Source organism: Colletotrichum abscissum, assembly GCF_030869225.1.
Source record: "Colletotrichum abscissum strain IMI 504890 chromosome Unknown Scaffold_86.1, whole genome shotgun sequence".
In the NCBI taxonomy this organism is placed as follows: Eukaryota; Fungi; Ascomycota; class Sordariomycetes; order Glomerellales; family Glomerellaceae; genus Colletotrichum; species Colletotrichum abscissum.
The window spans coordinates 1-66,742 of record NW_026850532.1 but is presented as its reverse complement, the minus strand read 5'-3'; the positions used below and the strand labels follow the sequence as shown (position 1 = coordinate 66,742).

The 66,742-nt window shown below is 53.4% G+C and overlaps 18 protein-coding genes across 18 annotated transcripts, besides 1 other annotated feature; 10 read left to right on the top strand and 8 right to left on the bottom strand.

Annotated features, from left to right (window-relative positions):
- Positions 1-2,180: 2,180 nt before the first annotated feature.
- CABS01_16221 (uncharacterized protein) lies at positions 2,181-3,809 on the top strand (the record flags this gene model as incomplete). Its single annotated transcript, XM_060549552.1, has 7 exons — positions 2,181-2,197; positions 2,299-2,342; positions 2,404-2,429; positions 2,517-2,607; positions 2,664-2,915; positions 2,969-3,260; positions 3,320-3,809. 7 exons carry the CDS (start codon positions 2,181-2,183, stop codon positions 3,807-3,809), a joined length of 1,212 nt encoding a protein of 403 aa, XP_060390079.1.
- A 1,105-nt stretch (positions 3,810-4,914) lies between these two features.
- Positions 4,915-5,912, bottom strand: CABS01_16220 (40S ribosomal protein S3; the record flags this gene model as incomplete). The annotated part of the gene is made up of 2 exons (XM_060549551.1): positions 4,915-5,674; positions 5,890-5,912. The coding sequence occupies 2 exons, from the start codon at positions 5,910-5,912 to the stop codon at positions 4,915-4,917; spliced, it is 783 nt and encodes a 260-aa protein (XP_060390078.1).
- Positions 5,913-7,169: 1,257 nt separating this feature from the next.
- CABS01_16219 (uncharacterized protein) lies at positions 7,170-10,085 on the top strand (the record flags this gene model as incomplete). Its single annotated transcript, XM_060549550.1, has 3 exons — positions 7,170-7,184; positions 7,278-9,476; positions 9,618-10,085. The coding sequence occupies 3 exons, from the start codon at positions 7,170-7,172 to the stop codon at positions 10,083-10,085; spliced, it is 2,682 nt and encodes an 893-aa protein (XP_060390077.1).
- An 898-nt stretch (positions 10,086-10,983) lies between these two features.
- Positions 10,984-12,987, bottom strand: CABS01_16218 (phenylalanyl-tRNA synthetase; the record flags this gene model as incomplete). The annotated part of the gene is made up of 3 exons (XM_060549549.1): positions 10,984-11,029; positions 11,108-12,841; positions 12,935-12,987. The coding sequence occupies 3 exons, from the start codon at positions 12,985-12,987 to the stop codon at positions 10,984-10,986; spliced, it is 1,833 nt and encodes a 610-aa protein (XP_060390076.1).
- Positions 12,988-14,724: 1,737 nt separating this feature from the next.
- On the top strand, positions 14,725-16,990 carry CABS01_16217 (uncharacterized protein; the record flags this gene model as incomplete). The annotated part of the gene is made up of 8 exons (XM_060549548.1): positions 14,725-14,790; positions 14,882-14,987; positions 15,041-15,192; positions 15,245-15,736; positions 15,789-16,048; positions 16,100-16,200; positions 16,249-16,586; positions 16,637-16,990. 8 exons carry the CDS (start codon positions 14,725-14,727, stop codon positions 16,988-16,990), a joined length of 1,869 nt encoding a protein of 622 aa, XP_060390075.1.
- A 441-nt stretch (positions 16,991-17,431) lies between these two features.
- On the bottom strand, positions 17,432-18,367 carry CABS01_16216 (S-adenosylmethionine-dependent methyltransferase; the record flags this gene model as incomplete). Its single annotated transcript, XM_060549547.1, has 2 exons — positions 17,432-18,194; positions 18,315-18,367. The coding sequence occupies 2 exons, from the start codon at positions 18,365-18,367 to the stop codon at positions 17,432-17,434; spliced, it is 816 nt and encodes a 271-aa protein (XP_060390074.1).
- A 1,332-nt stretch (positions 18,368-19,699) lies between these two features.
- On the top strand, positions 19,700-20,178 carry CABS01_16215 (uncharacterized protein; the record flags this gene model as incomplete). Its single annotated transcript, XM_060549546.1, has 3 exons — positions 19,700-19,855; positions 19,944-20,006; positions 20,077-20,178. The coding sequence occupies 3 exons, from the start codon at positions 19,700-19,702 to the stop codon at positions 20,176-20,178; spliced, it is 321 nt and encodes a 106-aa protein (XP_060390073.1).
- A 339-nt stretch (positions 20,179-20,517) lies between these two features.
- Positions 20,518-23,448, bottom strand: CABS01_16214 (uncharacterized protein; the record flags this gene model as incomplete). The annotated part of the gene is made up of 2 exons (XM_060549545.1): positions 20,518-21,581; positions 21,630-23,448. 2 exons carry the CDS (start codon positions 23,446-23,448, stop codon positions 20,518-20,520), a joined length of 2,883 nt encoding a protein of 960 aa, XP_060390072.1.
- A 409-nt stretch (positions 23,449-23,857) lies between these two features.
- On the top strand, positions 23,858-24,508 carry CABS01_16213 (uncharacterized protein; the record flags this gene model as incomplete). Its single annotated transcript, XM_060549544.1, has 1 exon — positions 23,858-24,508. The coding sequence occupies one exon, from the start codon at positions 23,858-23,860 to the stop codon at positions 24,506-24,508; it is 651 nt and encodes a 216-aa protein (XP_060390071.1).
- A 7,129-nt stretch (positions 24,509-31,637) lies between these two features.
- Positions 31,638-32,435, top strand: CABS01_16212 (uncharacterized protein; the record flags this gene model as incomplete). The annotated part of the gene is made up of 3 exons (XM_060549543.1): positions 31,638-31,818; positions 31,937-32,168; positions 32,276-32,435. The coding sequence occupies 3 exons, from the start codon at positions 31,638-31,640 to the stop codon at positions 32,433-32,435; spliced, it is 573 nt and encodes a 190-aa protein (XP_060390070.1).
- A 1,687-nt stretch (positions 32,436-34,122) lies between these two features.
- CABS01_16211 (Pro-kumamolisin) lies at positions 34,123-35,934 on the top strand (the record flags this gene model as incomplete). Its single annotated transcript, XM_060549542.1, has 1 exon — positions 34,123-35,934. One exon carries the CDS (start codon positions 34,123-34,125, stop codon positions 35,932-35,934), a length of 1,812 nt encoding a protein of 603 aa, XP_060390069.1.
- A 1,573-nt stretch (positions 35,935-37,507) lies between these two features.
- Positions 37,508-37,579: a sequence feature (Short protein (CABS01_16210, KAK1472681.1) was converted to a misc_feature.).
- Positions 37,580-41,381: 3,802 nt separating this feature from the next.
- CABS01_16209 (uncharacterized protein) lies at positions 41,382-44,315 on the top strand (the record flags this gene model as incomplete). Its single annotated transcript, XM_060549541.1, has 5 exons — positions 41,382-41,798; positions 41,858-42,403; positions 42,457-43,199; positions 43,255-43,898; positions 43,957-44,315. The coding sequence occupies 5 exons, from the start codon at positions 41,382-41,384 to the stop codon at positions 44,313-44,315; spliced, it is 2,709 nt and encodes a 902-aa protein (XP_060390068.1).
- A 989-nt stretch (positions 44,316-45,304) lies between these two features.
- On the bottom strand, positions 45,305-46,067 carry CABS01_16208 (60S ribosome subunit biogenesis protein NIP7; the record flags this gene model as incomplete). The annotated part of the gene is made up of 3 exons (XM_060549540.1): positions 45,305-45,559; positions 45,660-45,748; positions 45,842-46,067. 3 exons carry the CDS (start codon positions 46,065-46,067, stop codon positions 45,305-45,307), a joined length of 570 nt encoding a protein of 189 aa, XP_060390067.1.
- A 455-nt stretch (positions 46,068-46,522) lies between these two features.
- Positions 46,523-48,637, top strand: CABS01_16207 (nucleolar complex-associated protein; the record flags this gene model as incomplete). The annotated part of the gene is made up of 1 exon (XM_060549539.1): positions 46,523-48,637. One exon carries the CDS (start codon positions 46,523-46,525, stop codon positions 48,635-48,637), a length of 2,115 nt encoding a protein of 704 aa, XP_060390066.1.
- A 777-nt stretch (positions 48,638-49,414) lies between these two features.
- Positions 49,415-51,092, bottom strand: CABS01_16206 (uncharacterized protein; the record flags this gene model as incomplete). Its single annotated transcript, XM_060549538.1, has 2 exons — positions 49,415-50,835; positions 50,885-51,092. The coding sequence occupies 2 exons, from the start codon at positions 51,090-51,092 to the stop codon at positions 49,415-49,417; spliced, it is 1,629 nt and encodes a 542-aa protein (XP_060390065.1).
- Positions 51,093-52,539: 1,447 nt separating this feature from the next.
- Positions 52,540-53,401, bottom strand: CABS01_16205 (uncharacterized protein; the record flags this gene model as incomplete). Its single annotated transcript, XM_060549537.1, has 3 exons — positions 52,540-53,158; positions 53,231-53,281; positions 53,337-53,401. The coding sequence occupies 3 exons, from the start codon at positions 53,399-53,401 to the stop codon at positions 52,540-52,542; spliced, it is 735 nt and encodes a 244-aa protein (XP_060390064.1).
- A 1,781-nt stretch (positions 53,402-55,182) lies between these two features.
- CABS01_16204 (uncharacterized protein) lies at positions 55,183-55,485 on the bottom strand (the record flags this gene model as incomplete). Its single annotated transcript, XM_060549536.1, has 1 exon — positions 55,183-55,485. One exon carries the CDS (start codon positions 55,483-55,485, stop codon positions 55,183-55,185), a length of 303 nt encoding a protein of 100 aa, XP_060390063.1.
- A 1,269-nt stretch (positions 55,486-56,754) lies between these two features.
- Positions 56,755-64,969, top strand: CABS01_16203 (ubiquitin carboxyl-terminal hydrolase; the record flags this gene model as incomplete). Its single annotated transcript, XM_060549535.1, has 10 exons — positions 56,755-57,463; positions 57,526-57,691; positions 57,748-60,445; positions 60,498-60,855; positions 60,904-61,207; positions 61,259-61,475; positions 61,527-61,636; positions 61,695-64,687; positions 64,739-64,795; positions 64,872-64,969. The coding sequence occupies 10 exons, from the start codon at positions 56,755-56,757 to the stop codon at positions 64,967-64,969; spliced, it is 7,710 nt and encodes a 2,569-aa protein (XP_060390062.1).
- Between the last annotated feature and the right edge of the window lie 1,773 nt (positions 64,970-66,742).

The window sequence follows — 66,742 nt, the reverse complement described above, 5'->3', positions numbered from 1 at the left end:
TCGAGGACGAGACTAACCAAGGAACCGCCCCTCAAGACTGACACTCCAGGAGGAGAAGGCCTGGAGACTTGGGGAGACTTTGGGGGGAGTCGTGGGAGTTTGCTGCCAACCACGGCCCCCTGCGGATAGAGGTGGTGTCCTCCTTTGGCGCCCTTAACACCCCTGTCGGAGTTGAGTCGAGTTGCGTTAGCACATGTAGTACTAAGTAGTTTCCAGTTGTGACTTGTAAGCCCCTGCTTGCTGGCTCTGCGATGACCTCAGTGATGGAGGATAAGAGTTAGTATGCTAGGCAGGGTGAAGGCATCGTGAGATGCTTTGATAGTTAGCATAGTGAGAAGACGGTGAGATATGTTGGATGCATGGATAGACATGGGTAGATGAAGGAGAAGAACAAGAGAGTTTGAACACATAAGAAGAAAATGGTACGGACGAAGAAGCAACGAAGTCTTGGCGTCCCTGTCAGGAAATCGCCTTCCGTCCAAAATCGTATGCGAAGCCTGTTCCATCCTCACTGAATTCCGTCCGACATCCGTCCAAGGCTTCTGGTCGCACTGCTGGTGTGCCCAAGGTGTATAAGATTCAAGTATTGGCCACTGCCCTGAATCGTTGCATGTTGTATCAGTCCAAGGCATGTTTGTACAACATCGTGGTCTGCTAATGAGGACTGGGCCAAACCAAGTCGGGCCAAACCCACCAGGCTGAGCGTTTGGTCATGACAGAAAAATTCGGCGCTCCCCCGTGCCTCTAAGGCGTGCCCACTGCAAGGTCCAAAATGGACAGCTTGGCCTGGCCCTTTCCTCTACGAAGTAGCGGCAGTAGCCCCCCATCCGGTCGGCCTCAGCCCCTCGACCCTCTCCCCCGTCCGGTCGACGAGCAGCCCACATGTAGGTAGTGTGGTAAGTACCTGTTCAGTCAGGTAGCCGTAGCTAAGGTACCTTGCTAAACCCCACCCGCGCTCAACAAGTCTGGCGTCCGCGGCCAAGTTCGTTCCCGTTCTTTCGCGCAGGCCCGTCTGGTATTTTTAGGGACAAAGTCACCTTTTTGGGGCTGTATTTCCACAGGTACCTCTCACTGGTAGCGCTAGGTAACTATTCGCCTAGGTAGGTAGCTAATATTCGAGCACCACGACGACCCCAGCTGAATAGCACAAGGAAAAAAGAAGAAGAGAAAGTGCGCTATCGTCAAGAACGCGTATGCTCTAATCTGCCAACCCAGGTTTGCCCAACAGGAGATACCTGGGTCACCTAAGGTAATGGACAAAAGTGATTGGAGGCATAGCAATACCAAACACCTCTGTCTGTATGGATCAGATACCTAGGTGACCTGTCCTGCTTCACATTTCGCTGCAGGGCACCTCTTCAACCCTTCCCAGGGGCCTCTGAAACTCAAACCTGTCCCTATCTGGCTGGCTGGCATTCCTCGACACGCACCTACCCACCGGGAAGTCAGACAAGACCACCTTTTTCCTGCACCTCAGTATTCCCAAGATCCCACTACTTGCTTGCCTTACCTAAGAAAAGGTACCTGTCTACACATACTCTCGACACCAAGATACGGAGCACTGGACGGATACCTGACGTACCTCACTTATCGACCGATGCAGCAAAGGTACCTTGCCATCCCGTTACCGCCAATACCTTGTTTGCCTCTGCATCGCCTCGCCTTGCGGTATTGCCGCACCTCGAGAACCCTCGAGAGGTACCTGTCACGCTACGTACCACTCTCACAGTTTTATCTGCAAAATCCCACGAAACACTCTCCCTCCCCTTTCGGCCTTCCATTTGCGCCAACCAACCATCCCCGACCCCGACACACCTCTCAGTGACACCAAGACCACGACGACTCCCTCGACTCAATTTCGAATCCCCTCCACTCGAACTCGACGACGAACGGCCACGATCCATCACGAACGCCCATCTCCTCTCTCTATCTCTTCTCAATTACAACTCCCCGACTACCTAGAGTCACCCGGGTTCCAGATTTCCATGTGTCGCTGCTGACGAGGTTCGACCTACCACTCCAAATCTCTCTCTACCTCGCCCGGCGCGAGCCTCGCAAGCTCCCCTTCACGGGACACGACACTCTCTACAGCGACCGCACTTGCCTCGGCGCACACCTCTAATCACCACCGACGCTCTTTTCGCTGTCCGTCGCAGTCGACGCGCTCATTTTTTGGCAAGATGATGTTGGACGAGAAGTACGTTTGCGACTCGGTCGGCCTTTTGGTTGCCCTCCAGACCCTGCCCATACGTCCACCTGGCCTCGGAACTCGAAATCGCTGACAGACCACCCGCGCAGATACATTGGCCTAGGCCTCGCCATGGCATCCAGTTTAGCCATTGGTATGCATTCCTTTCCCACAGTTTCTCGTAGGCTACATCGCTGACAATGCTCGTTTCACAGGTATTAGTTTCGTGGTTACGAAAAAGGTACGCGCGGTTCCTGATCGCTCGAGTTGCCCTTGGCACTACTTACAATTAGTCCTACACTGTATGGGAGCTAACCTATGGCTATAGGGTCTTATGCAAGCAGAAGAACGTCATGGCTTTGAGGGTGACGGATTCGTATATTTGAAGAGCCCGGTTTGGTGGGCTGGTATCTCAACTTGTGAGTCTGCATTAGGACCTCGACGAAAGGCGACGAAGCGGCTAACACATGGGTAGTGGTCGTTGGAGAAATCTGCAATTTTGCTGCCTATGCATTCGCGCCAGCCATTCTCGTTACACCTCTTGGAGCTCTCTCTGTCCTGATCGGTGCCGTTCTGGGTTCATACTTCCTGAAGGAGGAGCTTGGAGTTCTGGGTCGCTTGGGCAGTGCAATCTGTCTAATCGGCGCCGTCATCATTGTGCTGCATGCGCCCCCAGATGAAGATATCCAGACTGTTGACCAGATCCTGCACTACGCCATTCAGCCGGGTATGTCAATAATTCTGCATAATAATGCGCCTGAGGACTAATCCCTTTGTCAGGCTTTTTGTTGTATGCCTTCACTGTTACCGTCTTCGCAGTGGTCATGATTTACAGAGTTGCGCCGCTCCACGGAAAGAAGAATCCGATCATCTATCTCTCCATTTGCTCAACTGTTGGATCAGTCTCGGTCATGTCTGTCAAGGCCTTTGGAATCGCCCTCAAGCTCACATTCGCCGGAAACAATCAGTTCAGCCACCCTTCGACTTACGTTTTCATGATCCTCACCACCGTTTGCATTCTGACGCAGATGAACTACTTCAACAAGGCTCTTGCTCAGTTCCCCACCAACATGTAAGTCAAAGAACGCCGAGCCTGTGATTGCCAAATAGCGCTAATCGAGGACCATGTAGTGTCAACCCCCTCTACTACGTTACCTTCACGACGATGACCCTATGCGCCTCCTTCATCCTTTTCGGCGGTTTCAATACAACCGACACGGTCAACACGATATCCCTTCTCTGCGGTTTCCTGGTCACTTTCACCGGCGTCTACTTGTTGAACCTGTCGAGATCTGACCCGAACGGACACAAGTATGTTGCAGGCCGCGGCGGCGACGATGCCACCGGCACGGACATGATCTCTACAATTCAGACTCGTTTGAGTATGCAGGCACGCCGGAGTGGAGACCCCCACCGGATGAGCATTGGCAGCCGTCACGGCGATACAACAGGGTTGATGAGGGCCTACGATGAGGAGGCTGGTGCCGAATTCGGTCTGACCGATCTGGCCGATGAGAGTGACGACGACAATGACCGCCACAGAGCCAACGGGTCCGCCAACGGCCATTCGAAAACATACAATGAGACAATCGAGCTTCAGAACCAGAGGTCCGATAGATGAGGGACCTGGAGGATGAACCGTCTGTTTTCTAGCTATCGGCCAACACCGAGGCGGTGATTGTCTTTTTTCTTCGAAGCATTTCTTACCAGGGGCCCGAATGGGGGCAGCATTGTACATTTTCGCGAAAGTCAAATGACTGAGAAGTTTTCCACGACATGATCGGATTCATGAAAGAGGCAAAGACCCACGGAACAAGGCGCGCGTCCCGAGTGAGGGAGGGGGACAAGCACCAAAGGGAAAACCCAGAATCGAGCTTTTCCCCATACTATTTCACTTCTGCCACGGCACGAGGAGTATTCACTGGGCAACGGGAGGGATCACTACTTGAGGGGCGTTTATCGGGGTTTCCAATGGATACTGGGCGTGCGGAAAGCACCTCTTGTTGTACGATTAAGGGCAAGGCGAATGGGGGAGAGGTGTATGAGGGCGAGAGAGAGAGAGAGTGAGAAGCATACCCTGGTTCGCCTGGAGACTGGCATCTTCTGTTTACTCTCCAAAGCATTTCAAAAACCATAGACGTAGGCTGAGGCCTAGAGCCTCGCGAATGGAGCATCATGGATCGACTACAAACCACCATCATCTAGCGACAAAGTGACAGGATGGGCGAGTAGAAACGGCTTGGACTGCTGTGCTAATCAACGAAGACGCAAGAGTGAGATGGCTCATGACTTCGACGGCAGGACCTCTGATCATAGCCGGTGGATTATAGATGGCGTCACGTCTTGGGCATGCAATTTACTTTTGAATGATTTCGTTGCTCATTTCATGGTTTGTTCTACCATTACAAGCCAGTCGCAACTATCCGAATTCCCTTTCGCAGAGTAATGCAAATGTTGATCAAGACGCCTGAGTAGTTATTCCACCCCCGTCCTCCCATTTTTGCTGGTCTTTTCGCGCGAAATACCCCGTTTTTTGTATTCCCCTAGTCTGGTATTGGAAGAAAACTAGAGTGAACTAGAAGACAGAAGCGTGCGACAAAGAGAAGCAGACTCGAAAAATCCCCGCTTCACGCTGAACAGTTCTCCAGTCCCCTTTTGTGTGTTTACCAACCGGCGGGGCTGGAAGAGTCAGCCTGCTCGAAAGAAACCTGCAGCTCGCCAGTCTCCTACGACTGAGCCTCAGCCTCCTCGCCAGCCTCGGGCTGCTGCTCCGCTTGTTGCGCCTCAGCGGCGGCCTGGGCCTGGGCGGCCTTAGCGCCGTAGTCCTGGGACATGGGCTGGACGACGGACTGCTCCTCCTTGGGCTCAAGGATGGAGACGGCGTCGGGGAGGGTCTTCTGGGGGCCGGCCTTGCCCTCGGGGTCGGAGCCGCGCATGATCTTGACCTTGATGCCGAGAACACCCTGGCGGAGGAGGACGTGGCGGGTGGCGTGGTCGATGAAGTCCTTGGCGGGCTGACCAGAGTGGATCATGAAGCCGTCGGTGAACTTCATGGACTTGGCGCGGGCGGCGCGGAGCTTGCCGGAGACGACGACCTCGCAACCCTTGGCGCCGGACTCCATGATGAAGCGGAGGACACCGTAGCAGGCGCGGCGGACGGCGAGACCGTTAAGGAGCTTGTAGCGGAGGGACTCGCACTGGGCGACGGCGGAGAGACCGCGGTTCTGGACCTTGGCGGCGTAGAGGGAGACGGAGTTCTCGGGGAACTTGAAGCGCTTCTGGATGAGCGAGGTGAGCTCGCGGATGCGGCGGCCCTGCTCGCCGAGAACCTCCTGGGTGTGGGTGGCGCGGATGATGATGTCGGTTACCGTGGGGGTGACGCGGACCTCGACGCCGGAGTAGCCCTCCTCGGCCAGCTCGCGCTGGAAGAACTCGTTGAGCTCAGCGTAGAAGACGCCATCGGCGACGAACTTTCTGCGCTTGGAGCTAAATTGGGGGGAAAAGACGAATCGTCAGCAAAGACTGTTCCTCCAAATGTTCATCTTGTGTTCCTTCGCAACATTTCCATCCCCGAGAGCATTTCATCCACCAGGGGAAATTCGAGATTGGCGAAATTTGGTCGATAGGCGGGGAGGAGGGATCTCGAGGAAATGTTGCAAAGGCAAAGCCACCATTGGAAACAGAGGAAGGACGATTCTTACATCTGAGTGCCTGGAACAGCCATCTTGACTTTCGTTTGCCCGAGTTTGTCGAAAGGGGGGGATAGTTGGACGAATTGTTGGAGTGTCGACGGTTTCGTTCGGCGGAGGGGCGGAAGGTTGAGAAGTGAGGTTGTTCGAGTAGTCCACACTTGCCCAATCGTCAGTGCCCCGGATCGATTTTGCGCTGTAAAAATTGAGCAAATTCTGTGTGCCCTAGAGAGGCGGGCGATAAGGGGAAACCTTTGGCCTTTTGTGGTCTGTGCTCTATTCTTATCGAGACGCGCCAGGTCGCTGGCAGAGGACCCCACTTGCCAGCTGTGGTGACCTGCCAGGCGTAAAGTGCATTTTCCTCCTTAGGTTGTCTGCCCGCCCTGGTCAGCAAAATCGATACGTACCCCATTCGAGTGCTCTTTGCACGTGCTGGCTGGCTGATCATCGGGACATCGGGAGAGAGAGCTCCGTCGGCCGGTAGTGGGGTTTCAAGGGGCCAGCTTTGGCTTGGTGGGGACCACAGTCGCGGGAATTTGGAGGTCCCCTGTTGGGTTGCAGGCTTGCAGCGTGCTGGCCACGACGGTGACGGTCACAGGGGAGCTGAGAGCGTCAGGTGGGTGACATTTGATGCTCTGGATCCAGATCAACATGCGATTCAGTACCAAGCTGCCTTGCCTTCTGGTAAAGAATTCACCAGATGAACTTTATCTAATGATTATCATATGGCATCTGATGGGTAGTCAATAATCGTAGAAGAGTTCAACTTCTCGGAAGCGCAGTTTAGTTTCTATGAAAAAGGCTACATCACCCAACTTTGCTGATTTGGAAGAGAGCACTCAAGCACTGACACTGAAAGCCGTGACGTCGGCTCTCTGTTCTCAGCCCCGCGCTAAGCTAAGGGACCAGGTAGATGGTGTGGATCAGCCGTTCCTTCTCTTCCTGCTGCTCCTGCTCTTTGCGACTGCGCAGCAGCAAAATCAACCCCAGACAGCCGACCTCCGACCTGACAACCGCAACCGTCCCTCCCCACGTTACCTGACCTTGCCTCCAAACCTTACCCAGCCCAACCCTCCGACCTCCAACATCGTGTGGTTGCATTGATTTTTCTTTGGTCTCTTCTTTTCCCTATTCAACCTTTCTACCCTCACTGAAGTTGCGCAGCTTTTCTGCTGCTCTTCTTCCAGTGAATTTATCCACCTGCAAACACTTACCTCCCGGGCCTTCCGCATTTGCGCGCGGCCATGCTCTAGTAGCTCAAAAAAGCATCATCTTCCACATTGCACTTCACCATGGAGGCTAGGAAGGTAAGCCATGCGCGTTTTTCACAGACTGAATCTTCTCACACAATATGGCATGAAACGGAAAAAACTGACCATGTCGTGATTGCAAAAATACAGGTAGTCGAAAACGTCCAGTGCATCAACGGAGGACTCACCTCGGTCGGTACCTTGCGCTTGACCGATTTCCACCTTGTCTTCTGCGCGCCGCCACCACCTCCCAAGAACCAAACCGCCGACCAAGCCGATAAACCTCCCCCAAAACCTCGAGAATCATGGATCACCTATCCTATTCTATCGCAGTGCATACTCCGACTCATGCCTCCTACTCATGGCATTCACAGCTCTATCCGCATCCGCTGTCGCGACTTCATCTTTGTCACTTTCAACTTTGAGGACAATAACGTTGCTCGAGACGTCTTTGAGTTTGTGAAGCTCAGAACTTGCAAACTAGGCACCATCGAGAGGCTCTTTGCTTTCAGTCACAAGCCCTCCAAGGCCGAGCGACAGATCAATGGCTGGAGCATCTACGACCCCAAAGCCGAGTTCCGGCGCCAGGGCATTAGCGAAAAGTCGTCAGACAAAGGATGGAGAATCACAAACATCAACAAGGACTATACTTTCTGCGACACTTATCCCGCCGTTCTGGTGGTTCCCTCTTGCATCTCAGACAACGTTTTGAAATACGCCAAGGAGTATCGTTCCAGACACAGAATTCCCGCCCTGAGTTACATCCACGCAGACAACAACTGCACTATTACCCGCAGCTCGCAACCTCTTTCAGGCATTACCAGGAAGAACAATGTGCAGGACGAGAAGCTGGTCTTGGCTTCATTTGCGCCTATCATGCCCCGAAGCAGCATTGATCAAGACCAGCCTCCTCGCCTGAGCCAGTCAGATATCTCTGAAAAGTCGTCCACAGATGGAGAGCTCTCTGAGCAGATTGTCGCAGACGATGAGCCCAAGATGTTTGATGAAAACGGCAAACGCCTCATCTATGGTGCCCAACAAGCCAACATGATTGTCGACGCCAGACCTACTGTGAATGCCATGGTCAATCAGATTGGAGGAATGGGCTCAGAGCCCATGGACCGCTACCCAGGTGCCAAGAAAGCCTTCATGAACATTGAGAACATCCATGTGATGAGGAAGTCGTTGGAGAGTGTTATGCTTTGTCTCAAGGATGCCGACCTGTCTCCTTTGTCTCCTGACCAGAACGCGTTGGCTGCCACCAACTGGCTGAAACACACGCAAGCTGTTTTGAATGGAGCCGATATTGTCGCCAAGCAAGTATGGTTGAAGCAGTCGCACGTCCTCATTCACTGCTCCGATGGCTGGGACCGGACCAGTCAGCTTAGTGCTCTTGCACAGATCATGCTGGACCCTTTCTTCCGAACTATCGAAGGGTTCATTGTTCTTGTCGAGAAGGACTGGCTTGCCTTTGGCCATATGTTTAGGCTTCGATGTGGCCACTTGAACCACGAGGACAACTTCAAGGTCCAGAACGACTCGATGGCAGGCTCAACCATCCAGCCTGGAGAGAATGACGGCCGCGCAGATGCCTTCCAGAATGTCTTCACTGGTGCCAGGCAGCTGTTCAATCCCAGCAAGGAGGACAAGGCTGAACTCGATGCCATTACCGAAGGCTCTACCGGAAAAGTCGCAAAAGACGAGGCTACTGTTCCTAAGATGGTCAGCCCTGTGTTCCACCAATTTGTGGACTGCGTCTATCAGCTTCTCCGCCAGAACCCGACCAAGTTTGAGTTCAATGAGAGATTCCTTCGTCGACTGATCTATCATCTCTACTCCTGTCAATATGGCACCTTCCTCTACAACTCCGAGAAACAGAGACACGAGGCTCGTGCCTCTGAGCGCACTTCTTCGGTCTGGGACTACTTCTTGTCCCGCAAGCCAGAGTTTACCAACAAGGACTATGATCCGACCTTCGATGAGTATGTTAAGGGCCGCAGCCGTATCATAGTGCCAGATATGACCAACATCCGCTGGTGGCACCAACTCTTCAATCGGACCGACGAGGAGATGAATTCGCACCTCAACGCCGTAGCGACCGCTGCAGCCAACAGAGCTACAGCCATGAACGAACTGCACCCAACTACGGAGGATTCTTACGCGAATAGCCAGCCTGGTACCCCGCCCCAATCCACCGCAAGCCCCAAGCCGCCTTCTCTCCCTACCAGCCAGTCGGTTCTGGGAGGTGTAGAGAACACGCACACTACTTTGACGCCCAATTATCAAGAGCGACAGGCCCCGGTTCTCCGTCGAAGTGTGTCGGCCGAGAACTCCAATGCCTTCAGTGCAGTAAGAGATGGAATCGCTGGCTTGAACATTGGCAAAAACGTCAGCGGAATGCTGAACAATCTGGCCGGACGTAACGCCAGTCCTGCTTCCACTTCGAGGGTTACAAGTCGCAGCGAGCAAGAGCTCCGGGAGATGACATAGGGCGTCATGTTCGAACGAATGCACGACGCGCCGTATACCGTCGAGGTGACTAGTGCTACAATGAAACTCGACGCCGAGCTCTTTTACCAGGAGAATTGGGCTGACTCAACTTATACGTTGAGCAACTGGGGCGATTCAACAATCTGGGAATGGGGTACTAAAGCCGCCGCCAACGTCGCCAACTTGAGCAACGACTGGTCAAACTTGACCGATGGCTTGGCCGAGGACACCCCTCATGGAGATACTTGCGCTGACAATATCGCCCGCGATGATGATGATGACGATGGCGTCTGTGTCACTGGAGATGCGTCAACCGACCTTGACGCCGGTTCCGACGCGTCCTCGGTTCATTCTCTCGATAGTGTCTCGACGGGGGATGTTGCCGACGTTGGCAACTTCGTTTTGGTGAACACGAGCACGGAGGCCGTGTCTGCCGAGAACGGCGGATCTGTGACTCCCAGCCACTAGCCGCAGAAGACTTCCTAGTTCAACATTTCAGGAGTTTAGCATGTACTTGCTGCATTTTCACCGCACAACTACGAAGGGCACGAAAGAAATGGGGTCTCTCAGCGAACGCAATTCCAACACGTTTGCCTTGGAGGGGACGAACTGATTTACGGCTCTTCATGACAGCGAGCCGGAGTTTTGTACAAGTATTACGACTTTTTGCTTCTTTTTTTTCTTTTTTTGACGCATTCACCCCTTTTTCTCTCGACGTTCGTCGTGCTGGATACACAGCAATTCTTCTTCACCTTGCTCTGTTTTCCGGCGTCCAAGAGGTATGATTGCGTTCAAGACTGGTAGAGGGAGGGTTCAAATCGGGATCAGGGGATGAAACGGATTCGTTCATACAGCAGCAACGCGGTTTGGAAGGGCAGGGGGGGCAAGAGAAAAGTTTGCGTGAATGGACATACGCACAGGGAGACACGAGAGCAAGACAGAAAACGAGAGACGAGAGATGGGAGAGAGGTGGAGAGGCTTTGGGGTCCGTCGTATAGATCCACTTGGATTTTCGAACTCCTGTGTACTCTCGATTCCATAATTCTAATCAGTCTTAAGTTAACCTTTGCTCCCATAATGATGTGCGCGATAACATGCAGCGGTCGCCAGGCGCGTGCGGCATATCAAACTATCATGGCTTGTAAGAAACCTACCCTCGGCACTCAGTAGGTAGGTCACGACGGGTTTCTCTTTTTGTTTGATCTTTTTTTGTTATTCTTGGGTGCCCGTTGCCTCATCTAGCTCGCCTAGTGTAAAGAACAAAGTCTATATCCGACCGCCTTACGTCTAGCAAAGCCTTTTTTTACGTTTTTAGAAAACTATCCGAAGCCATTGATCATGTCCGTATCCCATCATGCTTCATCAACTACAAGAAGACCTCGAGGTTGATCTCGAGGGTGCTCACAGGGTATCTGTCGTCAACGTTAGCATCCAATGGTCATTTACCGTAATTAGAGAGGGAAAGAGGGAGGGGGGCTGTTTAATTTTACCTCAAGTCAAACTTCTCCAACACAGTAGGGTGCAAGATGCCGAACTCGCCGATGCGCGCCTCCTTGCCACCCAGACGCAGGTAGATGGCAGCCGCGTGGCCAGCGAAGAAAGTGGCCTCGTCAATCTCCTCGATCCAGTAGCCGTCAGGCTTGCTGGGGTTCTCAACGACCTTGAAGTCAACGCTCTTGCCTGCCTTCAGTCCCTCGTCATGAGTGAGGAAAGCTGTACGGAGCATCAAGAGAACACGGTCCAGAAGACCGTGAACAACCTCGAAACCACTGGTCTTACCATACCAGGCAGCAGCGAAGTGGCGCTCATTGCGAGCCTTGCGCTCCAGAGACTCGTCCTTGAAGACGACGTCAGCTGACTCAAAGATCTTGATGGGGACGCTGTGCTTCTTGTTCTCGCGGATGGTCTTGAGAAGACCAGGGACCAGGGATGTCCGCACAACCTGGTACTCGGCAGTCTTGGGGTTGGCAAGCTTGACAGCAGTCTTGCCGTCATCCTTGCGGTTCAGCCAGCCGAAGTTCTCGTCGTGACTGCACAGAATCAGAGGCATTACTTCGCTCCAGCCAGACATGGCGGCCTCTGTCCGCACAATATCAGCGAGCTTATTGATCATGAGAGGCGCTCCAATGGTAGCGCTCTTGTTGGGAGAAGACCTAGGGAGGTTGTTGTAGCCGTAGCAGATAGCCAGGTCCTCCATGACGTCGCATTGGTGGAGCACATCGGCACGGGTGACAGGGATTGACACGCTGAGAAGGTTGCTGTCCTTGTCGGAGGGCTTGGCGATGTACGCCATCTTGTTCAGGAGCTGGCACATCTTCTCGGGTGTTTCGCTAAGGCCAGTGCAAGCGTTGAGGTAGTCAATCTCAACATCGATCGTGCGGGGGGCGAGGGTTGGTGTCGTTCTTGATGCGCCGTTGTGCTCGGAAACGATCTTGACGGGCTCAACGGTGAAGGGCTCGGAGCAGTACTGCGAGAACATTGTAACCATCATGTCGCAGACAATATCGAGCTTGGTGGCGTCCGTTGCTGTCATCTCGATGAAGACGTTCTTGGTGTTGACGGTGATCTTAGAGTGGTCGCCGTTGATGATGGGCGGCAGCGAGCAGACAGTCCGGTTCTTGTCGTAGATGACGGGGTAGACGGGAGAGTCCTTGATAATGTGCAGGTACCTGCCGAGATGCTTGTCACTCTCGTAGAACTGCATCAGCTCCTCGCCGTCCATCTCCTTGGTCTGGTTCAGGGGCTTGAACTTGATGTCCTTGGCCGGCAGGGCCTCGTATGTGAAGGGGCCTTCTATCGTGTCGAGGTCGTGAGTTCCGATGGCCACCAATGTTCTCTGTCTCGCCAAGTTCATGTGCAGCTTGTCCTGGAGGCCGATGAAGGAGTCGTAGCTCTCTTGGGTGAACTTGATGTTTCTAAGAATGGCACCAGCAACGAGGGGTCGGATTTTGCTGGTGTCCTGGGCGACGGTAATGACGGAGGCTTCGGGGTTCTTGGGTTCTACGACCTTGTAGTTGGGTGCCGCAACCTTCTCTCTGAAGATGTTGAGCATGAGTGCGATACCCTCGAAGCACAGCATGTCGTATCGGTTGGCGGGGATCTCGATCTTCAGCTGGGGCGGCTCCTGCACGCCATTGACAATCGGTCGGTCGTCATTCTCGGTGTCCTCGTCGAGCTCGATACCGAATTCGAAGCACAAGTCTTCGAACTCTTGGGTGGTGAAGCTGTGCGGGCGACGATCAGCAAGAGGCAGTATAGGGATGGCGGGGTCAAGATGTCTAGATCGGGGCGAACGGTGCCAGCACGGCGCAACTCACTTTTGGCCTAGGGCCTTGTACAGATCGTACTTGTTGACGGATATGGTAGGCATGGTGAGAATTGGCGAGAGTCTCTCGAGGGTGCAGAGGTCTGTCTGGCGTCAGGGGCAAGAGAGGATTCAAGCAATGGTCAATTTCCGTCTCCAATATAGCCTTGAGTCACAGAAATTTTGGGGATACTCGGAGGTGAAGCAACTGCATGCACGCATGGAAGGTTCGCCGGGGCGGGATGAAGTTGCTGCTTTAAGAGGTCAGTGGGAGTCATTTCGACTTCATCGCAGCCATTGGAGGGGCTGCGGGGTTGAGGGGCAGCAAAAGCAGCGGTCGCACTCGGCATCTCAATTTTCCAGGGTCCGATGTCAGAGAGTGGTCCGTGTCAACCGACACCGGGACGGGTAGCAGCGCAGCACAACGCAACCCAGCGCAGGCAGGAGAAATGGAAGCCATAAATCAACATATTCCTCTTCGGTGCAGGCCCATCGACAGCTGGCGGCCAGTGCACACAGCCGTGCGCATATTCCAGCCACGACATGCTTCGCCGCTGGTGGAAGGTGGCAGGGACACCTGAGCTGTTTGCTGGTAACGGGAAAGTTTGGCAGATGCCTCACTGACAGCTCGTAGCTACCCACGGCGGTGACTAAAGGTACGGTAAGGTATCTCACCACCTTACCTAGGTGCTGGCCAAAATGCGCGCGGAGCAGAAAATGCTGGATTCCGATTCATTGCCTCAATCACATTCATGCGTTTCCGAATACCCAGACTCGGGACAACGTTAAATATGATGTAGCTGTCCCATAACCCCTCCCCTCCATGAAGGTAGTGCATACTAAGTACCTACCTATGATCAGGTAGCTTAGCTGCAGGCTGATGACCCCTCCTCGGCCGGTCACCTGGGAGACATCTCACCAGGCCAAGAAGGTATGAAGCTGGACTTGAAAGTTGGCATGTCTCAAGCACAAGGTAGTTAGAAGTGCTACCTATGGTGCTTATTGTGTTAGCTATAGAGGGCATAGAAAATTCCAAGGAACGTGAGGACGTTGGAGGAGCGATACGTCAGTTAGTACCGAACCTGTGCTGCAAGTCCGCTTTTCAGCTGCTACGAAGATGCGGCAGCAAACGACAAGCAGCAGCCCCTCACCAGAAGAAAGGAAAGAGCACCTCCTCCTGGCTCCTGCACCCCTGCCTTACGACATCCACCACCAAGAAGTTACGGGTACGTACCTTCCCTCTGTCAGACCTTGCCCGAGGCGGTCACAGATACAGGCTCTCGTAGGCGCCTAGAAATGCTGTTGCCCATCACCGAACGACTAAGGTGGCCACCGCAGCTGATAATTTAGGTGCGGTAAGGTAGCCCATTTCTGGTCGGGTGGGACAGCACCTGGAGCAGAAGCGAAAGACGAACCTCAGAAACAGCACGTCAAACTTCCCTTCCCATGCCTCGTGCTTCCACTATCTATCTCAAATCAACACCCGGCCACGCTCTCCTCCACCACTGCCACACGAACTTCACCACGACAACTAGCTGTGCCTTTCGCCAACCTGACGTCGGATCGTTGGCATGGTCTGCATGCTCGCAACCTCCTGATAACATCTGCCATACCACTATCCTGGTTGCGTCGTCTCAGATTTTAGAGCCCCCCCAATCCCACAACGACCGCCGCTCGCCCTCAACCAACCCATTGCATCACCCGCACGCGATCCACTCCGATCGCTCACAACCACGACGTCGACTCTCCTGAACATCATCCGACCCTCCCATCGATAAACGCGCCTGCGCAACCTCGCTCGCCATGGCAGACGCGCCGAATACCCAGGACGAGCTCTACCCCATCGCCGTCCTCATCGACGAGCTAAAGGTATGGCGGTGACTCTGCCTGTCTAGCCCAACTCCGACGTCAGCCTTCAGCCGCCAGCGCACAACACATTGCTAACCCTTTCGCGATCCAGCACGACGATGTCCTCCTGCGTCTCAATGCCATTCACCGCCTCTCCACCATCGCCCTCGCCCTAGGCGCCGAGCGCACGCGTGAGGAATTGATTCCCTTCCTCGACGGTATGTCTTGCGCATCCATCCCTATGTGAGCCAATATCTAAACTTTCAACCAGAGTCCGTTGAGGACGAGGATGAGGTGCTAGTCGCTCTCAGCGGCGAGCTGGGCAACTTCATCGAGTATGTCGGAGGCGCCCAATGGGGCCATGTCCTCCTCTCCCCCCTCGAGAACCTCGCTGCCATCGAGGAACCCGTCGTGCGGGACAAGGTAGCTATTGCCCCCTGCTCCACCCACCAGTCACATCGCCTAATCAAAGCAGGCCGTCGAGTCCCTCAACAAGATCTGCGAGGAGCTGTCCTCCCAGCAAGTCGAAGAATACTTCATCCCCTTGACCATCCGACTTTCAAAAGCAGACTGGTTCACCTCCAAGGTGTCTGGCTGCGGTCTCTACACATCGCCCTACAAGAAGGTGTCCCCGGGCATTCAAGAAGATCTCCGAAAGCAGTTTGGACAGCTTGTCCACGATGAGACACCCATGGTCAGACGCCAGGCTGCCACCAACCTGGCAAAGTTCGTCAAGGAGATGCCGGCCGCTATCGTTGTCGAAGAGATGATACCCCTTTTCCAGCACCTCGCCCAGGACGACCAGGACAGCGTCCGCCTACTTACCGTCGAGATCCTCATTTCCATCGCCGAGGTCGTACCCAAGGAGCAGCAGTCGAGTCACGGCGTTCTCCTCACTTCTCTGCGAAACCTGATCGAGGACAAGAGCTGGAGGGTTCGGTACATGATTGCAGACAGATTCGAGAAGGTTGGCAGGAATGAATACGCTCGTAGGGAGGGCCACGCTAATGCGCAAACAGATTTCCAAGGCTGTCGATGAGGAGGTCGTTTCAAGGGATCTGGTGCCATCTTTCGTGAAGCTCCTCAAGGACAACGAGGCAGAAGTCCGGACTGCGATTGCTGGACAAATACCAGGATTCTGTGCGCTTGTGGACCGCACTGTCCTTCTGAATGATATCATGAGCAGCGTGGAGGATCTCGTTTCCGACACCTCCCAGCATGTCAGAGCTGCTCTCGGTACCCAGATCAGCGGTCTCGCACCCATCTTGGGAAAGCAAGAGTAGGTTCTATGAAGGCTACACTTCCGCCACAAGCGACTAATTCGTCACAGAACTATCGACCACCTTCTGCCCATGTTCTTGCAAATGCTGAAGGACGAGTTCCCCGAAGTTCGCCTCCACATTATTTCCAAGCTTGAACTCGTCAACCAGGGTATGTGCTAGCTTCTGAAACAAAAGCATCTTACTAACCCCTCTGCAGTCATCGGAATCGACTTGCTCTCCCAGTCTCTTTTACCCGCCATTGTGCAGCTTGCTGAGGACAAGCAGTGGCGTGTGAGACTGGCCATCATCGAGTACATTCCTCTTCTTGCCAGCCAGCTTGGAGTTAAGTTCTTCGATGAGAAGCTGAGCAACCTCTGCATGAGCTGGTTGGGCGATACCGTCTTCTCGATCCGCGAGGCGGCGACGCACAACCTGAAGAAGCTTACAGAGGTCTTTGGAGTCGAGTGGGCGAGCGAGGCGATCATTCCCAAGGTTATGGCCATGGGCAACCACCCCAACTACCTCTACCGAATGACAACCGCCTTTGCCATCACCGTAAGTTGAGGTCTTCACCTCTATGGTACCAGAGATGCTAATGATTTCAGACCCTTGCTTCTGTTGTGAGCCTTGATGTCATTGCTGACAAGATCCTGCCCATGTTGGACAAGCTCGTTGACGATGAGATCCCCAACATTCGCTTCAACGTCGCCAAGACATATGGCGTTCTGATTGACGTCCTCCGCCGTTTGCCTGAAGAAGGCACGATTTACTCCCTGGAGAAGGAGGGTGGCAGCTTCACCGCGTCTCCCAGAGGCATGGAACTGATCCAAACACGCGTCATTCCTAAGCTCGAGAAGCTGCAGAAGGACGACGACGTCGACGTGCGGTACTTTGCGACAACGTCTGCGAACCAAGTGTCTGGACCTTCTTCTGGCGAACCTATGAATACATCACCATAGATGAGAGACGTAATGAAGCAATTCCCAATCTTTTTATCAGGACCGTCCCAAGACTCTTACCTTGCATGCTTCGACCAAACGCTACATGGTGCTGGGTGCTACTCCGGTTCCCCTGTCAGGCTTTACAGAAAAAGAAGAAGACTAACTAGACAGAGAGAGGCGAGGTTTTCACTGGTGGTTAACGTTAGGAGAGATATCTCCAGGGGCATGGAAGCGACCATAGATGGGGCACAATGGAGGACGTGCATGGTGGAGTATAGGTGACGTTGCCTGACATTCCCCCATTAAAGAAACACATTGTATGATACACCAGCAGCCGTCAGAGAAACGAGATGCAATAACGAAGAATGTTATCTAGTACCGTCGTGACCGACGTTCTTTTGCGGGGTATCTTGAAGGTCTTGTCATTCGTCTAACTCGTTGCATGATGCTCTACCTTAGCTATGCCTGCCTCTGGAAGCACAAACTGCTGATAGTCTGGCCTTTGGCCCCGCCAAAAGTGAAGCTAGGATAATCCACCTTGCCCACAGCAACAAACTTGCCCGCATCTCCCTCATTCGAAGGGCCCTCGAACCACTTCCTGAGCTCCTCCTCTGTCCAGTTACAGCTCGTGATGAGAAGCAGGCCGCCGGGCTTGACGAGGCGGAGCGCGCGGCCTCTATATCCCTCGCAGATGCGCCTGCCTTGCGCGTCCTTTTCGTCGCTGAGGCAGATTGCGTCAAAGGTGCCCTTGTCGAGGACGACGTCCCAACCGTCTTTTTGGGACCCGTTGAGCACGGTTTCCCAGGGTCCGTTTAGGACATCCCACTCTTCGAATTCTGGCTCTCTGGCGTCTGCCTCGTCGTCTTCGTCCCCGGCGGGTGCGTCGGACATGTCCTCATCCTCCTTGGCGGCAGCTTGCTGTCTCTGCGCCGCGATGCGGCGCGCCAGCTCGACGCTCTGCGGGGCGTAGTCGACGCCGAGGGCGCGGCCGGCCCAGCCCTCGTCGCGGAGGGCGAAGAGGAGGGAGCCGTTGCCGCAGCCGAGGTCGAGGAAGGTGGCGTCGGCTTGGCGGAGGGAGTGGTCGAAGGGGGCGGACTCGGTGAGGTCCTCGAGGTAGGTCAGTAGCTTTGACTCGGCGTCCGAGTCGTCGAACCAGACTGTGCCGCGGTCTTCAGGGTTCTGAGCGTTGTTTGTGAGTTCGGTTGTGTAGAGGGATGCCCAGCTGTTTCAGTGGACCTGTTAGTTGGGGAATGCCCTTGGTGATTTAAGGGGGTTGGGTGTTGAGCGAAAGGGGTATGTCATTCACTCGTGGCGTGGAGGGGCAATGAATTGAGTGACGAACTATTCTTTTGTCCCGAGCTTGGAGGGCTCCAGGTGTGCTGGGGTAGATGCCATTTTGGGTGCCGTTGTTGTCAGAACCGGAGTTCGGGAAGTAGTATGATGGCTTGGTAAAAGGACGAGTTCTTTGTGCCGAGAAAATGGACAATGATCAGCTATCCTTCAACCCGACACTCTAGATCCGAATTTGATGCCATCGCGAAAAGAAGTTTGGCGGGGTGTTGTGCCGTTGTCGACCCGGAGTGGAAGGCGGTGAGGGTCTTTTGGCTGGCGGGTGGGACACACCCCCACTTCTTTGCCTGGTCTCTGTATTGCTTTTGGCTCAGAGGTGCTAGGGATCCTTGCCCTGGCAATGGAGGGGTTGAGTTGGAAAGTTGCTGTAGGGCCAAAGGTTATGGCATCTGGCAGCTCGACATTGGTTGGTAGGATGGGTTTTGGGAGAGCAAGAACCCAAATCCAGATGGCGGTTCTGAGCAAGCTGCGGGGTAGAATTTGATGGGATAGGAGGAGGAAGACGACTGGCTTGCATTTGGTGGATTGATGAAATTGGTTACATGTCACCCGGCTCTTGGGGATAGGTACCTAGTTTTGACCTGTCTCTGCTTTCTCAAAAATGAGACCAGAGGGTAGAAGTACAGAGATAGGACAGCGGGAGCATTGACGTTTCCAAAATAGTTGGTGCGGTGCCAATGGTAGAACATACACCAGACAAGCTACTGCACCCACACGAGCCTCTCTCCCTCCTCCTCTCAGTCTCAGTCTCCCATGCCTGCAAATACTTTCGCAGCGAGGAAATGCAAAACCGTTTCGATGGCAATGGTACCCACGTCCGTCGAGGGAGTAGAGAAGCACAGATTACATATAAGCTGAGAAATAACGCACAGCTGGTAAGTGATGACTTCTCTGGATGGGAGCAGAGAGAGGGGTCTGTGTTTTACTAAACCCATTTGCCTGGTGACCCAAGTACCTCCTACACCAGGCGACGACATCGCCACCCATGTGTTTGCTCGTTGTGATACTTTTCGTCTCAAATGTTTTATTGTGCAAAGAGCACGACCGCGCCCTGCTGACAAGAGAGGAGGGGGTTTGGGGAAGGGGGGAGAGAGGAGAAAGGTGACGTTTCGTCTGGTGTCGTGAGGTTCGTTCATATACAGACACACAGCGCACGCTGACACCGTAACAACCCGTCGCCCTCTTTTTCTTCATCCACTCGTTCTCCTCCTTTCTTTGGCGTATCGCCAGACTCATACTGGTGACTTCTTTTGCCTTCCAAAATCAGTTAATTAGAGTCAGCTCTCGATGCTCGCTCTATCACGAATCGAATAGGATAATCATTAATCGACAACCTGACAGACTCCTGCCATCTATCGAATAGAAACGGGAGCCATAATGTATAAGTTTCACCTCCTCCTCAGCTTCGCCCTCTTCCTCTTCCTAGCTCTCAGCGCAAGCGGCGCCGTTGCTGCGGCACACCATATCGACCGCCGGCAGGTTCATCTTGGAGCGCGACAGACTCCGGGCCAGGAAGAGACCAGAACCAGAGGAGTAAGTCTTTCGTAAAACGACGCGAGCAAACCTATCGTCAAGTCGTTCTTTAGTGGCTGATGACGATATGAAATAGACTTGTACGCAGATGAGCAACAAATGTAACTTGACAGGGCGAGATGCCCAGGTCTGCCCGGCGGACTACAACAGAGTCAGTCACCTACCTTGACGTCACGGGTGCGAAAAGACCTCCAGTCGCACGAGCTAACATTAGCCCCCAGTGTCCCTTCGACGGCGCATCGTGTGTCCTGATTGAGCCAAAAGGGGATTCCAGCCGCAAGCCTGAGGTGCGTTGCGGCTATCTGGGCAGTACACGTTCGTGAATCAGGAATGGGATGGTTGTGAGAAACGGCAAGAAAGCAAGCAACTTGTGAAGGTACCCTGGAGACTATCTAGGCTCTCCGTTTTCAGTAGAGAGCAGACATCCAAGTGTTCCTTCTGGTATGAATGTGAATCTTCAGTCATGAATTCCGCCCCTTTCCATCCGCATTGTTGATGGTTGACTCCTGTCCCCTTCCTTCTGGCCAAGACTCTTCAACCAGTCTAGACCTCTTTCCATGCTCGTAACGCAGCAAATTCGATTGGATATACCGCTCATCTACATGGACTGCCGCCAGGTAACCAAAGCATCTTTCTTCGCACTCGGCTTATCTTGAACACGCTCAAAGTGCCCAAACAGTCGCCTTGACAAGAACCTGGCGACCACGAACTTCCACTACCGGGAAGCCCGCAAGTCTCACCGTGCTGTTGTCCTTAGGGGGAAGAGCTGAAGGAAGGGCGGTATCAGTACTTGTGCCAACGATTGACGACGCAGTGCTGCCCTTGCGGCCCGCCTGCGGTCCACCGCTGAGTATATTTGTGAACATACCGCTCTTGGTCTTGTCCGCCCGTTGGTTCTTGCCGCTCTTGTCCTTATCGCCTTCATCGGCCTCTGCTTCGCCCTCCGCTTTTTGAATTTCCAAAGGTGGAAGCGGCGTCTTCTCGACATCCATGATGTTCAGTTGAATTGGGTCTCCAGGTAGGGGATAGTTAATTGCGACATCTCTGCTCTCTAGCGGCAGGTTGGCTGCGATGCCAACGGCCAATTCAACAATCATGGACGCGCTGCCGTCCACTCCAGCTGGCGGCGGGTCTGTCATGTACTGGAAAAGTGTCGCCGTGAGGTTCGATGTGCACATCCGAGTAAAGTCCGCCCTGTTGTCTGCACTCTCCGGGGAGTTGAGAACTCTCTGCAGACCCTCAAGGGTAGCCATTCGCCAGCTCACGACCTTATTTGTCAATGCATCGAACTCTTCTTGGCTGCTCATCGTGTACGAGAAACGGCGGATGTTGAGCTCAATCTCCTTCAGCTGCCGGCTGAGCTCGAAGTTGAGGCCGGGATGGAAGCACTTGTTGAAGATCTCTTCTACAATCCACCTAGTAATGACGGCACGACCAACGGCTGTCATCTCCTGTTTTCCGGTCTTAAGAGCATCAATGCTGACGAACATGTCTAACCACTGCGGTACTGTACGCCAATCTTTTCTGATATTGAATGACAGATTGTTGATAGCACCATTCAGACGGCTGAATCTCGTTATATACTCGCTGTCGTCGAGGGCAGTCCGCGACTGTGACATTCGCTGGTTGGCGACTGCATTTTGCAGCACCTCAATTTGAGAGTTGAGGTTATCGATCTGGGTCTTGCCGTCAAAGTACAACCGCTTAACATTCTTATACTTAGTTACTGTGATTTGTTAGCACACTTCCAACACAGCAATCATGTCCTCCTTACGAAGCTCCTTGAATTTGTCGGGATCTGTGCCGTCGCGATCGGGGTTGGAGGGCTGTGGGCTGTTCCGGCCTTGCTCTCCGGTGGCGCCTTCAAACTGCCGCGAGTCTGCAGCACCGCCTGGTCGGAAGGCAGCGTTGGCGCTGCCAGTGGTGGGAGGCATGGTCTGGCTTTGTCTGTAACCGGGAGGGCCTGCAGATGCGTCGACCTGACTGCGCAATGCCTTCTCTGTCTCTTGGGATCGTCTGTTCGGGGGAGGGCCGCCAGAGGGAGGGGCCATATTCTGCTGCTGCGACTGCTGCTGCTGGGCTTGAGGTCCTCCTTGCTGGGCAGGGGGAAGTGTTGGTGGCAGCGGGCTGTCTGTGGTCTGTACGGCGTACCTCACTGCGGGGGAGGTTTGGCTGGAATGTACGTTTGCCGACAGAGCGTCTGAATCAGTGATGGGTGATTCATGCGACAACTGGGAAACAGTCTCGGGGTTTTGATGCGAACCGGCACCCAAGTGACTAGTATAGATCGTGGGTGGTCCAGCTTGGTACTGACCAGGCTGCTGGTTGGAGTATTGTTGCTGGTACTGCTGCTGTGAGGGGTCGTAAGCAGGCTGCTGACCGTGTTGGTGCTGTTCCTGTACGGTCGGGATCTGCTGTGGCTGGCGATCTCCGTAGTCGGCTTCTTCGTAGGGGGTATTGTCGAAGTCGGTCGGGACGTAGCGAATGGAGTTGCGATTGGAATCGGGGTTCTGTAGACGAGGGTCTCTGTTAGGGTCTTGTGCAAATTGGTGATGCTCGGTCTCGCCGACGCCCTGTAAGGAAGAAGGTTGTTGATGAGGTGCCGTAAGCGGCCAGTCGACAGATTGTTGGTCCAAGGACTGCTGAGACGGCTGCGGGGACAAAGTAATTCTTGCGGGTGGTGGGTTGCTCACTCTTTTGGACGGTCGGCGAGCAAGACCACCGGTGTTATCGTAGGAACTTGGCGGGGTAGGTTGGGGGGGCGGGGTGTTGTGATGATCGCGGCCCGATCCGCCCAAAATGTTCCTGAGCAGCTTTCGTGCAGATCGCTTTTCGGGGACGGGGGCGGGTTGCTGTTGCGGAAGAGGTGAGGTTGCTTGAGTTTGAGCGGAGGCGGGAGCAGATGAGGTGCTGTTGACGGAAGTTCTGAGGTTGTCGACGGAGCTAGATGCAGCACCGGTTTTGGCGTTATTGGAGTAGGGGGCCACGCCGGGCGGGTAGCGCTGTGACTGGGAGCGGGAGACGGAGTCGGTGTAATCCTGCTGACTCCTCTGGCGCAAATCAGCTATGGGTGGATTGTGGTGCTGCAACAGGAGGGAGTTGCGCGAGGTTGAGGCAGGAGGATGGTAATCGTGGGGCTGTTGCAGTGGAGATGGCCCTTGCTGCCCTTGCTGGTGTTGTTGTTGAAGGAGTTGTTGCTGCTGCTGTTGTTGTTGGAGCTGATGTTGTTGATGAGCTGCCAGCTGGTTTGGGTGGATGTCAAAGGATTCGCTGGAGCTGAAGGCGGTCGACGAGGCTGAATGGGGGGTAATTTGATTGAGACTATTAGCGCCGGCGGCGTTGTTGGCCGTGGTTGTGCCAGAGCCTGCACTCAAGGCAGGAGCGAGGGAGGAGGAGTGAGAGTGAGATGAGGAGGAAGGAGCACCGGCGGCACCAGCAGGGCCGGAAGGACCAGGCGTGGGATGCGATGCCGCTGAACCTCCTAAACCTGAACCTGAGCCTGAGCCAGATCCAGCAGCAACCTCTCCGCCCGGATCAACAAGTGCTTGCTGCGAGCGGTTGTGGTGCCTTCCAATGCGACCGAAGGCCGGCATTATAACACTGTGATGTCGTGGTGCGCAGCCGCCGCAGTCCAACCTGGCTTCTTTTTTTTTGTTTATTGGCCTTTTTTCTTGTTCCCTTGTTGCTTGTTTGGGACGCTTGCCCTCCACTAGAACACTGCGGGTAAAGAGGGTAGCAAGCAGATCGATCGTCCTAGGTATGCCAAACGGCACAGCCCTTGGGTTGACTGACTGAACAGACTGAAAATGAGAGAAAGCAGAGACGGACAGATACACAAGACCGGATGGTGGACCGAACGCGCAGCTTTGCTTGCTTGCTTCCGGGGGTACGCAGCAACGTAGCGGGACAGGCTTCGCTTCAGCTCAGCTTGGCTCAGTCAAATGTCGGTTCGAATCTTGTCTGTCCGTCGATGTGCAAGGTCGAGATGCAGTGGCAGAAGCAATGACAGCTAGCAACCAGCGGCAAGCAAGAAAGGGAAGCAAGAGGATGGCAAGACGAGAGATTGATCAGCCCGTCCTGCTGGTCCCTGTTCCTATTTTTTGCGCGCCTGCGCCTGCGCCTGCGGTTCTGCGTCTGCGAGACCCTGTCTGTCCACTTCTCATCCAAGTTCAATCTAACCTACGTGTGCAGGTGCCCGCCAAAGGAAGCACCACCACCAGAGCAACAGGCAGAAGAACAGATGGATTGGTTCGGATTGGCTACCCAACCTGCAGAAGCGGATGCAGCGCTGGGCGACTGGGTCTAGGTCTGGGTTCCTTGGAGGGGCTTCCTTGGGGCTGTGCACAAGTCAACCCAGGTCGCCGTACGGATACTCCTCGCAAGCTGGAGAGCTGGATTCGCTTATGGCTTGATGCTAGGGTGCTGCCGATGGCTGCTTTGATAGAGGCTGTCAGACGCTGTCTGTATGTCCGGCCAGTCCTGGCGTGCAACGCTATCCCGTTCTCGACCAGCAATCGCAGGCCAGAGACGAATAGCTGCGAAAGAGGGTTGAGGGACGCGCAGTCTCCTCCCTCGAGTCTTTCTGTCGAGTTTCTCCTCCGGCTGCCTCTATTACTGGCTGGGGTCACCTCTCTTCAGACGAACAGCGGTTAAGGCTCGATACTCGTGGGGGGCGATGAGCGACACGCTACAGCTGCTGCGGGGGAGGGATCTGGGGTCGTTTGGTGAAACACAGGCTGGTTTCGATCCGCGTCCTCAGGGGTCGTCGTTCGAGGTCTTGTCATCGGCAACCCAAAGATAAAGCCTCGAAAGCCAAGCGCTTGGGTGGCAGAGACAAACGATGAGCGGTTGGACAACGAATTGATGATGACGGGCGAGAGTTCCGGGTTGCTCAATGGTCAGTTGTGGATGTCAACGGTAAATTCGATTCAACCCGATGGAAATTGGGCGGAATGTGGAAGAGGGGGGCGTAATCAGAACGGAGGAGAGAAGGTGAATGGTGTCGTGGTGGGATCCCACGCCAGGATAGGGCTGATCAATTACCTTTTCGCCGGTTGACCTTCTTCTTCCCACTGAGAACGAGCTACGGACACGAGATGTTGCTTCGCGAAACGAATTATCGGATAGGTAATTGGCCATTCAGAGGAAGTCTTGAGAGAGATAAACCGCCAAGGAAATGACACCAGATCCGACATCTTCCTCACTCCGACTCTGAGCTTACTTACATGCAATGTTTGTGTCCGGAGCTCGCGGCAAGCAAGGCAAGCTCAAGGCTAGCAAATGCTTGCCATCTGTCAGCACCAGCGATGTATCTGATAGTTATTGGGGTGATGGCACGGGCTCAGGCATTTTCATCATCAGATCTTGCGAAGATTTGGCTCAAGTCTGGACGTAATAGGCTCAAAGATCGTCGGGCATCGGATTCACACAAGTCTTCGTCCGAATTACAACCACGAGCTCATTCATCTTCCGTCAGCAACGACCACCCCTCGTTGTTCAGCAAGACCCTCGTTCGCCTTCAGTCACCTTCTTGGCCACTCGGTAGTGCGGGAGAGCTGCTGCCACCCTGCACCGAGCAGGCCAAACCCAGCCCAGACTAGCCGGCCCTTGGCCTGCATCCCCGTTGTCAAAAATCACCGACTACGCAACAACGTGCGGCCCTACGGCTGACACCCAGCCCCGAACAGCTTGCGTAGACGGGGAAAGCGGACCACCCATAATCCGTATGTTGCCCAAGCTGAGCGGTACAGCCCAGAGGGGAATGGGCAAAGAGGGTTGCCAAATCCCAGGCTTTGCACCCAAGCATTGGGCTACGACTTTCCCGACAGCATTGAGCACTCACTCACGTCTACCCTGCAAGCGTGCAGAAAAGCGCACGCCTCTTGCGGCCGTTCTTCATCTCAAAACAAGTCAGGAGATAATGCAAACCCTCGTCGATATCTTAATGTTGAGGACAGATTCGACATGCTTGGGCATGCAATTTTTGGAAATCTGGGAAATGATGACATTTCACAGCAAACGACAGAGTTTGAGATGGGCATCTGGCATTACTCTCCCCAGAGGCTATGTAAGTACCACCTACCTTATCCCCGCCGAACAGGCGCAGCTCGGACAGCTCAGCCCTAACGGAACCTTGTTCGTGGGCATAACTTTCCTGGTGCGGCGTGCCAAGATAGTTTCTCTTCGTGTGTCCTCCTCCTTCACTTTAACTGCAAATGAGCAGTGGGGAGCTCTCTCACCTTATTCTCGGCGAAGGCTTGCTGCCCGTGTCTCCTCCCCCACCTCACGATGCTTTGTCTCGCTCCAATATGGGACAGCGTCACCATGAGGCTTTAGCTCCATATTCGCAGAGGTGGTATCATTAACATATCAACAAGCATACGGATATCTGCAGCATGAACAAGCCATTCCACCTATAACGCTACGTCCGGCTTGGCATTCCTTACGCCGTGTTTGCAAGAAACTAAGCTCCAGCCTTTCAATCGTCTCAAGATGCTTATCAGCTGTTCTAGTCTCCGGTTCGTTTTATGCATCATCGGCGATGGGATGTTTCCTCTAGACACGCAGAGCTATTTTCAGGGTATAAACAGGAAACGCGGTTGCCACGATATCCTACTTCTTTGCAGCAACTAACAGGACTAACCTCATAGCTAGATGCTATCTTTACAACCGAGCAAATGAGCTCTGGCAAATCATTAGACCTCGAGCCTAGCTACGTAGTAGACAGCTTAGGTGGAGTCGTCTCCAGAGCAAGATGAAGCTACCTACCAATCAACCTACTGGGGACAGAGAAAACAGGGCCAAGAGTACGGAGTAAGCTCAGTAAGGTTCTTCATGTTGAATGAGGTACCGATGTCGTCTACGTAGCACAGCTCATGGCAAATTACAAACACGTGTGCTTTTGCAGTGAAGCTACCAGGGGGTGAGTCATGCTGCGTCATTTGAATTGAATCGCGAGAAATGACATTTTGCTGTACGATTGGACGAAGTAGAGTGAGTCCACAAAGCTACTTTGTATCTCTGGAGCAACTGTCCAAAGACCTGTATCTCCGGGCCTATGGGAACCAAACGAGGGCTTGACGATGCCGTCACAGAATGCAGCATTTGTTCGCATCGTCTTCTTCACCCGTTCAACCGACTGCAGCGCCCTCTGAGCTTGATTTTCTGCCATTCAAACCTGGGCAGTTGTTCAGAGGCTCGCATATAGCTGGGAAAAGCATGCCGACGGCCGGCCAAGCGATCCAATGTCGGCAGGGGTCTTGTACAAAAATGGGGTTTGGAGGGGGGCAGAGGGGAGACCCTTTTGCTTCAAGCTCCTCTACAAAAAAGTTTGTTTGGCGTGGTTAGGGTCTATTAATAGACCCCGTCGTACTGGGAGAGGATGGAAAGCGGGTCCCAGCCCTGAACAGGGTGATTCCGATTTGGCTATTCGTGCCATTCTGGACTCGCAGTCTTCAGAGGGCGGACTTCCATTGGCGATGGAAGGCGACTCTCTCTCTGTCTCTCTATCTCTCAGCTCTCTCTCCGCAACTGGACCTATCCGAATCAGGGATGGCTCGGGCTCTTTCCAGCTCACCTCACCTAAGACAAACGACAGGGGGGCAAGCGGGAGGAGGAGGGGCTCCACGGTCCACCAGGTTCACCACTCCATATTCAACACCGGCCGCTGGGGACCGCAGATCTCGCCGCCATCCACAATGACACGACACCACAATGCCATCTGATCTTTCATATTGATGATCCCTAAGAAATCAGCAGATCTAGCCATGTCCACTGCATTCGTGGCTGCCAGCATTGTACGGATACAAGTCCAGGAAATGCCGGCTTTCAGGTTGGGAGAAAGTGCTTTCGGATGGAATTGAGACGTAGTGATCTCCATACCGGATGTTTCTCGGTGTAGAGCTTTGAGTCGTGACAAGCAAAGCAGTGGTACTCGTAGACACTCTTCGTCAAAAACTGATTGCATTTCGGCGGGCATCCTTTAGAGTACCCAGGGTGCCCTTCTTCTTCTTCTTCTTGTCATATGCATCATGCAAGGCTGATGTGAAGGTATGCAAGTAATCATCATGGCTGAGTCCAATAGATCCGGGATCTCGGCCGAAATATTGGTTCTCTGCAGCAGAGCCACGTTCTAGAATCGAACACTAGTAGAGGAATACGATACGTTTGTCGTATGCCTTGTTTGCTTGCAAACCAACCATGGTTCGTCCAATGGATGCTTTTAGATGGTTGGTAGCTACTTCTCGTGATCCCTCGACGTAAGGCGATCCAGTATAGCATGAGAAAGTCTGTACTCTCAAAAGTTAGGGAATCATGCGGCGAGAGACCGGGATGGCTTTAACTCCGCACTAACGATACCATGAATGTATGATGATTGTCTGTAGCCCAGAACATCACTCTGGTACTTGGGACCGAGGGGTCCTCCTCGGCACGCCTGCGGTTCCGTCCCATCTGGGTCTCCGTGGTCCGCGGCCCGCGGTTTACTCAGCGGCCCCGGCAGACACTATAAGTCAGCGGAGCCGGCCATCCGCGATTCGAGACTCGGCCCTGTCCAGGACGTGTGATTGTATGTTGAGACATGTACGATGCGGGCCATCACATGACAGCCTTGTATCCGGTCTGCTTTGAGTCGTTTCAGGTGATCAATCTTCCGTGCTGTATCTTCTGGCATTGCAATGGGACGGCTCTCAGGGTATTGATAATATTTGTGGCTCGGCAGAGGTTCATGATGCGGATGATTCGATGATCGAGGACCGTGGTTGGTAGTGGGCTGGGAAGGCCATCACTACAGAGTTGATCATTTCGAGGGGGCCTGTGGGGAAGGGCCAGTCTTTGGGGTAAATTGAGGAAAAATGATCAACAACATCAGTTCTGGATTACTGCAATTAAAATGCAGGCCCGTCATCTCGGGCTAGATATGGCGAAGACTCATATTCAAACCATAGGACGTGATATCCAAGTGATGGTCAAATCACTAGCTTTTGTCGTTAGAATTGGCTCTTTCAGTAAGTATGAGGAGACAATGACTGACTTAGAGAAGAAGACGCAAGGAGCCTCAAACTCAGAAGATTGACGGAATATATGTATTAACATGACAATGAAACCCTCGAGGTCGTTTCATTTAACTAAGCTTGCCTCCTGACTTCACAATTTTGCCATCACAAGCACGTTCGCGACTCATGGTCGCCCTTGGCCCAGATCGATAGAGGCAGGACCAGTGACTCTGAAAGGATTACATAGAAAATCGTTAGTCGGACGCACTCAAAAAATGATTAGGTATCGTTGTTTCCGTCTCAAGGTATGTATCGGTAGTTATTCCCTATTGTTTTCTGGAGAACATTTGGCAGCTCATGTGTTTGAGAACAGCTTTCCCAGTCTGTTTTCAGGTGTCCCGCGGTAAGATAACACACGGCTGGTCGCTGGTTGCGCTGCGATCCTTTGCCACGTAATGAGACGTTATTACGATCAATTTGCAGATCTGGCTTTCCACACAATCCAGCAGAGTTCTCGTGGAAAAATGTCGAACCAAGAACTCATACACCGCCGTTGGCTAGGGTGGGATAATGATTAAGATACAATCATTTTCTAACATTCCAGGATATGATGTTTAAAGTAGTGGACTATGGTTTGAGATCATGGTGTCGAGATTCGAAGTTTCGAGGAGGTCTTTCCACTGACGGTTATGACCCATCTCCGTTGAGCCGTCTACCAGAAGCCGGACCATAACGAAGTCGTCGACTGTGTCAAGAATGTGCAAGCCTTGGTAATGCTGTCTACGTCTCATCTCAGCTGCCAAAACAAGTCCTCAATTCACTTAGAGACCGGTAGAACCCAAGGCCAAATGCGTGCCTTATTGTGTGAAAGGTCTGTTTAACCTTTGCCAAGTCGTTGCTTCAAGACACTCAACACCAGCAACGCCGTCTGTCGTTTGCCTGTCACAGGTGGAGCCGTCAAAGAGACTAGTCTGTGCCTAGATTCCACCGTCCGACCTACAGTCCTCGTGGCAATAGGTCCTGTTGGGGTTTTCAAGATCAATCCTGGTTACGTCGTGGGCTGGCAACACGAAGCTTAGTTACCCAGGCTGTTCTTCCTGAGCAGTTACATGAACCGGTGACACGAGTGCTCTGCACAAAACGCTGTGATCGCTTCATTGTACTGAGAATCGTATAGTCAGCGTAGCTGTGTGAAGAGCGGTGTGAGTGCTGCGAGACTGTTATCTTTAGCCTTGGTTATCAGAGTATCATATGCCACTAAACGTGTTGTCCTGTCTTTCGACTACAAGCCGTGGGGCAACCAGTCAAATGCCAAGTTAGCGACAGCTGCGCTGCCTTCCAACGGCTTCACCTCGGAGATCGACAATGGAAACACCACAAGAATTGCCAGAACCAGCCTCGGATATCTATTGGATGTCTGAACAAAAATCTCACCGCTCGATCGCTGCCTCCCATACTGGAAGGGGAATCATCAAGCGACCCCCGATAACAGCTCTAAAAGCCTATAAGCGGTATCACGTCAAAGATGCGTTGGCTACCAGAACGGCAAGGCTTTTGGCTTACTGCTCTGCAGCTGGAGTTACAAGATCTGTCTGGAAAGGAATGGATGGCCAAATTCGGCTCCGTAGCTCGCTCGTTCCGGCTCAAGGGCGCTGCATCGTCAGCTGGATGGCTGCATTTGATCACGCTACTAGCTTACATTTCCAGGAGGCTGGATATGCTTCTTGTTGGAGTGCCGATGTTCCGTGAATTATCAGAGGTGGGACGAGGGAAAGAGCGTGTATCAAGCAAACAGCTGTCTGCGGCATCTCTTCCGCTGTCTAGACGAAGTTTCACAGTAGAGGTAGAGAGGCAATTTGCCGTTCCCGGTAGCACCAGGAAACATCATCTGTGATCTGCCGTTGCTTATATGTGATTTGATACGTCAGTGTCCCTTAGTCGAGGACGCGTGGTATTCTATGGAGGATGTACGATCAGAACCGGCTCAGCCTGGTACATAAAATTGAAGATTTCCCGCTGAATGGAAGGCAATAGTGTATGCGGGCCGAGCGGACATGACAAGTGACAAGGCCATCAAATTCCTGCGCGGTACAATGTGGTCATTGGGATTCTTGTAGTCCTCATTTGTGTTGAAGGTCAGGGTTCCTCTTTCTGTCCCCTCTGCCGCCTTACTTTGACCACATCAGCAATTGGACATTATAAGCCATGGTTGATTTTTGATCGCAAGGGCTGTCACGAGTGGCTTCTTGTGGACTACGTAACTTCTGTCGAACGTCGGTAGCTCTTATTACTTGCTAGACCTGTTTTGCCTTGAGCAACTGTATGACTGAGGCCTAAGATGAGCAGCGATCCGGATGTGTTCAGGCACATCCCATCATATCTGTACCTTCCGCATTCGTCATTCCTGACCGTACTGCCAGCTTTATCTGGCCACGGTTGATAGCTCGTATAATCCACAATCGCCATGGTGTATGACCACGCACAACCGCGGATGCTCGCACCGGGCCGCGTGAGCATACCGTCGGTTGCTTGCATCATGATCCGTCTTTGATGGCAACCTGGTCAAGGGCGGTCTGGGCATATGACATGCTACCACCGTGAAGACCAGCGAAACCGTCACATGCTGTCTCCCCGAGATTCTATAAAGCTCTTCCAAGGACTCGCATCGATCCTGTGTCTAGTTCCAAAGGTCGAGTGGCATCTATTTGAGTTAACGATATTGTAAAGCTCTTGACCTATCTCTCAGCAAGCCAGGTTATTTATTCTTGAAATCCCTTTGAACGCTCATCATGAGATTCCTCAGATTGCTTCCGCTGTTGTCTTTGCACTCTTTCGTGTCAGCATTGCCAGTACTAGAGGCACAGGAAGCTGCCAAGTTCCGGTATCCATGGAAAGACTTCACACTCAGCAACCTCGAGTCCGTCTGCCGTAAACAGGACGGAGACCAGCGATACACTTGCACTCTCAAATGTGAGTAGTATTCAAGTCCGGTTGATCATCAAAACCGTACCGGCGCAACGCTTGGCCTGGACTGGTGCCACGCATTCCTTCAAGACTAACTTCTGGGGCGGCCGCCTACCCTACCTAGTCGACGTTTACGATTTCAACACGGAAGACGTCGTGGAAGTCAGCGGAGCACATTGCGGCACGGCCTGGCAATGGGACGGCATCACTCCAAACCAGGGCCCGGATAATAACTACCCCAGCAACGGCGTCCTCTGCTGGAGCGCCGGTTCAGACGCCTTCCAGTTCAGGGTGGCAAAGTTTCGTTCCGCCTCGAACTTTGAACTCTACGTCAACCACTTTTACAGGGACACGCGGTGAGTTTGTATCCGGCCAAACCTTGCCTTCGTACTCGCAAGTCATTTCAGAGTTTTGTTTCTCAGCTCGTCTGGCTGACGAGTTGAAAATTATCGACATCGTGCAGATACTTCAAGCCGCCGTATGACGGGAGAAAGGCTCTGGTGAATATTGTCATCCCGGATGCCCATCCTCTTCCACCAGTGGCTCCCTATGTGCCTCCTGTGAATCAATTTGAATTCATCGCGACGGCAACGATCTCGAGACGCACAGACGGGTTGTCATAGCGGGACAGAGTGTTGGTCCTGATGGTGTTGTGTCAGTCCCCTGTACCCTTTTTAGAAAGTTGTACTGGTTCGTCGTGAGGGCGCTCGGTCGGAAGAACTTTCTGTCGTGTTTTAGTACCGCCTCATGTTGTGGAAGTTGAGATGGTTTCTTCGACCCCTGACCGAAATGTTTATGGAATAATGTGTAATTTAGCAGAGATGAATGGGGAAATGAAATGAGCCTAGACAAAGAATTCATCGAAACCGCACTAAGCACTCAGAATTGTGAAGTTTCAAAGAGAAGATGACTTCACAATGTCCATTGTCTTGCCTGTTACTCATTGATGAAAAGTGTCGAGGAACAAGGAAAAGGGTTGGCATCAAAGGAGTATAGCTCGGACTCGCGAGTTGCATTTTCCGCAAGGCCACCCTTGGGCTTCGCAACTCACCATGTTCCCAAACAAGCGCCGAAGAAATCGCAATTAAACTCGCTAGAATGAGAATGAAGAAAGGTTTTCGTAAACTCGCTGGACATTGGGTTTTTGATATCTGCGGGCGGAGCCATAGTTAGGTGATGTGTTCTCGAACGAGACTATACGCGCGTCTGACATGAACGTGATCGACGGACTAGAGAGCGGCACGATTGCTTATCACTGACGATTTGCGGGGATGTTTTTCGGTAGTCGGTAACGGGCATCAAGCTTTTTTGAATCGCCAAGAGATGCAACCTCTTGTCATGTTCTCTCTTGGCTTGTTTTGAACATCACACTGGCGATCGGTTCATCCTCCACCCCCACAGATTGCAGGGAAAGCTGCTTCTAGCCATGGACTAGAACAGCGGAGAGTAAAGCGAAAGAAACACCAATCACGACGCAGGGCGGATGATCGACAAATCATATTCCAAGAGACCTTGTGCTGGCATTAGATGCTGCTCTACTGTCTACACTGACAGAGTTAATCAAACACAAGCTCGAACCCAGGAGCGAGTAGATCATGAGGCTTGAGGATGGCAGACCGCAAACGAGATAGCATACGACGACCGAGTGAGAATTTGTGTATTGTTCGTCGAAAGAAGGTTAATTGTTCCTGCATTACACTTCTCCATGGACCATGACTAGTTATTAGTCTTTCCGCCGGCAAGTTGCGAAGGCGGCACTGGACAGGTAAGGGGTAGGGTTCGTGTGTTGAAACGTGCGGATTTGCAATTGTTTTGGAAACCTGTAACCTTAAGTGGGATCAAAACGCGAGCAAAATGTTGGGACGAAGAAGGCCTCCGCCGCGAAGATCCTACGACAAGTTCTGTCACAACTGTCGCACCTGTCCTAGTTGAAGCATTAAGTTCTTCGAGGGGAGATTCAGTTCCCGGCGCTAAGGGGGAACCTTTCGATGGCTGGCCGAGAAGTGTTCCCTGGCGAGACGGGCACTTCCGTATGGTAGGACCTGAATCCCTCTCTGTTGACTCGTGATCGTTTTCGTCCCAATCGGCTCTTCTTGCGTTTTCTCAGATCGTTATACAAACTGGTCCTGTAATCCGCATGTGCTTCTCATTCCCCTTCCCTCCATAGCTGGGCTATCTGGTTTGTTCTTCTTCCCCCGCCGCGCTCTCTTACGTTCGGACCTCTGCGAGACACGAACGAACGGCGCCGATAATATCATCAACCCGTCTTCGTGCCCTTCATAGCAAAAGAGACAAGGAAGGCCAACCAGGATGGCTCCTCTCAAAGCCCTTTTGGCCCTAGCGGCCGCCTTCACCGGCATCGAAGCCCGCCTCATGTCCAGGGCAGCCGCGCTCGCCAACGGTGTCCAGATGACAAACATGGCCGCAGACGACCAGCAGATCAACCTCCAAATCGGCATCAAGTTGCAAAATATCGACAAGCTGGAACCCATGCTCAGGGACGTCTCCGATCCGGACAGTCCTAACTACGGTAAGTACCTGACGACGGCTCAGGTCAACGACATGTTCAAGCCAGCCGAGGCCTCAGTCAAGGCCATCCAGACCTGGCTCGCCAACGAGAACGTCACAGACGTCTCGTACACGGACAACGGCCGCTTCGTCAACTTTGCGACAAACGTCGGCACCGCGAACAAGATGCTCGGCGCCACCTTTGCGTACTATGACGTCCAGGGCACCATGAAGCTGCGGACGACCGAGTACTCCCTCCCGAACGCGATGACGGAGCACATTGAGCTGGTGACGCCCACGACGTACTTTGGCAACATGAAGTCCGACCCAGCCTTCACAAACGCCCAGCTGCCACAGATGCCCGCGCCGCTCTCTCGCAGACAGGGCACCGGGCCCAGCGCGACCGCCAACTGCTCTAAGGTCTTCACACCGGCGTGCTTCGAGCTGGCCTACAACTACGGCGCCTACCAGGCCGACCCGGCGGCAGGCAGCCGCGTCGGCTTCGCCAGTTTCCTCAACCAGTCCGCCCGCCAGGACGACCTCACGGCTTTCCTGGGCAGGTTCCAGCTGCCAGCTCAAAAGTTCACCAGCGTTCTCGTCAACGGCGGGCAAGATCACCAGGACCCCAAGGGCGCCATCGGTGAGGCCAACCTCGACGCCCAGGTCATGGCCGCCGCCGTCAAGACCCTCCCGATCACGCAGTACCTCACAGGCGGCAAGCCGCCCCTGGTCCCCAACCTTCGCACACCGACGCAGGCAGACAACCAGAACGAGCCATTCCTCGACTTTTACCAGTTCATGATGACGCAGGAGAACGAGAAGATCCCGCAGGTGCTCTCCGTCTCATACGGCGACGACGAGCAGACCGTCCCCATCGAGTACGCCACGCGCGTGTGCAATCTCATCGGTATGATGGGCCTGCGCGGCGTCAGCGTCCTCGAGTCCAGCGGCGACACGGGCGTCGGCGCGCCGTGCCGCGCCAACGACGGCAGCAACCAACCGCAGTTCACGCCGCAGTTCCCCGCGACGTGCCCGTACATCACCGCCGTCGGCGGGACCCAGGCATTCGGGCCCGAGACCACGTGGGTGGCGTCCGGCAGCGGCTTCAGCAACTACTTCAAGCAGGCGTGGTACCAGGAGACGATGGTGGCCCAGTACCTCCAGACCGGCATCCCCGCTGACGTGAAGGCGTACTACCAGCCCTTTGCCAACTTCACCGGCCGCGGGTTCCCTGATATCGCAGCCCACTCTGCCAGCCCCCCGTTCGCCATCGTTAACGCCAACAAGCTCGTTGGAACCGGTGGCACATCAGCTTCTGCCCCGTTGATGGCCGGCCTCGTCGGACTCCTCAACGACGCTAGAATCCGTGCCGGACAGCCGACTATGGGCTTCATGAATCCGTGGCTGTACAAGAGAGGCTTCAAGGGCCTCACCGATGTCACGACCGGCGTCGCCCAGGGTTGCGGAGGTACGGATTTGCAGTCGGGCAAGCCGTTGCAGGGCTCCGGTGTGATTCCCTTTGCGACATGGAACGGCACTCAGGGTTGGGATCCCGTGACGGGACTCGGCCTTCCCAACTTTGAGGAGATGAAGAAGATTGCTCTTACTAAATAGAATCGCTCTGCCTTCTCTCGCCCCGGAATGATTGGCATTTGAGAGTTCATTTCAGAGGCTGGCTAGCCTAATCGTAAATACACTTGAATTACTGTTACCGTCTCATTCTCCTGATAGAAACGACTTTTGAAATGTAAAGTTCTGTGATAGAAGTACGATGTTCAGTAACTTCAGATGTACTTTGTCAAGCTGACGCCGAATAGAAGTAATCAACCACGAGAGAATTACCACATGCCAAAGACACTTGCAGACTTCTCGTGGTCTTGCTCCCGTGGCATCTCGCAGCGCTTGCGAGACCATCTCTACTAATCTTAGCCTTGTCCAAACCGTATCTAGGCAACTTTGCCTGATTATTCGGGTGTTTTTGTCTGATAGCCACTTGACCATCGTAGACGAGACCAAGAATAGATAGGTAGGCAAAATGCGAGATCAGACGTTGACAACTGAGAAATCTAATTCGTCAGAATCCGACGAAAAGGAAGCGTTTGCTCAAGATAGGGCTGGGAAGCTGGGGACGAGAGACAAGTGAATAGACAATGAAACAAGACACTCTTGCTCGACTTCACCGAATGCAACCTAGTTTCAAGGGTCCTACGATGCGATCCCGGGACCGTGGGAAAGGCTTCGTACGCATCTAATGAGCCCGGCTATTCTCGTCGCGTGGCTTGCCTGACAGATTCGATGTCCCGAATTTGACCATAGGTCGTCTTCGAATTTCGATAGCGTGCTCTCGGCGCGTGGCAAGGTCCAAGGTCCGAGCCCCGCGCCAGTCTCGCGGATGGCTGACAGCTGAAGTCTTGGCGCCAAAATAGAGGCTTTTCAGGGGTAAATTCGATCCTCCTGAGGAGCCTCTGCGAAAATCTAAAAGTGCAAAATTTCTTCCAGTGCGGCTGTCTTTTCAGCTGGCCTTTCCGGATATGGAGATGTTGCCGTGTTTTCTCTCGTAGAATACAGCGAACGGCACTGTTTAAGACGTGAGCGCTTTGTTGATCCGATGCCCCCGCGACGTTGCGACGGATGATTCAGCCAGCTGTCAAAGTCCCATCTCGAGAGTCGACACTTTGTTCAGATGCAAGGTTGCTTTTCGCCGTTTTCATCGTGTCTCTTGCTGATTCGAGGGGTCTGGTAACAACCTAGAATAGAATCGTGACTGGCCCATGCAGGCCGAGGCGGGAAAGGAGCTGCTAAAGTGACCAGAGTCTTATCATTTGACAAAGTCAATGTGATATCGACAATCCAGATCGGATGGTCACAGAAAGCGGGACCAGGCTGCGACGAGCTGGACGAATCCAACTCATCTGGGCGGCTGCATTATCAATGTGATGAAGTCGTCTTTGCCTGCAGTAGCCAACAAGAGAATTCTTCCTTACAGTCGTGCGCCCTATTTGCCTGTTTGTCACAATGCTATTCGACATCTCCCCCGAGATGAAGACATTTCAGTAGATTCATGTTGCGTATGCCAAGGTAGGTTCTCTCGGGAAGAGCAATGGTCCAGCAGTCCTGGGCGTAAAAAAGAAAGGGACACTAGTGAATAAGGGCCTTCCACTTTTCGAAGTTTCTGCCGGCGTTCGCGATGTTGGTCACAGCGCTGCCAGATGCCGCGAGCCTGGTCTCGACCTTTCGACGCAGTCCGACGTGGGACTAGCTAAGGTCTGAAAGGGCGAAGGCTGCTCTGGAGAGTTCAGGGCCACAACCCTTGCAATCTTTCACGATGTCCTGAACAACTGGACGGCAACCCAGCTCTGGCTGAAAACCATGAGTTCGTAAGGTTGGCGAGACGGGGCGTTGCAAGGATTCGATTGGACAGTTCTGGGGCGGAGATATCGTGAACCGGGAAAATTGTATGCGGGATGGCAATAGTCGAAAACGGGATCTGCGCAGGCTCAGGGGTTGGCTAGATAGGCAGTACAGAGTTCAGACACGCCGACAGCTGAACTTGATGCATAAGGTTGACCGGTATTAGGGCTCGCTACGCGAAAAGAATGCAATTGCCACGTTCATCGTCAATTTGATAGAGATGATGCGTTGAGAGCTGAAGCCAGCATGTGTTGAATAGTCTTTGCTCGCGAATTGAGACAGAAACTATTCGTTTAACCGCTGGGCTGAGAGATCTGCCATCCATTGTTAAGCAGCACACAACGGACGCCGGCAACAAGACCGCGTCCTGGGCAGTGTCGATCAAAAAGAGAATCCAGAGACTTGACTGATTCGGGGCAGCAGACCGACACTTGAGTTTCTTGATTCCTTTCAGCAGATTCAGCGTTATGGAGGCTTTCTAGTCAAATTGACTCGCGTCTTTGTTGGGATTCACCGCACCCATTGTTCAGCCTGTTCGGACTGCTCAGGCCTCTAGCGCAGAATTTGGCCGGGATGGCGAAACGAATGCATAGACCCAAGTCGAAAGATGAGGCGATGATACCCAAGTGGATTTGAAGTAGCTGAGGTCATGGGAAAGACCGAAAAAGCGCCACGGTCGGGATGAATGGAAATCGGCGCGACCAGACGTTGGGAACTTCAGACCAATATTCTCCATTGTGCAGCATTGCAGCACAAAAGTAGCTGAGAGTCGAGATTTGAACGTATCACAGTCGAGCCTGGTGCCTAGAAAAGCAAGATAGTCGTATGCAGCCACATGGTATCTGCAGCGTTGCAGTGGGTGTTGCGGGCGAGAGATTTCGAATGTTTGATTGTCGTGACCCGAGGCGAAAAGGACCAGTAACACAGCTTACCTACCTACCTGAGGTACACGGCGGCCGCTCCCCGAAGAGCCCGATAGGACGTTGCGGATATGCGAATATGCCGTTCAAAGTGCATATGCTCTGTATCACGTCATCCAATGGGACTTCTTCACGGCAATGAGTACGCAGCTAAACAACACAATGAGCAGCTATACGTGTAATGACATGCTCGTTTCTGCAAGGCACAGGCGGGAGGGAAGGTGCCGGTGGAAGGGTGCCACCGAAGCAACCAAGACACCACCTCAAGACACAACCTCATCTAACCAAATGCAGAAACGACATCCAGGATCTGCCGCCATCCGTGACTGCGCTGCCGCTGCCTTGCAATCTGCATGTATCGCCATCATCATCACCTTGGGCGGCGTGCCAGCTTGCCTACCAACGTGCCAACGAGCCAACGTGCCAGCTTGCCTAGCTTTCCCGTCCCTCCTCCACCCTCTTTCAATCGGGTTCCATCGTCTGCCTCTGCCGGCTTCCTTCAGCCACCATTGTACGACCAACACATCTATCTACGACGTGCATGGAATGGGCCTGGTCTATGGAATACTTACACACTAACACTTTTTGTACGCCATACCACCCCTGGAAATCGGCAGGACCAGGCAATGTCACAGGTTCAGCAAGCCACTCTCGCCCACCTAATCTCTAGCCATCTCATCTCAATCATCCCATATTGACAATTCCGCCCGAACCTCGCCGCTACATGGGATGACGGTGGTTTCCCGTCTTACGCCCAAATCCTCTCCAGTCATTCTGCAAGTTACCGTCATGCATGGCTCTCGGACGAGACAATGACTGAGAGCACACCATTCCCGAAACATTGTTGCATGCCTTCGTGGAAAACACCGTATTGCTCCCAAAAAGCAAGTAACAACGGGAAGCCAACTCCTTTGGGGTTAACGAGGCAAGAATCCACCTCCACCCCGCCAGAGGTGTGCTTCAGGTCGGCCCCAATACGTGATTTTTCACCACCGCTCACAACCTTCACCGTGGCTAGTGCCAAGCGGAGAACTGTGAATGCCCACCAATCTTAGATGTAGGCATCCAACCGCCCTTCTACTTCCTCGAAAAGACCGATACCTTATTCTAGAGCCAAAACACACAAACCTTATGTGAGGACTCGGTCTGAAGATCGCTCTTATTGTACGAGCGTCCCCCCACCCACGACGCAGAGACAACGGGAAACCTACTGCGTAGAGAGACACTCGGCCCGGTCAGCGTTATGTCTCTCCCAAAAGTGGGATACCCTCGCAATCCCAGGGTTGCTCGCCCAAGTGGTCAACGAATAAGGTTACCAAGACCTCGGAAGGCCCTGCCAGCTTGCCGTGACCAGGGTTCTGGGACGAAAGTAGCTAGAGGCCAAAAAATCAATTGTCCTGCAGCTTGCGGTATGCCAATTTTAGCGCCCACAACCAACTTGGCCGGCGCAAGCCAAGTAGACGAGCGGAGGTTTTCAATGGTCAAAGACCTCTCGGAGGCTTGCTTTGCGGCAAGGCTAAGCTTGGTCAGGAAAGGACTGGAAAAAGGCCTTTTCCTCTCTCGGCTGTTGATATCAGCTATCTGTCTTGCGCTTCTCTGCTTACACGACCTCCTTGAAAGCACAGTCTAGAGCCTCAGGAGATGGCCGATTTAGACCACGCTAAGTCAGGACGGCTCTGGTCGTTCCTGAGCTAGACTGCCCCATCATCCGCCGTTCTTCTGTCTCTAACCTTTTGTTTTGGTAGCATGTTGTTGATCACCAAAATCGCCGGGGTTTTCTCTGGCCGGCTTCGACTATCGTGTCTCCGGCGTGGGCGAGTGCCCTGATCAACACTGTCGTTGCCGGTGTCAGTTCACAGGCAGTCTCCCGGCTTGATGAGAAGAACTTTTTCGCGATCTTCCCGTGTCGTCCCGCTTGGCCAGTGGCCTGTAATCAACTCGCCTATTCCAGATCGGCATCATCATCATGATGGCACTTGACCAAGGCAACGCCGATGAGCTAGCACACCTTTGCCTTCGCAGGGGTGTTTATGGCTGTTTCTCAGTCTAACGGCTTGGCCATGCAACGCTTGGAGAGCCATCGTTTGTGCGATAAGGCCTCGACTCTCCTTTGTCGCCTCCATCCACGCTACCCCCTCACGATGGGGGAAAGCTTCTCTCCTTCTTTGTACCTGACTACCGGGTTTCCACCCAACGCACGGGTGGCGCCAGCTTTTCGAGCACCAAAGTCAGGAACCATTTCGCTTGTCACCAGTCCCATCTCAGCTAGGAGTCCGTCTTGAACGGACGACTTAGGCTTGTGGAACCCAGGTTTGCGTGCGTGGTCGACCGGCGAGTGCTGGCGAGGCCAACCGTTGTTTGTCCCCCCCTCCTCGATACGATCCTTGACTAACGCCTTTCATTGCCGCATTGGAGGCGTCCATGGCCGCCCATATCGCTCCTGGCGTACTCAGCTAGACCAGATAATATTGCTCTCAGCTGCCGGTGCCCCCGTGTATGCGGCTTGACTAGACCTTTGTCCCCAGGATGGATGCCCTCCGCACTTGCAGAGTCTCTACTATGGTCCCGTCTCACATATCTTGAACCGATTTCCCGTCCCCCTAAGCTACTGGTTACCCTGACCAACACTCATTCCATTCGCTCACAATCAACCATCCTGTTCTCTCTTCACCTCAAGGCGGGAAGTGGTTTGACCAGTTTGTGGTTCGTTCGTTTCACAGTCTCCACAAGATGAAGGCTTTCAAGACATACTTCGCGCCCGACCAGGCGTCGGGCCAAACCGAGGCCGAACCGTCGAAGCCGACTACTTTGCAACCGATTGCACCGCAGCCGAAGCCGCAGGCGGCCGAGAGACCGGCTCCTTACCGGACACACAGCGCCAGAACATCCGCTCGACAGTCGACAGTGAGCTTGGCGCTCACTGCCGGTATGAGGGACAAGCATGCTAGCAGTATCATCGACCTCAGGGCAGATGTCACTGTCCACAGCATCTACCAGGACCAGCTCAGGAAGATGTACGCTTCGGCGTGGAACTTGGGTGAGGGTGTTGTTCTCAAGAAGGGTCGGAACGATTATGTCTGCGCTCCTCCTCAGCTATCCACTGTACCCAATGGTTTCTTCGATATGGTCACCCAGCTGAATGTCAGCGTAAGTACTCACAGGCACTCGTCATAGTAGCCAAGTTTCCAAGTTAACCACCTGCTTAGTGTGCCATGACCGTCAACACACCTGTTATCCAGTCCATCATTCACGGACTCCTGAACAGCGGCGAACCCTTGAACTCAATTCCTCTCGCTGGAGGCTTACAGCTTCAAGTCCTCCAGAGGATGACCGATCTGCCCAGATGTCAGAAGCATCACTTTGCAGCCTTCGTTCTCGACCCTCCCCTGCTCACCGTCTGGGATGATGATGCCAACAGACTGCATGCCCGCGCAGAGAGCCTGGAGCACATGATCATCTCCTACATCTGGCGTAACGAGGGAGGTGATGAGGAGGATGGCGACGAGAAGAACGAGAAGCAGGCCGGCGTCAACGTTGAGGAACTCTCGCCTGCCGCGCTTGAGGAAGCCCTCAAGGCTGAGGTCAGACCAGTCCGACTCACCAGTTCTATCATGGTTTCGGCGGCGCTTTGCTTGTCTGTGGCGTGCTTGGGTCTCGGTTACCGTAATCTGGCTCTGGAGTCCACCATCGACGGCAGCTACACGCGCTGGGCACTCCTGGCCGTTACCCCGCTTACGCTTTTCATCAGTCTCGTGAGTATTGCGAATCTGAATTACCTGATTGTCATGAACTAACGCACCACAAGTTCTTCTTCTTGTCTATTTCCGGAAATATCTTCCAGATCCTCGGTCCCATCTCGTCGGTTCACGCAAACTCCAAGAACTACTCTGGTAAGGCGCCGCGTCGCCTTGGCCCTCACCGTGGCGAGCTTCCCCACGTCACCATCCAGATGCCCGTCTATAAGGAGGGCCTGAACGCTGTCATCAAGCCCACGGTTCTCTCTCTCAAGACTGCTATCTCCACCTACGAGATGCAGGGTGGCTCTGCCAGCATCTTTGTCAACGACGACGGTATGCAGCTCATCAGCGAGGACGAAGCCTCGGCCCGTAGGGAGTTCTATGAGGAGCACAACATGGGATGGGTTGCTCGCCCCGGCCACAACCCCAAGCCTTCAGACCCCACCGTTCAGCCTTTCATCCGCAGAGGCAGATTCAAGAAGGCCTCCAACATGAACTACGCCCTGATGACTAGCAACAGGGTTGAGGAGAAGCTCAAGCAGATCAACCGCGGAAGCAGATGGAGCCAGGATAGTGAGGATCAAGCCTACGAGCAAGCTCTTGCTGAGGTTCTCGAGGAGTCTGAGGGCCGAACGTGGGCTGAGGGCAACATCCGCATGGGTGACTACATCCTTCTTATCGACTCTGACACCCGTGTTCCCCGCGACTGCTTTTTGGATGCCGTTAGCGAGATGGAGGCTTCTCCCGAGGTTGCCATCATTCAGTACACCTCCGGTGTCATGCAGGTTTCCGACTCTTTCTTCGAGAAGGCGTAAGTTGATTCGAGTGATCATTCCATACGCACACCAGCTAATCTCTTTTCACAGTGTCACATGGTTCACGCAGATGATTTACACTATGATTACCTTTGCCGTCGCCAACGGTGATATCTCGCCCTTCGTCGGTCACAACGCTATCCTCCGCTGGTCTGCTCTCCAAGATGCTGCTTCCTACATGGAGGATGGCTACGAGAAGTTCTGGTCTGAGTCTCACGTCTCCGAGGATTTCGATATGGCTTTGCGTCTGCAGACTTCCGGTTACTCTATCCGTTATGGTGCCTACACCGGTGATGGCTTCAAGGAGGGTGTCTCCCTCACTGTCTACGACGAGTTGGCCCGCTGGGAGAAGTACGCCTACGGATGCAACGAGCTGCTGTTCCACCCCTTCCGTTTCTGGCTTACTCGTGGCCCCTTCACGCCCCTCTTCAGACGGTTTGTCTTCTCCAACATCGCCTTTTACAGGAAAGTTACGATTCTGTCCTACATCGGCACCTACTACGCTATCGGAGCATCATGGATCCTTACCTTGATGAACTACTTCCTGACTGGATGGTTCTTTGGTTACTACGACAAGTACTACCTCGATTCGTTCGCTATCTTCTTCTCCATCATCGTCGTCTTCCCTCTCGCTGGAAACGTTGCCTTGGCTGTGCTCAGGTACAGACTTGGCCAGAAGTCTCTCCTTGGAGCCCGTAAGTTTCCCTCTCTTCTTCTGCATCGACACCAGACAGCTAATCTTTTCATATGTAGTCTGGGACAACTTCAAGTGGATGCCTGTGTTCACCATCTTCCTGGGCGGCATTTCGCTCCACGTCTCCAAGGCTTTGCTCTGCCATTTCTTCGAGATTGACATCCAGTGGGGCGCCACTTCCAAGGAAGTCGAGAACTGCAACTTCATGGAGGAGATCCCCAAGATCATCAAGAGCTTCGCGGGCACGTTCATCTTCACAGCTCTGGGAATCGCTCTCATCGTCTGCGGATACTACGTCTTCCCCGTCCAGTGGCAGATTCGCTACTTTGCGACCATCTTCCCCGTGGCTATCTCCATCACTTCGCACTTCTGCCTTCCGGTACTCCTCAACCCCGCTTTGATGAAGTTCACCTTCTAAACCGGCACTCATTTTACGCGACCATTTAATGAACATACCATTCACTTTATCTTAGAAATGGGATCTATAGACGGAGTTTAATTTGGCAGAAGGTCCTCCACGGAGGTATAGACTGTTGATAGCGTTCTGGATGGGTCTTTTACTCATTCTTTCCTTCCATCTGGTCTCGATGATGACGAGCATCGTCACGGATACAGCATGATTTAATGTTTTCAATCTCTCTCTCTCTCTATATACCAGGCATATCTATGATATCCAATAAAAGAAGATAACTAAAAGCTCATTCACAACAGAGATGGTGCCCTTATTCCCAATTGCCAACTATGAATTCATTAAGATTGCATACGAGTGTTTACTTGATAATCCTTGCGAAGGTAGAACCGGGATCGGCAAGCCAACTCTAGGGCAGTGTTGACCATCAGATTTAATAGTCCAAATCTGCGCTGAAGTAGACATACTCACAGCTATAGAATCTGTTTTCGAACTCGATATCAAGGGACCGCATAGTACAAGGCAAGTAAATCATCAAGGTCCTAGCCGACGCTACTGACCGTAAGAATATCAACGTCATTAACAAGCCATCGCATATGAGGCTCATTGCCTTCTCCAAACTTCTTGCAAAAAAACATGATGTGGCAGTCGATGAAATTTCGCAATATATGCTAGACAGCCAGCAGGTCTTCGCAGACCCAAATCCTGGAGAGCCGTAAGCTAACAACAGCTAACTGCGAATTCTTCCCCCCAAAAGTAAAACGATCAAGATTGCCCATGACCAACAATCACAGTAAAACGCCATGTAGAAAATGCCCCGCCGTTCTTCAAGCTCTTCTTTTTTGGTGAACCCAAAACGCCGTTCCAAATGTGCCAAACATGAAAACCCAGAGGGTATCGAGAGCAGCAGCAGCAGCAGCGCAACCACCACAGCCATTACCTCACAACGACCCCCCACACCCCTCCTCTTCTAATATCTCATAACAAGACCGACCCATCTAACTGTTCGTCGCAAAGAGGGTATCTTCGTCACGAAGGTACTCGCCGGCGTCGGACTGCCTGAAGCAGACGACACCGGTGGGATCGAGACGGCGCGCCTCGGCCGTGGAGCGGGCGGTGACGCCGAAGCCGAGGGGCTTGTCGTCCATGGCGTAGACGATGACGCCCTGGTGCTCGGGGCAGTCGTCGGACCAGCGGCCGACGTGGGCCTTTACGATGTTGCCACCGTACAGGAAGGGCATTTCTCCGTTGGGCTGAACGATTTTTTCCCTCTTAGCATGTCTGTCCCACTGTACATGCTTCCTTTCGCGGACTCCAATCGAACGAATTGGGGGGTTTTGAAGTCTGACGTACCTTGACCCAAATCTTGTATCTTGCGTGCTCGCTGAGGACGGGAAGAGCGGTTACGTGCAGGCGGAACTTGCCAGTCTTTGTGAACTTTCCTATATGGCGAAAAAGGGGCGGTGGTTAGTCCATATATACACAAAGACTTGACCGAGAACTGGGGTTGGCCTTGCACGCGCAGAGGAACATACCGAGGCAGATACCGATGCTGAGAAGCTTATCGCGGGCGATGCTGGTCGCAAGATTGGCGACAGAGAGGCGCACATAGTAGACACGATCCTTGATCATGCGGAAGACGTAACGATCGGGCTCGGGACCGTTGTCGAGCGGGGCGATGAGGTTCTTCAGCGAGCTGCCCATGTAGCTGGCCAGCTTGTTGAAGAGGGTCTCGGTCTCTTTTTCTGTGAGGGGACGCATCTTGGGCTTTCTGGTGGTGTTTTGATTTCGATTCGAATGTGCTCGGTTCGGTATCGGTGTAATCGGATTGGGACTCGGCGAGCGTTGGTGGATAGGTAGGATCTTTCACAATAGAGGTGCCGTTGCCGAAAGGTGGGATGCAGGTGCATCGCGATGCGAAAAAGGTTGGAGTAGCGGCAGAAACCCAAAAAATTTCGGGCGGTCTGAGGGTGTCCCGGAGTTTCCATTGGCTCAATGGCCAAAACCTCCACTAAAAAGTTCTCGATGGTCCCTCCTCCCGCTGTTGGCGGTCCCAGGGTCCCCAACTCAATCCCACCGTACATTGAGAAATCTCTCTTTCAGCGAGGACGAGAGCATTCTAAAGACCAGCGAAGCGGCAAATCCCACAAAACAAACTCCTTTCGAAGTGTTCTATCCCTTCCGATTGATATTCCAAACAAATCTGTTGTCCCAAAATGTCTTCTAGAGCTTCAAAACGCCGCAGGCTCACGCCGCCGCCCGACGACGAAAACGATCACACCGGCAAGTCGTCCAAGAAGATCCAAAAGTCCTTCTTCAAGAGCGCTGCCGGCTGGAACCTAGAGCAGGACTACGAGAGCCGCCCGCGCAAGGGGAAGAAGGACAAGAAGGAGAGCACCCGCTTGCCCATCAAGACAGCCGACGGCCGCCTCGAGCAGTACCGGTCCCTGCAGGGCGACGATAACAACGACGATGCCGACTCGGTCGCGAGTGACGGCGAGTGGCTTGAGGGCCGTGAGGACGAGGAGGCCACCGCCGAGGCGGCCAACGAACGTCTGCGCCAGGATCGTAGGAAAGAAGAGGAGGAGTCGGACCTGCCCGAGCCCGTCCAGATCCACCAGGCCAAAGAGGAGCTCGCCAAGATTGCCATGGCGCTGAACGAGGATCCAGAGGAAAACGTGTCGGCCTTCAAGGCCATTGCAAAGATTGGCCAGTCGCGCATCCAGGCCATTCAAAAGCTCGCGCTGGCCACCCAGCTCGCCGTCTACAAGGACGTCATCCCGGGCTACCGCATCCGGCCCGTCGCCGAGGACGCCCCCGTCGAGAAGCTCTCCAAGGAGGTCCGGAAGCTGCGCGCCTTTGAGCAGGCCCTCGTCTCCGGATACCAGGGCTACGTGAAGGAGCTCGCGAAGTGGGCAAAGGCCGATATACCGACCACGAGGAAAACAGGGCAGAGCATCTCGAGCGTCGCCATCTCGTGCGCCTGCACGCTCGTCAACGCCGTCCCGCACTTCAACTTCCGCAACGACCTCCTGAAGATCCTCGTCAGCAAGCTCTCCAAGCGCAAGATCGATGCCGACTTTCACAAGTGCCGCCGCGCGCTCGAGACGCTCTTCGTCGACGACGAGGAGGGCCGTCCCTCCATGGAGGCCGTCTCCTTGCTCGCCAAGATGATGAAGGCCCGCAACTTTGGCGTCGACGAGAGCGTGCTCAACCTCTTCCTCCACCTGCGCCTGCTCGACGAGTTCGCGGGCAAGGCCTCGCAAGACCGCGTCGACCGGGAGCGCGACCCGGGTGCCCCCCCGCCTCAGTCACGCAAGAACTTCAAAAAGGAGTTCCGCACCAAGAAGGAGCGCAAGATGCTCAAGGAGCAGAGGGCCATCCAAAAGGACATGGAGCAGGCCGACGCCCTCGTCAGCCATGAGGAGCGCGAGCGCATGCAGTCCGAGACGCTGAAGCTCGTTTTTGCGTCCTACTTCCGCATCCTCAAGATGCGCGTGCCGTGGCTCATGGGCGCCGTGCTCGAAGGCCTGGCCAAGTACGCCCACCTCATCAACCAGGACTTCTTCGGCGATCTCCTGGAGGCCCTCAAAGATCTCATCCGCCACGCTCAGGAGGACGCAGAGGGCACCAACCGCGAGGACGACGACGACGACGACGGAGAGAACCAAGACGAACAAGACGACGACGATGACGACGACCTCGGCGGCGCATCCCGCAACACGAGCCGCGAAGCCCTCCTCTGCACAGTCACAGCCTTTGCCCTCCTCGCAGGCCAAGACGCGCACAACTCCCGCTCCGCGTTGCACCTCGACCTCTCCCACTTCGTAACCCACCTCTTCACCTCCCTCCCTTCCCTCTCCCTCAACCCGGACCTCGAACTCACCTCCAAATCCCTCCACATCCGCCCCGCCCAGGCCGCCGCCACCCGCGACAACCGCGTCAACCTGCAAACCACCACCGTCCTCCTCCTGCGCTGCCTCACGGCTGTCCTCTTGCCAGCCTACCAGATCCGCTCCGTCCCGCCCCTGCGCCTCGCGGCCTTCAGCAAGCAAATCATGTCCGCGGCGCTGCACATGCCCGATAAGTCGGCGCAGGCGGCGCTCGCGCTCATGCAAGACGTCGGACACACCCACGGCAAGAAGATTGCCGCGCTGTGGTGTACCGAGGAGCGCAAGGGCGACGGCAACTACAACGCCCTCAGCGACAGCGTCGAGGGAAGCAATCCCTTTGCGACGACGGTGTGGGAGGGCGAGCTTCTGCGGAGGCACTTTTCGCCCAAAGTTAGGGAAGGTGTCAAGTTATTAGAAAAGGAGATTAATAGCGCATGAGGATGAGCATGAAGTGTAATCGGTTTGAGGCATCAGTCGAACGAAATCTAAAAAGGAGTTGGGAAACATGGGAAAAAGTGATAAAAAGGGGTTACCTTTTTACGGGTGTTGCGGGCTTTGGCATTTAGAGACCACGTACATATTACATACACCGCCCATGAACACCGGAGCCATCTTCAGGTTCGATCATGATCCCTTTGGTAGTGCCTTTATGTCTCATATTGAATCAAGCCCTGGCATTCATGGAATTTTGAGAAACTGTGGATTGACTATCTACCTAGACGGCCTGTGAGGTATCATTCCTGAGCAAAGTGACCTGGGCGGCGGACTACCTAATACCTCCAGACGCACAGGGCGGCTTCTGTACGAGATATCTCGTTCCGCTTCCCCAAGTTGAGAAACCCCCAAAGCCAATATCAAAGTCAACCTTCCATCATCATCTTCATCATCAAGAACTCTCTCTGCCTCGTCGAACCCCCACCATCTTCCGACATCCGACGACGATGCTTAGTGGCGTCCTCCATGCCCTTTCTCTGTAGCAGCTCAAGGTCTTGCCGCTATAAGGCATCATTAAAGAGTGCTGAGAGAGATCAGAGATGTTGTCACAACTTCAACAATCTGAGGATACGGCTGCGGAAGTTTGCCTATCCATATCGCGTCCATTTCCTGTCAAAGTAGTGCCCCTCAAAGGATTTGCAATTGTTGCCCGATCATAGAGGAGCAACGATTCAAACATTCCAGAGTTGGCGACGGTGAGAGATGCATCCCGATGACGATCTAAGCCCACATAGATTCGTTGATGCCTCTTCGGCGGCGGACAGACGGCTGTGGGACTGGAGCACCAGCCAAAGGAGGACCGGACGAGTTGTTGAAGGCGACAGCCAAACTGTTCGAAGCGCCGGGCGAGTTGTTCTGATGGCCAGATGAATTGATATTCCGAACGGGCACACTGCTCGAGGGACCGGATACGCCGTCCGAGTCCTTCCATTGGATGACCTGGAGATGATCGTCGGGGTCATCTACCATGGCAGGGCTGGCGCCGAAGTGAAGAGGGAATTGGGCAGCAGCCTGAAGCAGCTTGGGACAGTCTGGGTTCGAGTGCTCGTGGAGGATTACGTTGACCGCGAACCTGTTCTTCACTGCATCCGACGCACCTTTCATGCGAGTGAGGTCATGATCGCCGTCAGAATCCGTGTTGTAGCATGAAGCCGCCAAGCCAATAATTGGGTGGCTTCTCTTAGGGCAGTTGCAGTAGGGTTCCTTCATTTGAGGCTCCGCTGTTTTCTTTTCGTCGGTTGTCTCCTGCTGCTCAATGAGGGACTGAGTGTTGTTGATAATTTCGGAGTGAGCATCAGTGGCGGGCATAGCGCCAGACATGTTTCCGACTTCTTGAGCCATGCGAGCGTGGAACTCATGGTGGCCAGGAAGTTCCCGGCCACTTTCGAGCTGCGCCAGAGCCCATTCGACGGAACCGAACTTGAGCTCTGACTTAACAGCAGAGGTCTCAGTCTTCGTGGAGGAGGAGGCTTCAGCATATTGCTTGTTGTGAACGGTTTCATGAAGGAGAGGAGCCTGTACGTTGTTGTTAGACTGCGGCTGTGTCACCAACTCAATGTCTTTGGCGAAAAGAGCGAAAGCTTTGGCATCCAAGTTGGAACTGACAGTAGTTCCCACTCCGCTCATATTATTCTGCTTCCTGACGACTTTTGCCTCGTGAGCGATCCGCAAGCTCTTTCCTAAGCCACTCGGCTTCGAACGGACAGTCGTCTCAGGAGGGAAGACAGCCTCATTTTCCAGAGAAGGCGGAGGAGCGTTGGATTGGAACACAGCTTGAGCATTTCCGGGAACGGCGGCTTTCGATGTCTCGGGGCCATCAATCTTGGTGACAGGTATGCTTGACGAGGCACGGCTGGTCGAAGTCTCCTTGGGAGAAGCGGCAACCGGGCTAAGCTGGGGTGTAAGCCAGCTGGCGAGTTTCTGATCGATTTCCATCGGAGCGTCAGAGCGAGCAGGCACTGTGTTCGCGGGAATCGTCGGCATCGTGGGCGTCATCGGTGTCGCTGGACCAGTCTGAGGCGTGTTTGCCAACCAACCCGCGAGAGTGGGATCGACACGAGTGACGGCGGAAGGCTGGACTCTGGCTCGATTGACTTGCGGCTGCGTGAAGACAGGACGCGAAGAAGAAGGCATAGGACGGTCTGCAAGGATTAGCAAATTGAACAATGGTCTCTCAAGGAGTCGACTCACTCATCTGAGTCGGAGGAGCATCGTATCGAGTAGGGGTTGCTCTTCCGATGCCGCCAGGCCTGCTGCCACTGCCGCCATCGTTCATGCGTCCTCGTCCGCTGTTCCTGCCCCTACTGCTGCCTCCCTTGGCTTTGCTGAACTCCGCGGCAAGAGCTCTTGCTGCTGCCATCTGTTCAGCCTGCTTCTTGGGGTCCATGTTGGCAAACATTTTGGCAGCACGTCCTCTGTAGCTGATAGTTCAGAACTTTCTCCAATAGATGTCTAGTGATTTGATTAGTGTCAAATTCCTCCTTGCACCTGGAAATAGACCGGGATATCTGCCGATCAATGGTCAATGGTTTGGAAGCATTCAGCAAGCGCAATGCAGAAGATATAGAAAGTGTTGAAGTCGAAGATTTCGGCACAGAGTGTCATGATTGTGAAAGGCATAAAACTATGAAAAGGCATACGCGACATCAAGCTCGTTATCCCAAGGAAGGGGCCTTCGTAGAGAAATGCCCCCAACTGAGTAGATGAACCTTGAAGGAAAGAAGTGAAGAGGATGTTTAGTACTGACCTTGCCTAGGTAGAGCCTCTTTCTCTGCCTTTTTCTCGTTGCTGGAAAGAGAAAACTCGTCTGTTGGTGTCCTGCTAAATTCGGCGTCAATGTGAATGTTGGCTGGGGACGGCGCCCAAGGTGGGAAACCAGATATGTTTGGATAGGGACTTGGGTAGGTAAAACTGACGAGCGCTGAGAAGAGTAGTCGAGTGCAAGGACACGAGACTGTCTATGAGATGAAGAGAAGGAACCTTGCCCGGTGGTCCAGCGAGGAAAAATAGCTTGCCTTGCCAACCTGGACAAAAAGGGAAGGTAAGGTTGCTGGGGCAGGTGATCTTCGAGGAAGGTAGGAGCTTGGGAGAAAATCCAGGGGTCAAAGGCAGGCATAGGCAGGTTGCTTTGGAAGAAAAATCAGAGCAAACAAATATGGTTCACCCGGCTTAGGGCATAGAGAAAAATGAGACGGCAACAGATAATGGGACGGAATGGGTCTTTGGGACGGTTGCTGGGACAAGTATATGGGACGGAAGAAATGTTTTTGTTGGGAAGGTGTAAGGACTATCACCAGATGATGTTGGAGAGTAGAAGTATGCTGCTCTTCTTGTCTCATAGGGCCACCGATTCATGTGGGAAGGCTTGACGGGCTGCTAGGCTGGGCGTGAAGGGCTAGCACATAGCTGCAGCAAAAGTAACAAAACAGAGGAATCAGAGAGCTCTTTGTTGGATATTCGCCTTATCTGGCACTCGTCAGCTGAGGTTCATGTTGAAGAAAAAGAAGAGACGTCTACTTCAGATATCAAGCAGGGAGCCAGTATAATGCCAAAGCACCTGTACAAGACAATTTTCGCTTACATTTGTGGGCGTCGCTCTTCCTCGTCATGGGTGGATGGGAGAGACACATGTACTGACAATCGGTCCCCTTGTTTACCTCGAATATCTAGCATATGCATATCATCAAATAAAAGCTAATTCAGCGAGGGCAGAATGGGAAAATCTGGGTATTCGAGTTGGCAGGTCGACATGCATTGCTGGGCGAGCTATGGGTATCTCATCGCCATCTGTATTTCGCTGTAGGAATTCTTTCAAGTCGAGCAGAAATTTGGCGTTTCCTATTATCTTATGCCTTGCCGCTCTTCTTGGCCGGTACCATCTTTTCTTCCACCTTCAACTGCGTGGAACGGTAGACAGCATCCTTTGCCTCGTCCAACCAAGCGACGTGGATAGGCGAGACGTGCTTCTGAACGTAGTCTACCAGCGCCTTCGACATGGGGGCACCCACCCGGATTCCAATCGACGAGACCCTCGGGATACCGACGGCAGCGCTGAGTTTCTCGCCACATGGCTTGGAGTATCCGACTAATCTTGTTGCGGACGCTGATGCAGCGGTATTGGAGGCCACGGCTACCATCTGCGGCAGTTGACAGTTGAAGGCCGATGACTGGCCGGAGCGGGCGATGAAAATAAGGGCATATGGAGCAGGGGGGACTGTCGCCGTGCTGGCTCCATCGGTGTCTGGCTCTAATCCTTGCTGCGTCGATGCGAGTCGTTCGAGGTTGCGGGTGATGCTTGCCAGACCAACGTCGACGAAAGACGCGATTTCTGGCAGTGGTGGACGTTCGCTCTTCTCGGGCTCCTTGCCAGCAGCTCCTTCTTCCTTTCTCTTCCTTTTGGCGGCCCGTTTGCCTTCCGAAGGCTTAACGTGCCTTTGACGGTGTTGACCCAGTGGTGTCAACAGACTGTGTGTCTGGTCAGCTCAATTTCAATGTAGACATGTGCCAGTAGCCCGAGTATGAATCTCAAAGAAGTACCTGCAAAGTAACTCTAGAATGGCGTCTTGATCTTCAAAGGCGACCTCGGGCCTGCAGTGTGTAAGCAATTCGAGGACTTAAATAGACCTTTCAAAAGCACTCCTACCATTGTACTGCTGAAAATGGTGTGCCAACTGAATGCACCAACTTTTTACGCAGTTGGTTGGCCATTTTGATGTCTTACTCAACGTGACCAGACGTCACGATTGGTCGTTTGGTATGCAAGTCAAGGACTCGAGTCGGGAGCGAAACCAGCACCGTGCCCCAGAGAGTGAGTTTCCAGGTGAAGCAGCCGAATGAGCAGACGAGTAGAGCGTAATGGTAGCCCTGTGAATTTCTGTTGCAACTGAGAGACGTTGAATTCGACGGTCCACTGGAAGTAGTTTAGGGGCTAGCAAATCAAAAGTCGAAGGTTGGAGTTGGGTGGCTGGTGCTCGAGAAGTTCAAATCATGGATGGGTATTGGCCCGTAAGGCTTGGTCGATGCTTGTAGGAAACAGCAAACAATCGAGTTGAACTTGGCTTTTCCAATCGGGATAATTATAGCAGGAGGTGTCATGCAATTAGTTGTTGACCAAAATGCACGGCTGGAGGGATCAATACCAACACTTGTGAGTCGTTGCCCAAAGAAAAGAAATAAGGACAAAAATAAAACTCGTCAGTCGGAAGCAACAAGGGGACTAAGGTAATTGGCTTTAGCGGCCGATAGACAGATAAGCGAGGTGGCACTAGCGCCACATGATGGATCATTAGAGGAAGGAAACAGATGAACGGGCATCGAAAGCTTCAAACTTTGGAAGTTGGAGGGTGATGATGAGTCGGGCCAGGAGCTTGGCACACGGCTGGAAAGTAGGTAGTGACAGAGGTCGGTCCTTGACTAGGGCCTTTGGACGCCCTCTTGAGCTCTCTGAGGTACCTGATCCCAATCATGTCGATGCGGGCAGTCGGCTGAATGTCGACGTTGGGGTCGTTGAGGCGAGTTTGCATGGACATGGGCCGCTAAGAATACCGGCCCCGCATGAGCTCCAAGCCCCTCGGGGGGCACGGACAGACAGCTGCGGATGGAAGAGCCGGGTCGCGCAAGGGTCGCCGAGAGGCCGAATGCGACGTTGAGTTATGACCAAAGTGACGGAAGCTTTTCATGTGTCATCTGGTCGGTTCCGATACGAGACTGGACTCCGAAAGAGAGTGCTCATATGAGACGACTCAAATGTGACAATGCTCTGGGGCGGGTCGGAGGCTGCTCTGCCTAGGCATTTTGCCCTGGGCATACCCAAGGTCGCCGATGTAATAACAAGCTGGGACTCCGACTGATCCCGTACAGGCACTCGTACCTTATGGATGGAACTAGATAGATCGGAACATGGAGGAGCCCGGCTTTGGATTGCTGCCTGCTATGAGCAGCCGGTGAACCAAGCTACCCATCCAGGGTCACCTCTCGCCCAAAGAAGTACGGAGTACTCTCTGTCGAGAATCATGAACTCCATTCTATCTCGTACTCTCCAATGGACTTCGACACTGAAGACGATGCTGTTCGAGCTTCCATAGGCGCATCTTGACATTTCAAGTAGTATGGATTGACCGACTCTGGTCAGTGGACGCTAAAGAGTGATTATGATATTTGACGGCATACCCTCGGCCAAAATTCCTTTGGCGCATTTCCAGAGCTCAGGCCAAACTTGGAGATACGAGCACATTTGACTTCAAGTCGCATTTGGGCGTTAGAATGTCCTTGACAAGGTGCACTACCTAGTGTCAACGTCTTTGGGCTGGTCACTCACTGGTTGCTGTACCTGAGTGCATTGTTCAATGACAATACCTCATTTTTTTTGTCTCACGTTGCTGGAGTATGGCCATTCCTTTCTTTACCTGGATGCATTTCGTGAATGAAAGGCCGAAACCTCTCTCTAGGGAGAGACGAGAGCTGAAGTTTTTCATACATACAATTGACCGCTACTTGTTTCTATGTAGCTTCCCATTCTTGTCCTGTCTATTTGTGTGACTTGAGTTAGGCAGGTACAGACCATGATTTGTGCTCCTCCCTCGCCCGTGAGCCACAACCTGTGGACCGATGGTAGTTTCAGTACTTAAGCAGAGTTGGCCGCTTGTCTGGTGCCAATCCATCAGATTGTAATTGTTCTTCCAAGCAAAAGATGGAATTCCTTGGAAATGTAGCGATAATGATTCATCGCAAAGCAAAAATAAGGTGATGGTCAGCAAAGAGAAGGGCTGCTTCATGTCGCCGTCACCTTCCATGTGTCGCGAGAGCCTAATGTGCAACTTGCAAGGTACCTATTTACCTACACCTAGAAGGTCCCGCCATCTCTGGCTGTCTCCACTTTCGTCTCTGGTGCCTCAGGTACCTTGGTGCCCTGATTATTCGTTCCGGTAGGTAGGTACCTATTCTCCTTGAGCTTGAGCCACATGGGCACCAAAGACCTCGCATTGCACCGGCACCCCACCCCGCACCTATTATCTCGAGGATCTATCTTATCGTCCAAAAGCTTCTGCCAGCACCTTATCCTCAACCACTCTGACCGGCGAGTGCTGTCCTAGGTAGGTAAGCCAGAGAGACCCAGAGAGGTATGCCTTGGGTCTGTCACGCAAGGAGAAAAATATGTAAAGGCAGACATCCAATGTTCATCTAACACCTCTCTTCAGACTCAATCCAGCTCTTTTCACTCCCGAACATCTTTCACCTGCGCATCGCCCTTCTACCTACTTTTCGCCAAGCGCCTTGAGGTAAGGTACATAGTCAAGCTATCGTAGCTACACACCTTACTAGGTACCTTACTTATCTCATAACGCGAGCCAAGATTTACCGGAAGCTCAAAGGTTCCATTTCTCACAGACGGGAGCTACAACTACCAACACTCCCACCACCCAAAGGTAAGGTACATGCCCTGCTCCTCCAAATCTTGCACCAAAGCAGGTACCTAGGTCTCTGCCATTCTTCCTCATTACCTCATCTCTCTTCCCCCCAATCTGTTCGTCTCCAAAACAGACGAGTCCCCCCCTCCCCCTCCAAAGCTCTTAGCTCTAGTGGATTCACGTCCTCCACGCCTGCACCGCGTCTCTTTTAAGTACCCGAAAGGACCGACGTGCAACCCCTGCTCCCTCCCCAAAAAAGCCCACCTTCGACACGCCGCCGTGTGCTTTCCATTTGACGTTCTTGCTGCGTTAGACCTCAGCCTGCACGTTGCTATCGTCACTGTCACCCTCACCTTGACATCTTAGCGCCGACCTCCCCGACTTTTTCACCTTACCTTCTCTCGCCTTTACTTTGAGGGATCAAGCTGCTGCAGCCTGATCACCATCTGTTATCCACTTCTCCAAGAGAAAAAAAAACAACCCCCCATCATCACTACGCCAACATACCTCCATCGCGGCTCCAATCATCACTACCAGCCGACAAAAGAACCCACATGCTAATTTCGACCAGCTGCTACCGAGTCGTCTCTCGCGCCCGAGTGACGTCTCTGGAGCTCCAGGACCCGCGCTGCAATACTTCATTGCATCAACCAGATGGACCTACCAACAGGATCCTCGGAAGCACCAGATCGCGCGGTCTCCTCAGAGCCTAGCTCAACGAGGCCGAACCCCTTCACCGACGGTGACGATTCTTCTAGGAAACGACGCCGAACGTCCATGTCTGGTGGCTCCCGGAGCCTCTCCGTCGACAGTACCAAAGCGAGCATCGATACCTCAAGCTCACCAGCGGCAAACCGCCCCGACGAAGCTGCCACACAAGACTCTGCCATGAAGATAGACACACATTCCTCTACCCCGCAAACACCAGAACGGCAGTCGACAGTTCGAGAGCCTCCGACAGAACCTTCCTCTAGCCGGGTCACGATAAACCTACGCAATGCCACCCAGCCCGATCCTCTCTCCTCCTCTCCTGTCTCGCCGACACCCCGGACCATACCAGACCCACCAACTGAACTTTCGGAAGGTGTGAAGAAGAGCGTTGAAGACCTGGGCGAAGTCGACATGGCGCAAGCTCCTATCGAGATCACAGATACCCCACCTTCTTCGTCGTCAAGCCCACAGAGCCCCGAGGTCGAGGTGGTTGCAATAACCGACGATGACCAGGATGCTCCGTACGACGACGATGTCAGTATCATTCGCGAGGATGCTGCATCCTTCGACCCGACCCCCGATTTTCCGTACCACGAGGCTCACGAGTCACTTCCTGATACTGTCACGAAGCTAGTTCAATATCTAAGTTCCCGTGAGTGCTGTGCAGCTCAAGCTCAAGCTCAAGAAAGCTTGTACCGGTCTAACTGAGTATAGAAGCGCCCCCGGAAGAAGCTGTGCTAGAGTCTCTGTATGCCTGGATGGTCTCATACGTCAAATACGTTGGCCTTGTTGGTGGCAGGGTCGCCTACGAGTCTCAAGTGGCTTATCACACCTTTTGGCACATGTTTCCCGAAATCGCCTGGGCTTTGGCGACTAGAAAGTAAGTACTCTGATTCGTCTTATTGGAATGGTTACTTACTCACACATCTTCTTCAGACATCCTATCCCACTGGAAACACGGCAAACGATTGGCCAATTTTTTCACGCCTATGCCAGGATGACCGCTCATTTTGTCGAATTCGATTTCATCACAGCTCAGGCTTTTCAGATGTCTCCAGGCGACGAACGGCGTCAGCCGGAATTTCTTCTCTTTCGCTTTTTGCAGCCCTTGACGTCATTCGCTAAGAGAGAACATAGCCGGGCTCAGAACGGTCAAATACCTGACGAAGAGCTGCTCAGCACTGACATGCTGAACACTTTCCAGGCGGGAATCGGTGGTATCAAAGGATTGATCAAGCTAGCTCAGATACACTTGAGCAATGCGCCGAGATATCAACATTTGATGGACGTACTCGCGCCGATTTGCAGCGTTGCTGCACATATCCTTCAAAAGGTTGTTCAGGGTATCCACCGAGAAGCCTCCCCCCAGAGCCTAGAGATGGCGAAAGTAAGAGTGGCGGACGGTCATTTGCTGTACAACCTAGCTTCCAACGCGTTTTCCGCAACGATCGAAAACAAGGTAACTCAGCTCTCAAACGACACGACAACAAATCTCATTCATTCGCTTTCGGAGGTTTTCAAAATCTGCCTCAACGGTGAACACAGACTGGCCACAGAGCGCCTGAGAGCGTACCAGCAAAAACACCCTGAGTTGCCCTCCAAATTCATCCCAGAGGCCATCTCGCTGGAATGGCGACTTGGAATATACGGAAAGCTCATCACGTCGAGTCAGATGCAGCTGCGTGTCCTGGCAGCATCGAACATGTGCCATGATCTGGTTACCTGCTGGAAGAGGTACAGCGACAATGAAGATGAGGAGTGCAAGCAGTTTTTGAATTACGTGGCCGAGTACCTTCTTCGAACCAAGTTAGTCGACTACATCTTGGGACCGACATGCCATCCCGAAATCACAGTCGAGAGCGGTAATATCGTCGGGTTCCTGGTCGTTACTCGCCTATATCGTAGCGGGCAAACCGATCTGCTATGGCAGACCATCACCACTGCTCAAGATCCACGAGTTTCAGAAGCTTTGATTCGCATGACAACGGGCATCACAAACTTGTTCTCCAAGGAGGAGCTGCACTACTTGTGCGAGAAGATGCAAACCTTGCCCATCGAGAATTTCACCGCATCTTTACGGGGTCTTTGCGACCAAAGCCTGAAGTCTCTTCAGCACAAAACCCAAATTGCGGGCGAGTCGCAGAGCGTGCTGCCGTTGAGTATCTGCATCCGACTTTTGCGAGAATCCTCGATATATATTTCGGATTCGGTCGTTGCTTACCCAGACGTTCATCACTTTGCAATGAACAAGTTCAGAGAACTAGTGAGAGACGGTATTGAACCCGAAGTGCGGAAAGAGATCTACTTCGACTGCATCAAAGATATCGCTGCAAAGACATCAACGACATTGGGCACTTTGTCATGTCTCTCAATGGCATTACGGCCTGCTGTGGCGTCCGAGCTACGAACCTTGACGACAGACCATAACTTGACATCATTGGTTATTGATGAACTTGAGCATGCGATTGAGCAAGGGAAGCACAATGGCATCAGAAGGACCCTCGGCGGAGCGGTCAACCATTCTCGAAGAGATCTCATTACCAATATCCTGGCTTACGAGCCGTCAACAGTCACATCAGACTTGGGTCCACGCCTTTGGGATATGCTTGTGGGCCATGGTGCAGCGAGTCAAGACGATCGGGACGACGGCTGGAAGATTTTGAACTCCCTCCCCAAAACAGCATTTGGCAACCCTTTCCTATCAGTCTGCTTCAGCGACTACCTACCGAATCTTCCCCGCAATTGTCTCTGCGGAGGAGCATTGGAATTCGTCAGAAACGCCGTTCTTCCCCGTGTCAATGACATCAATGATATCATACTGGATGACGTTGAGAGTCTCGCGCAGAGCGGAGTTGAACAGCTTTGGCGCATGATTCTTGACGCTGAAGATGGAGTTATGGTTGCCAAAGATCTGCCATTCGTGGATGCTGCGATTCAGACGCTCGTAGGTGACATCTATGTCGATAGTAAGTCTATCATGGCATACCCTCATCACAGAGCTTGCCAGGTTCATCTGGGCCTCGTAAATCGATGCCTCGAGCAGATGCTAGACGCTGCGAAGCGGCTGGAGGCTTCCGACGGCAGCAAGCCTAGCGACGATGAGTCTACGGCTATCATATCAACCGAGGAGCAGACTCTGGAACAAGAGCGAACTTTCAGCCGATCTCTTGCGGTTCTGCGGCACTTTATGAAAGCTCACCAAGCCAAAGACCACTTCTCTGCTCCCGACCTCCGCGCCTTGACACCTGGCTCGCCGAGTATAGCCGAAGGAGAGTCAGCTGAGCTCAAAGTCCAGTCCTTCGATGGGAACAAGCAGACAGACATCATTCCTCTCGAAGTCGGACGGCAGAATACAGCCGCCTCCCTTTTAGCCACCATCAGGCAAGCAACGGGCTTCGATAACTACCGCATTTACTACCGCGGCCACCCGTTTGCACCCAACGAAAATAACGTTTGTCAGTCTCTCGAAGACTTGAAGATCCACGATGGTCTCATCCTGGTCAAACGGGAGGAGAACGGTACAGCCATGGCGTCTAGAATCAAGCCAGGTGCCTCCCTCTTGGAAATAGAAATCCTGGGCCACTTCGAGCAGCTTTGGGACTATTTGAGTATGAAAGAGGTCATTGCCACAGAGGTTTGCACTCGAATTATCCAGGCCTGGTCTCAATGAGCTAACTCAGTCACAGATGCACACGTTTCTCACGGGGTTGCCTGCCGATACACACATGTTGGCTACCTTCGATTCGTCAGATGCCTCATATCGACAAGTTTTTCCTTCGGGCCAGCCATTCAAGTCGCTATATGCCCTGTACGCCATGACGGAGTACATAGGAGCTGCCGGCCGTCGACTGACCGAGGCTGCGGCGACACTTACCGATGCCGTTGATGCAGATGTTGACGCGTATCTAGACGCGCTCGTCAGGGTGAGGGCGCTGGTTGTGGCGGCGATCTCCGATCGTGAAATCCTTGGTGACTGTGCCTCTGGAGCTCTCCAGAACCGCCTGACTTACAACTTCATGAACGTCTACGGACTGACTTTCAGAGGTGAGTTGCGGAGATCTTTAAGACTTGGACAATCTAACGTCGCAATAGACCCTGATGTCGACGGGCTCGATGTACGGCCCAAGCCGGTAGCTATGGCGCCTGCAGACCGCCTCATCGAGATTCTTCGGTCCGCGGTGTCTGCTCCTAGCCACAGCGGCTTGATTCCCCTCATCGCATCGACTTTTTCGGCCATTCTTCGAAGCGCAGCCGTCGACTCTGCCTTCTGGATGTCTCTGAAGGCGTTGCCTGATCTCGAAGAGTTGATGGGAATCTTACTCCTCGATGAACCGTCAGATGCAATTCGTGCAAACGTCGCCAAGCTATTGGAAGAAAGAGTCATCGTGCCCTACGAGTACGTATTACATACTAGAGAGCATCTGCCAAGCTCTGACACATCGAACAGGTCCAACACGAATACCAACTCGTTCTGCGCATTCCTGTGGCCAATGTTGCACCGACTGATAATCAGAGCAGCAAAGACTCCCAAACAGTGTCAGCAGGTGTTTGACTTGTCGCTCGTCCTGCTACATCAGATGGCATTCGATGAAGCTGCCGTTGTGGACATTCCTGCTTTGGCCAGCGACTGTGGCAGGCTCCTACTCGAGCACGATTCTACCGAGGTAAGCAGCGCTGCGACGGACTTTTTAGATTAATGTGCTGACCATGTCAAGCGACTCGGGCAAGCCGGGACCGAAGATGCTGTGGCCAATGGTTTAGTGAAACTTATACAGAGTTGCCTTGACGAGGGATCGGACGTGGATTTGGAAAGCAGCCTTCCAGCGTAAGTGAATAACAGGGTACCATGCAAAACTCCGCATCGATACTGACTATCAACGCAGAAACCTTGGCCGAAAGCTGTTCTGGAGACACTTGTTTCCGCAACCAGGGCAGCATAGCCTGAGTTCGATTCGAAATTTTCTCCTGTCGACGAATACTAGAGGAATTCTTGCCGAGATCATCTTCGACCTAGTTCGCGATCGAGATTACGAGTTCCTCGCTTTGATAGAAGCTCTTGAATCGCTGGTTCCGTTCGATGAGTTTGATAACGGTTTGCTCACCCATTCCTTTACTACTGAGGGGCGCGGCTTATGCAGAAGGACAGATCCATATCTCTACGAATTACAGCCTTCATTCGACAGGATGTCTGCCGTGAGGGCTCCTTGTGGCTACGCCGGGCTCCGCAATCTGTCCAACACTTGCTATCTGAACTCGCTCTTCACACAGCTCTTCATGAATACAGGCTTCCGTCGATTCATGATGAACGCCCGCATCCCAGCCCAATCGAACACCCACGGTCTGCTCAGAGAGACGCGCAAACTCTTCGCTTTCATGCAGGAGAGCTCTCGAAAATTCATCGATCCTAGCCTCCTTGTCGGGTCTATCAAGACATATGAAGAGACCGTCATCGACGTTCACAACCAAATGGATGTCGATGAATTCTACAACCTACTTTTTGATCGCTGGGAAGGACAGCTTTCAACAGCAGATGACAGAAAAACGCTAAGATCCTTTTACGGCGGTCAGCTCGTACAGCAAGTCGCCTCCAAGGAGTGCGAACACGTTTCTGACCGACTAGAGCCATTCTCGGCGATTCAGTGCGACATCAAGGGCAAGAGCACCCTCCAAGATAGTCTCCAGGCTTATGTCGACGGGGAGATCATGGAAGGAGACAACAAGTATAAATGCTCGAGCTGCGACCGACATGTGGACGCAGTGAAGAGGGCTTGTTTGAAGGACATTCCAGATAATCTGATTTTCCATCTCAAACGGTTCGATTTCAACCTGCGGACGCTTATGAGAAGCAAGATCAACGATTACTTTTCGTTTCCAACCCAGATCGACATGCGGCCCTACACTGTTGGACACCTTGACTCTCCCTCCGAGCCTGGTGAAGAGGATATGTTCGAGTTGGTCGGTGTGCTCGTTCACGCTGGTACGGCAGAATCTGGTCATTACTACTCATACATCCGGGAAAGACCAACGGCGGCCTCCTCGGAGGCTTGGTTCGAGTTCAATGACGACCTTGTCACCCCTTGGGACCCAACCAAGATGGAAGAGTCGACTTTTGGTGGCACGGATGGGTCTCTGGAAACCGGCATAGCTTACGACAAGACGTATAGTGCATACATGCTCTTCTACCAACGGTCTTCGGTGTTGAAAGCAGAGCAAGAGAAGTTGCAGCGCCAATCTATCCCGACTCCATTGAAGGTCGAGGTCCCACTCGAAGTCATCGACCATATCAACGGGGAAAATACGTTGCTCCTACGGAGACACTGCCTCTACGACCCAAACCACTCGAAATTCGTGCTCCGGGTGTTCCAACATGCCATGATGCGAAACGGTGGGAAATGTTCTGACACACACGTCGTTGAGCAGCATGCGATGTTCATGTTCCTTGGCCACCTTGACCAAGTTGCATCCCGAACCAAAGACCTCCCCGACTTTGAAGAATATCGAGACGAGATTGAGCATGCCATTGTCAACTGTGCTAATTGCGCTGCGGACTTCTTTGATTACTTCCAGGAGAGGCACGAAGCATTCCGGCAACTTTTGCAGAGAAACCCGGACCCTGCCATCAGATACTCGATCGGCAGTCTCTTCCTCACGGCCCTGCGGCAGATCAAAACTTCTAGGCCAGAGATGTGGGGACTGTCACAGGACGAGCTGGTCGAAGACCCTGTTATCATGCAGTGCGTTCAGCTGCTCGAGGCGCTATGGAATAATTTCCACGCCAATATCAGGTCATGGCCTGAAGTTTTTCAAACTATCCTGGCCTTTGCGCAATTGGGCACAATGGAGACTGCTGTGCTCATGGCGGAAAATTGGTTCTACAGGGTGCTACGCATTGTCTTTGCTGATGCCAACATGGACCTTCCCAGCAACTACGCTCGAATGCTTACGAACGTCATTCGTCGTATCAGCAATACGCGCTCAACATCGTACGAAATGATCATCCAGCTAATCGACCACTTCATGGACGCTCTAGAAGATGTCCTTGACGTTCACACAATCGTCGAAAGTGCCGAGATGCGATTGGATATTTACATGGAACATCAGGCGCCGAAAATGTCATGGACCCCAGAAGAGATCAACGTCTTAACCCACGAGTGGAAGCTAGACGCAGGCAGTACTTTTGTCAAAAAGCTGATCGATATCGACCAAGAGCCTGCTTACACAACATCGATCATCAAAAGGATCATTCACCTGAGCCCCGACATGGATAACAGAGTCTTCACACTCCTCAGAAATACGATAACAGGCGGCGCAGTACAGTATTCCAACGCGCCTTACATCAGAGCAGCTGCGATATACTCCCAAGAGAGCAGAAACGCAGCCAATATTCAGGCCCTCTTCCGCACGATAGCATTCCAGTGCAGGGCACTCCAAAACACGGACGGGCAGGCCTTTCTGGAGTTTTTCCGACTTGCCTATGTGCATCTGCAGAACGAAAGAGAGGAGATTCGGGCTATGCGGTATCCTCAATACGTCGAGTTTATCCCTATGTGGGCACCTCCTCTGTTGGGCTACTACGACGCAGATGTGCGACAGGGCACGGAAACCCTCCTCTGTATGTGGTTCGAGAACCATGACTTGCTCGATGATGAAGACGAGAGTTTGGCGGCTGCTATAAACGCAACGGCACGGAAGCTTGCCATGAGCTGCCTGGTATACCTTCAGGAATACTTTGTCAAGCGACGTGCTCAGGTGGCAAAGCATTCCACCGAACACCTCCAGGCCATTATTGCCAAGTGCGAACCCTTCTTTGGGGTCGATCTGGGGCTCGAAAATGATCGCCTCATTACCTTTGCAGAATACCAAAACCTCTACCACTGTAAGTAATCAAGTGTTTGACGATTGAGTCACTGCTAACACTCAATGCTAGCTGTCCTTGAGCCATTACGCCGCATGACGGTTGAAGAATTGGAGGATGAGGGCTCCGGTATGTCTCCAGGACTCTACAGTGATTCAGACACCCTCGGCTCGGAACCGTGACGGCTGACTGAACGGCCGTCAAGACTGGGAGAATTCGTGCGGGTCCTCTGAGCAGCTGGAAAGCATTGCAGACATCAGTATGCAGGCGGCTGGCGACCTTCCAGAGCCAGATCTCCAGTGACGGAAACGGCCGGCGACCCTGACGAATTGAACGACTACGACATTACTTGTGAACATAAATGGTGCGACGTGGTAGGAAACAGGCCAACCGCGTAAGGCGTCTAGGAGACGAAGGACGGGTCCTGAAATTAGCAGCAGAGAGCGCTATACATGGACGGCGGAAGCTTCTTGCATTTACATGGCGTGAAGGCGTTTGAGGGCCCAAGGAAGGGTAAAAGTTTTCAAGTCCAGCAGATGGGCAGTAACGGCCGAAGGGACAGGGTATCATGGTCCGGTTCATACATGGCCTCTGACGAATTGCTGTAAACTGGGTCTTTTTTTTTTCTTTCTGGACGGATGACTACGAAGTAGGCGGATGCGGAGATTGCGAGGAAGTGTGTGATAGAGCCAGAAATGGGTCTTGATGCCGAGATCAGCATTATCAGCAAGCCCCTCGCAGCCGGGTCTCATAGAGAGATATCAAGTCTATGAATTATTTTTGGCACACTTGCCTAGTCGATTAGGAGTAAAGTAAAGAGCCGAGAGCTGCACAGTGACTGGTGAGATGAAGCGATGGAAGATCAAGTAGTACCCGCGGCTCTTGCTGGTGAGTGGATATGAAGACGGGTAATGTGATGATGAGCGTTCAATATAGTGATGATGCTACGGGATTGTTCCAATATTAGTTCTTTCCAAGCGGCTTAAAGGAGTATAAAGTGACGGTGACGGGAGGATTATTGGGTCACCGTGGTATCCTGTGGCTCCCTCGTAGCCGCCGGGCCATGGAGGGGTCGGTCAACTTGCAGAAAGTGGAAGTCTAGGTTGGATTTCATTGGTGAGGGACAGGGGGTCGCTCAGCATGGTTGTCGGGTGGGCACGTGGAGAGATCTACAGAGGTACTCTTGGAGACAGAGATGGATTGGAAAAAGGAGGAGAAGCAAACCAGGGTCTGGGGATGGGAATTCTCTGTCTCCCTTTTGGAAATCGAGGAGGGGCATGCCAGGCCTAGATGCCGGGGGGGGGGGGGGGGGGGGGGTGTGGGTGGGGGGGAGGGAAGGGGGGGGGGGGAGGGGAGGGGGGGGAGGGGGGGGGGGGGGGGGGGTGGTGGGGGGGGGGGGTTGGGGGGGGGGGGGGGGGGGGGGGGGGGGGGGGGGGGGGGGGGGGGGGGGGGGGGGGGGGGGGGGGTGGTCAACGGAGTATGGGAATACTGGGAGAGGCCGGAGTTTATGGGGGATGATGGGTGGGTAGAGGTTGAGAATTGGCTATGGGGTGGTTAGACTCGAGGTTGGGGATGACTGGGGGCAATGGCTGTGGGAAGCGATTTTCATGACGTTGCGGCTGAAGGGCCGGAATTAGATCTCTGGTGATGACGTGGTGTAAGGTAGATGGGACGTGTAGGTGGTTGTTTCTCGTTTTTTTTTTCTCGTTTGGCTGAGGGCCGCGCAGGTCGCAGGTCGCAGGTCAGCGGCCCCCCCGCGCGGTGAGTGAGAAGCGAAGCACCGATGGAGGGGAGGGGGGGGGGGGGGGGGGGGGGGGGGGGGGGGGTGGGTGGGGGGTGGGGGGGGGGGGGGGGGGGGGGGGGGGGGGGGGGGGGGGGGGGGGGGGGGGGGGGGGGGGGGGGGGGGGGGGGGGGGGGGGGGGGGGGGGGGGGGGGGGGGGGGGGGGGGGGGGAAGAGGCGAGGATGATTTTACGGAAGTGGATATTGGAGGTTGCGATTTGATGCCGAGAGGGAGGCAAGTGCCGCGATCTTGGCAATGTGAGGTACGATGAGGAGGTTTTTCTTGGAAGGGATGG